The sequence below is a fragment of the Vombatus ursinus genome, unplaced genomic scaffold (genome assembly GCF_900497805.2).
Source record: "Vombatus ursinus unplaced genomic scaffold, bare-nosed wombat genome assembly UNPS02014961.1, whole genome shotgun sequence".
NCBI classification, from domain to species: domain Eukaryota; kingdom Metazoa; phylum Chordata; class Mammalia; order Diprotodontia; family Vombatidae; genus Vombatus; species Vombatus ursinus.
Window position 1 is genome coordinate 2,255,745 of NW_020954739.1, and position 66,311 is coordinate 2,322,055.

General features: G+C 41.8%; 2 protein-coding genes across 5 annotated transcripts; one reads left to right on the top strand and one right to left on the bottom strand.

Annotated features, from left to right (window-relative positions):
- Positions 1-8,791: 8,791 nt before the first annotated feature.
- CIB3 (calcium and integrin binding family member 3) lies at positions 8,792-20,841 on the top strand. Of its 2 annotated transcripts, XM_027845426.1 has the most exons (6): positions 8,792-8,842; positions 9,791-9,825; positions 15,064-15,175; positions 17,187-17,334; positions 17,924-18,119; positions 20,192-20,841. In XM_027845426.1, exons 1-6 carry the CDS (start codon positions 8,792-8,794, stop codon positions 20,211-20,213), a joined length of 564 nt encoding a protein of 187 aa, XP_027701227.1. In that variant the 3' UTR covers positions 20,214-20,841. The 2 variants fall into 2 exon arrangements, with proteins under 2 accessions (XP_027701227.1, XP_027701228.1); XM_027845427.1 differs by lacking the exons at positions 9,791-9,825; positions 15,064-15,175.
- Positions 20,842-33,052: 12,211 nt separating this feature from the next.
- Positions 33,053-60,712, bottom strand: HSH2D (hematopoietic SH2 domain containing). Of its 3 annotated transcripts, none has more exons than XM_027845350.1 (6): positions 60,504-60,712; positions 49,120-49,261; positions 45,107-45,196; positions 42,561-42,726; positions 38,012-38,140; positions 33,053-34,503 (listed from the first exon to the last, which is right to left on the bottom strand). In XM_027845350.1, exons 2-6 carry the CDS (start codon positions 49,227-49,229, stop codon positions 33,940-33,942), a joined length of 1,059 nt encoding a protein of 352 aa, XP_027701151.1. In that variant the 5' UTR covers positions 49,230-49,261; positions 60,504-60,712; the 3' UTR covers positions 33,053-33,939. The 3 variants fall into 3 exon arrangements, with proteins under 3 accessions (XP_027701151.1, XP_027701153.1, XP_027701152.1); XM_027845352.1 differs by lacking the exon at positions 60,504-60,712 and adding an exon at positions 52,204-52,229; XM_027845351.1 differs by lacking the exon at positions 60,504-60,712 and adding an exon at positions 50,235-50,417.
- Positions 60,713-66,311: the final 5,599 nt, after the last annotated feature.

Here is a 66,311-nt window from a genome sequence, read left to right on the forward strand (position 1 = left end):
ATGAATTATTTGAACAGTGCAGGTCTGATGGGAAAGGGGAAGCACATATATTTTCTTCCTGAAGGAAGTCCAGAACAGTGACACAATCTGAGAGGACCTGTGTTAAAACGTGTTGGAGAAGTTCACCGTTGGAATCTTTCCCCACTGGCAATTCCAAGTTTAGTTCTCTTTTGAGAAAAGTTTATTGGCTCTTATGAGTGCTTTAAATTTTCTGCATCAATTTATGGGACTCCAATGAATGCTTTGAATCTTTTGTATTTTCTGCATAGTCAAATAGTCTTCTAACTGATATGCATTTGTTACTTTGAGTGCTTGTAATGAAACTGGTGACTTTTGTCATTCACATTTGTGGAAACCTAGATATAAGCATATTTGGAGATTTCTTGAGTTAACTCTGAGTGAGGGCAACAAGTCAAAGAAAATAGATTTGAACTCAGTCCAATTGAACACAAGCTAGGACCATGAGATGCAGCTAGGATAGTAGATTTAGGACTAGAAAAGACCTTTGCATTAGGAAGGAAAACTTCAGCTGCTTTCCTTCTATTGATCTTAAGCCTAGAGTTTCAAGGGACCTCATAGATAATCTAGTACGACCCCCTCCTTTTACAGATGAAGAAAATGAAATTAAATGACTTGCTTAAAATTAAATCACTAGAGGGGCATCTTGGTGGCACAGTGGATAGAGCACCAGCCCTGGAGTCAGGAGGACCTGAATTCAAATCTGGCCTCAGACACTTGTCACTTAAGCCTGATTGCCTCAAAAAAAAAAATTAAATTGCTAGTAAATGGCAGAACAGGGATTCAAACTCAGATCTCTTTCTGTCATGATAATTACAAGCTCTTTTGAAGGCAAGGAGATTCCTAGCACCTAGCCCAGCACCTGGCTTAATAAATAGATGCTTAGTCATTGCACCATGACTAATATTTATAAACCTTATGTTATAGCCAAACTAGCTATGCCCTGTACTTTTCCACCTTTAGGCTTTTCCTTATGGTATAGCTTATGCCTGGAATGTTTGCCTGTTGAACTAAATTCGGACACCCCCTGCTCCAAAGGCTTCCTCCCATCAATAACGACCTGCCCTTTCAGACTTGTATTGTTTTCCTGGCACTATCAATTCTGCATTTATTACATATAATTGTGTATTATAGGTTTGTAGGGCTGCTTGTCTTCTGAAAGTGGAGGCTCTGGCAACTGACTGCTTCCTTTCTTCTTATGCATAGTCTAGTGGAAAGAGTATCGTCTCTGGAGTCAGTCAGTCTAGGGTTCAAATTCTTCGACTGGCACTTGGTTTCTTTATCTGGAAAATGAGGGGACTGGACTAGGTGACTTCTGAGGGTCCTTCAGCCCCAGAGCTATTACATATGGAAAGGATTAAGTGAAAGTTGTCTTTCCTAAGCCAATGATTGGATATACCAGGGTCCTACCTTCCGAAGAGCTAAGGGAGTACGATGGGCTAAAAGGCTCTAAGATAGAAAAGAGATGGCGGAGCCCATTCCTTCTCTGAGCTCTGAGCTGAGGTAAGAAACACTTCAGCTGAGGACTCCAGCTGAAACCCAGAAGGGAGTTTTCAGGAAGCCTTTTCAAACCCCTCTTGATTTTAGTGCCTTCCCTCTGTTAAATATTTCCTCCCTTGCTTTATTGCTTGCTTTGTGTACCTTTCTTTGCATGTTGTCTCCTCTATCAGATCATGAGCTCCTTGAAGGTAGGGATTACCTTTGCTTCTTTTTGTATCCCCTGTGCTTTGTATCCCCAGTACTGTGTCTGGCACATGTTTTTAATCGTTTTCAGTGGTAAAAAAGTCTTTGTGACCCATTTGGAATTTTTGTGGCAAAGATACTGGAGTGGTGTGCCATTTCCTTTTCCAGCTCATCTTACAGATGAGGAAACTGAGGCAAACAGGGTTAAGTGACTTGCCCAGGGTCACACAGCTAGTATTTGTCTGAGGTCAAATTTATACTCAGGAAGATGAGTCTTCTTGACTCCAGGTCTGGCCCTCTATCCACTTCACCACCTGGCTGCCCAGTGCATAAGGGCTTGGTACATAGAGTAGGGACCATTATCATGTCATTGTAGTTGGTGAATGGACTTTCCAGTGTCAACGGGATGGAACCAGCCTCTAACCTGTGGATGACCAGAGCTGAACAGAGCAGGCTAGAAACAAGAGAGTCAGGAATCAAACAGAAGTTTAATTTCAAAGGGAGAGAAATGACTTGCAAACAAGGACACGTGTTGCCACGGCCCTGTCCCTAGCGGGGGGACCTGTTTTAGTGTGGCTAAACCTTGATGCTTATACCAACGGCCTTGCAATGAGCTGTAGCCCAGACAATGAAGGGGTAACAGCAACAATGAGACCTGGTGCTGATCAAAGCAATACAATGATTATATAATTTTACCAGAGACTGAGATCATCCAGAGGGTGAGCGCAAAGGATTGTTGTTATGCCAGGCTCAGGACCCAGCCTGCTTGCTGGGCCCCAGCTCTGGAAAACAATTGTCTCCTAATATCTTGATACCAGATCATCTAATTCAGCCCCTTTATTTTATAGATAAAACTGAAGCCCCCAGAGGGGAGCTGACTTGCTAAAAAATGCACACACCCAGTAATGAACAGAATCAAATCTCCAATCAAGGTTTTCTGAGGCTAAATTCATGACTTTTCTCCCTAACTCTTAAGAGTCTCTAGACAAAGCCTACACACCAGTTAACCTGTAGTTAACTGTAACCTGTAGTTAATGTAGTTAATTAACTACATCTGAAGGGCTTTAGAGTTGCCCAGACCCACACTTGGCTCACTCGCCTAGCCAACTTGGTGTTTAAAGCACTGTGAAGGGCCCTCAATGGTCAGTCTACATCTGAAACTATTTGGCCCTCTGTGCAGCTGGATCATGAAATCAATTTAACCTCGAAAAAAGAATCAGAGTCATTTGTTTCATAAATAAAATGATTAGGTGATTGTTTTTCCATCTCTTACTGTTTATTCAGGGCTTACGTCTCCTATGCAAAGGACTAATTGTAGAAGCAAATTCCTCCACCTATAGGAGGTACTCCATGATTCCCTAAGTGTAATGACAGACTTTCTCCCCCTCCCCCCACTAGACCCTGAATGAGCCCTGGGAAGACCATGGAATTTTAAGCTGCAGAGATCCTTGGACTCTTCTAGGGTTCTGAGAGAAACTATGAAATAACAATTCACATTGCTTTAGCCCTTTGTGGGAGACAAAGTTCTTTCTTCACAACAACCTTGTAAAGTAGGAAGTATCCCTCTTTTATAGCTGAAGACGATGAAGTTCAAGGAGTCTAAATGACTTGCCTAGGGTCATATAGCTAGTATGTATGCATAAGTCAAGATGATTGGAGATGGCCCAGGATGCAGTGGGAGACCTTGGCCTTTTTAAACTGTGGCTTTCCTATTCCTCTCTCAATTCCACTTCTGACTCTCTGGATTTCACCACTGTGTCTCAGCTGCCTTCTCACTCTGGAAGTTCCCTCATCTCCTGTTACATTCTCTCTCTGAGATAGCCCTCTGACCTGGTGGGCCCTCTTCTCCCATTGATGAACTCCTCTCAGAGTCTCCATTTTGAGGAAAGGCCCAAGGCTAGCCTTTCTTCATTCCTCGCCCAGCTCTACCCCAGTGGAAGTCTGACTCTGTAACAGATGCAAGCCCCTTGAAGTTAGGGACTCATCTTGGTGTTTGTATGTGTATGCCCAGTGCCTAGCACTACCATGCCTGAAACTTAGTTAAGTGCTTAATAAATGCTTGTTGATTTGGATTGTTTTGTTTCTCTAGAAGCTTAGTGCAATTCATGGCACATAGTAAGCCCTTAAATGCTTTTTTACTCACTGATTGAGGCATTCACTAATTCCCTCAAATAAAAGTTATGTTGACTCATCAAACTTTTCATAGTATTATTTAGACCTCTCATTGGTACTCAAGACATTCTGTCTTATATCTACATATTTGTGTATGTATAATAGCTTTTTAGTTAGATTATAAACTCCTTGAGGAAAACTCTGTTTTATTTTGTCTATGCATGCCCAGTATTGAACATGCCCTTGTAGACAGGTGCTTAATAAATGTAGGTCAAATGATACTTGTGCATAGCTGTGAAATAGATTTACCCTCTGCTTCCTTGGTCAGACCGCATCTTGAGTATTGTGTTCAGGTCTGGGTACCACATTTTAGGAAGGAGGAGGGCAGCCAGAAAGGTAAGTGTATGTAAGTCCATGGTATACAAGCTTTGATTTAATCCAATTCAACCAACATTTATTTAGTGCCAGATATAAGAAAAGCACTAGAGATCCAAAGACATAAACTAAAAAGTCTTTAACCTCAGAAAATTTACATTTTACTTAAAAGAAGTGAGGAAAAAGAAACATCAACAAACGTAATACCGATCCTCAAGTATCTGCAAAGCTGTCACGTGAAAGAAAGATTAGGTTCCATTATATTGTGAGCCGAATGAGAGCAGGTACTGTTTTTGCCTTTTGTTGTATCCTCTGCACATAGTAGCCTGGCACATAGTAGGCACTTAATAAATGCTTGTGGACTTGACTTGCTCTGCTTTGCTCCAGAGAGCTGAATTATGTAGGAGCAATGGGAGAAGTTGCAGAAAGATAGATTTCAGTTTGGTATAAGGAAAACATCCTAACAATTAGAGCTGTTCAAAATGGCCCATCTTGGGAGTGACCTCTCCACCACTAGAGGTGCTGGAATGGACTTGGAAGGGATGTTGAAGAGGGGATTTCTGCTAAGGTGCAGGTTGGAGTGGATACAGGAATGGGGAACCTGCAGTGTCGAGGCTACAGATCTCTGAGGTCCCTTCACACTCTGATAGGCTCTGATTCTATTGTAATCCTTCTGTCAGAAGCTTTTGTAGAATGAGGGGCTTGGTTATACTGGGGAATTAAAAAAAAATTCTCTTGGAAAACAACCTCAACCTAGAAAAACTGGGGAAATGTAGGCATAGTACCCCCAGGATGCCAACACTTATTTCTTACTTGAATATTCAGAGTTTACAAAGTTAAGGAAGAAAATAAGTTTTATTGATTGATCAAAGAAGACTCTTGGAAAATGTACAGACTTTCTAATGAGCAATCCTGGGGGAAAAACTAATATAAATTCCCAGTCACTTAGAGTTCCTAATAGGAGGAATAATAGATAGTAACTGATTCTTTCACAATGCTTTAAGGTTTACGAAGTGATTTCGTATATTATCTCATTTGATACCAATATTGTTAAGCCAGTTTTCTCTCCCTGTAATTCATAAATGCTCATAAGGGATGAACTCATCAATGCGCAATCCTGCAGTTCCTGGTTAATACCAGCAGGTGATGTCAGGAGCTACAATCCAGGGTTGTACTTCCTGCAAAACTCCTTCATAGCAGCCTGCTGGTGTTATCAGGCATTCTGTAGCTCCTTATGCCAGGAGCTGCAGGTATGATTTAAGATGTGGAGGTAGAAATTCGTATAAGATGGCAGATTCAGAGACCACACACCTTAATATCCTTTCTCCCTGACATCTGGGAGAGATGTCTTCCACTTCTGGAAGCAGTGTCCAAACCCCCACTATTTTTGGAAATCAACAAAGCACCACAATTTCCCCCTAATCATCCCCAATTGCAACCAGGGTAAAATGTAACATGCTCTTATAAGAGCGGGGTTGATTAAAGCTCTTCCCCCGGATCAATATGATAAACTTACCTCCTTATAGACTGTGGTTCTGCCCACTGGTACCTTGTTAAGAGGATAAAGAAAACTCCCAGATTATCTCTCAAAACACTGAGGCTATTCTAGGGGAGATTGGCTGATTTGGAGTCTTCCTTTGGTCTTTCCAAGGGGCTAGGTTTCAGTGACTTGGGGTAGTCCCCAAGATATTTAATTAGGTAAGGACTTGGGCCTGGAATCAGGAAGACCTGAGTTCAAATGTAACCCCAGATGCTTTTCCTAGCTGTGTGATTCTGGGCAAGTCATTTAACCCTATTTGCCTCAGTTTTCTCAACTATAAAATGGAGACCCTGGAGAAGGAAATGGCAAACCACCCAAGTATCTTTGCCAAGAAAACCCCAGATGGGGTCATGAAGAGTCAAACTGAAAGAGTCGGACTGAAAAATGACTGAACAACAATAACAAAAGGACTGGGGAGGATAGACTTTGGTCAGAGGATCCTGACCCTTGGTGAGGATCTATAAAAGAAAGCCAACTGACCAGAACTCACTCATGAAAGCGAAGGGAATAAGCATTAGGTGGCACTTACTATGTGCCAGTCATTTTGCTAACTGCTTTACAAATATTAATCTTATTAGATCCTCACAACTATGAGTTCTTATCTTCTGAGTTGAGGAAACTGAAACAGGATTTTTTTTAAGTGACTTGCTGAGGGTCACATAGCTTGTAAGTCTCTAAGACTAGATTTGAACTCAGCAGAGAGGACCTGCGTGGGTGGGGGGGAGCAGGGAGTGGAATATTTGTGCATCTATGTACTCTCTTCTCAGGAATGACTTTCTTGGTGCAAAAGCCCTTGGCACTTGCTAAGAATATCCCAGTGAGCTATTAGGCCCAAGAGATTATAGCCCCCAGGCTGTGGAGGAATAGTAAGAGTTCCTATAGAAGCAAAGGGTAGAGATAGACACATTCCTTCCCATTTGACTCAGGAGGGGAGAGGTTCTTAGATACTGTTCTTGAACCCAAATCCCGTGCAAAGGAGAAGGAAGAATCTTGACTTCCTAAGCAGTTTGATCCCTGAATCTAGCCTTATAGAAGAGAAGGGAGATTTCTTGGGCAGTGCCAGAGAAAGAGAGAGAGAGAGAGAGAGAGAGAGAGAGAGAGAGAGAGAGAGAGAATGGGATTCTGGGAGATAGAAGAGGATTTCCCAAGTGAGCCCTGTAGTTGGAGGAACCATAAGGGTTAAAATCTCAACAAAAGGGAACAAGAGATTGGAACCTTGCCTCCCCACTATTGAAATGAATAATTCAGACAGTTCAATCTAATGGGAAGGTGGTTGCCTAGCTAGCAGCCCCAAAGTGTTTTTGCCTTCTGGAATTTCCTGAGTGTGGAGGAGGTAGGGTGGCCCCTGCCCACCCTGGAATCTATGGCCATTGCTCCCACATGGCAGCGGGCTCATGTATTTCTAGGCGAGCCTGACCTGGGTTTTGGGCACCTGGCTGCCTTTCACATATTGTTTTGTTTTTCCCTGCAAGTATAGGTGACCAAACAGTGACTGGAAGATAGACTTTTTGGAGTAGCTATCCTGAGAGTTTGGGAATTCTTGGGTTCCTCAGTTGGTGCTGGTTGCTACTGTACGTTTTTCAGAGGAGAAGATAACTCCCAGCAAGAGGAAGAGCTCAAGCTTCAGCCTGGTTTCCCAGAAGACTTCGATCGGGAGGGAGCTGTTTGTTTAGTACAGAGTCAAGGTGAAGGAAAATGCCTATTAAACAGTACCACCAAATGTTCCTTGTCTTAAAAATTTTAAGTATCAACTTCCTGGAAGAGCATAGTAGTAATTATAAGTTGTGACTTTGCGTTTAATATTGTCAATTCATGCTTGTGAATTTTGTGTTTTAAGCATTTCTTTTGAATGGAGGAAATAAATAGCTGTCCTATACCTGATCTTCATTGTACAGAGTACCTTTCTATTTCCCTTTTTGGGGATACCCAGACATGAGCCAAACTTAAGCTATAAGTGATTTTCTCTAGAGCTATAAGGTGGCAGTTAATAGAGGCAGAGCAGACCAAAAAAAGGAGCCTTCCCCTTCTTTTTAAGGGTTAGGCTCCCCTCGGACTGAATCTAGTCTATATGCATGAGTTCAGAGCTAGGGAAGGGAGCCTTTTGGACGGAGAGGGGCCAGCAATAGTCTTGTGTGTTTCTGTATATGGTAATGTATTTAGTCTTAGGCAGAAGGAATCCAGATATTCATTGATCCCAAGGACAAAAAGGAAGAGAAACTCCTGCCAAGCATATAAAAACAGCATATAGAGGTCATAGGACTGGAAGAGACCTTAGAACATATGACATAGAAAGTCAGATTTGAGAGGGCTCTTAGACCATAGATCACAGAATGCCAGAGCTGTGAATGACCTTAGAGATTTAATCCAGGGATTCTTAACCCGGGGTCCATGAATTTATTTTTTTAAAATAAAATACTAAATTATTAATTTAAATTATTTAAAAATACTTTAATGCCTGCATTTGGATAGAATTGGTTTCTTTTCTAATCTTATGTACTTTATTTTATACATTTGAAAACATTATTCTCATTCTGAGGAGTCCTTAGGCTTTGTAGACTATCAAAGGGGTCCAGGACATAAACAAGATCGAGAACTTCTGATCTAGTCTAACACCCACTCTTTACATATTAGAAAACTGAGGCCCAGAGAGGGACCATAATTTGCTCAAGGTCACAGGTAGATTAGTGGCACAACCAGGACTAGGATGAGAATCTAGGTCTTCGGCTTCCAAGTTCAGGTTCCAATACACTCCTTTGCCTACCGTAAACTCCCTGGACAGAGGTTGGGACTGGACAAGATGGGCAGGAAACAGCTTTGGGCCGTGCTCCACGAGAGGCTGTAACGTGAATCCTGCTGAAGGTGGGGGCTGGGAGCAAGAGGAGGGCACAGGTGACTGATGCCAGACAGGGATTTTGCTTAAATACTCCTGGGGGTGATTTAGAGATCCTCACAGCTGACAGAGGGCTGACTCACCTATGCCAGGCTCCTGCTTCTGCTTTTTAAATTAAGTGAACACAGGGTTTAAGAGGAAAGCCATTAAGATAACTGAACCTGAATTTAGACATGGGCAACAAGCAGACAGTTTTCACTCCGGAACAGCTTGACGCATATCAGGTAAGAGCCCGGAGAGGGAGAAACAAGTCTGCCATTTTTACCTAGTTTAGCTCGACATACTAAGTGTCCACCAAGCTAAATGTGAGTCCTTCTGCTTGGTCCTGGAGAAACAAAGATGGAAAACATCTGTTTCCCTCAAGGATCTTACAATCTAATAGGGGGATAAACAGGAATAACTATAAGATAAGTTGGGATGTGATAAGAACGTACAAGAGGTTAAATCAAAAAGACGAGAGATTTGGGTCAGGAAGGAACACTTCAGAGGAGGCTTCAAGGACACTTACTTTTATTTTAAGAAAGGGAAGGATTTCCATCAGTAGAAGTGGGCAAGGGGCATCTCTTTCAGTTATGGAGGATAGCTTGGAAACAGGAAAGGAAAAGATGGGAAGGATGAAACTGAGGGATGTTGAGTTCTGTAGTTTGGCTGGAATATAGAGTGAAAGGTGGTAATTTTCCGATTGGAAAAGTTCATTAGAATTAGATTATGGAGGGCCTTGAACACTAAATCAGAGAGTTTGGATTTTCTCTTGCATTGAAGGGTTTTGAGCAGAATTTAGACCTGTGCCTTGGGCAGATTATTCTGGAAGCATGTGAAGGACAAACTGGAAAGGGGAGAATTCTCGGGATCTGAGATGGGTGGCCATGTGTCTCTTTTTGACTGCTTATACTGCTACATCTTGGATTATAGCTATTGCACTCACTGACCTAGGCTACGTCTGTGTGGTGCTGAAACAATTCTACCAGAAATTCAGCTGGTTGGGGAAAAATACTAGTCAAAATGGTTGATTTGTGTTGTTTTCAGGCCCATGGATGACTGACCTTCCCTTTGATTAGACAACTGTGTTCATAAAGTCCAAGGGAGATCTGATCACCCCTATAAAAGACATATTTGTGGCACAAAGGGGAAGTTTTGACAAACCAACATTCTGTATTCCCCTTTCTTTGCAGGATTGTACCTTCTTTACAAGGAAAGAAATTCTGAGGTAAGTCTCTTCTGGTTCCCATTCTGCCATCACTGGAAAGGCTCAAGCTGAGGGTGGGTGGTTATAGGATCATAGGATTTTTGAGTTTAAAGGGATCTCAGAGATCCTATAGTCCAGGGGTTCTTATAACCTAGTATTTCAGGGTGTCTGTGAACCTAGATGGGAAAAGATTCTTTATTTTCAAAAACCTTTGGTTTCCTTTATCATCCTGTGGATTTTATCTTATGCCTTTAAAAACATTATTCTGAGAAGGGGTCCATAGGGTTTGTCAGGCTGTCAAAGGAGCCCATGACCTGCCCAAAAAGGTTAAGAACTCCTAATCTAGTCCAACTTCATCATTTTACAAATGAGGAAACTGAGGTCAATATTTAAGTAATTTGCCTAAGTTCATACAGGCAGCAAGTAGCAGAGCTAGGATTTGAATCCAGATACTTTGACCTCAAATTCAATATTCTTCTGTGTGTATTACTCAGAACACTGCATGAGGGGGCAAGACTGCCAGATAGCAAAATTGCAAAGCTGACAGTTTATTTTCAGGGCAGGGATGTATGGAATGATTTTGTTGTACTATCTCAAAAGAGAGATAGAACACAGAGAAATGGAGGAGGAGTAGAGCATACTCTCTTCTTTTTACCATAGTCACTGGTGGGCTGAACTATCAGTTGGCACCATCAGGTCAGTTTGCCAGGATCGTAATTGATACTATCAATCAATACTATCAATACAATCAATACTATTGATGGTTTGGCTTGATGTTGATTGACAGCTTAGTCAGTGACAAAGGACTTCTTGTCCTCCTCCCTGTCCCCCCTCCACCATTACCTGTATACTAAATGAGCAGGTAGTCCATAACAGTGGGAAGTATATTATCTTCTCTCTTCTTCACCCCTGTCTCCCACAGCCTTCATTCAGACTAAAGTGTAAAGGACTAGGAATGACTGCAATTAGATTTGTTCTGTTTGGCCCCCAGGGAGTAGAACCAGGAACAATGAATGAAATTGCAAAGGGGCAAGTTTAGGTTTGATGTCAGGAAAAACTTCCTAACAATTAGGGCTTTCCCAGAGTGGAGTGAGCTGCTTAAGATGCTCAGGTTTCCCCTCTCTGCAGGACTTCAGGCAGAGGCTGCTGGGTAACCACTTGTTGGATAGGTTATAGTGGGCATTCCTTCATGTTTGGGTTAGACTAGATGACTGGGGAGTTCCCTTCTAATTGTCAAATTATGTGATCCTCTAATTGATAGCTTTAAGGATGAGCCCTGGCAGGACACTGAAGAAAGGAATGGTGGATTGTAGCAGAGATCAAAGTCTTAAATTAAGGGAATACAATTTAGAGAATAGATAATAGGATTTAGAGCAGGGAGGGAGTTTAGGGAATATCTGGTCCAGAGGTTCTTACCTTGGTATCTGTAAACATTAAAAAAAAAAAAGTTAGATAACTTCAAAACAGGGTGGACCCAAAGTCTTAGTTTGAAACCATAATAGCTTAAAACTGCATGGTTTTAAGTTATTAAAGTTAAAACTTAAAGTTTTTAAGCTTTTAAAGCTTTTAAGCTTTAAGAGATAAAAACTACATAGTTTTAAGCTATCATAACTGAAAACTAAGACTCTTGGGACACTCTATGTAATTGTTTTTTTTTCTGTAATCTTTTGTATTTCGTTTAATGCATTATTCCAAAAAGGGTCCTATAGGCTTCACCAGACTGCAAAAGGAATCTATGATACAAGAAAGGTCAAGATCCCAATTTAGTTCAACTCTCTCATCTTAGAGTTGGAGAAACTGAGGCTCAGAGAGACTGTAGGCCTTAGCTAGTAAGTGGTTGGGAGTGGAAGGTTTATGGAGTCTATGCTCAGCACAGGCAGAATAGTTTAATGCAAAAAGATTTGAACTTGTAGTCTGGAGACTCCAAATCCTGGTTCTTATACTACCTGTGGGACCTTGAGCAAAGGATTTCATGACTTTAGGTCTCAGTTTCCCCATCTATAAAGTGGGGATAACAATATTGTTTTCAAAAAGATTGCTTCAAGGAGAGTGCTTTGTAAACTGTAAAGCACCATAGAAATGTCAGATGTTGTCATTAAGGTGCTAAATAAGATATATCTGGAGTGAGATTCCAGGCAGGTTTATTAGGATTAGGTTGATTAGGAAAGAAGCAGGAGGATGGAAATTCTTAAGTACATGCCATAAGAGGATCAGTTGAAGTAATAGTTTAAAACTAGAGAAGAGGTTTAAAATATGAATATTGAGAAATGAGAGAAGATATTTAAACTAGGGAAGTTTAAACTAGAGAAGATGTTTAAGCTGGAGGTGTTTAAACTAGAGAAGGTTTCAACTGGGGATGTTTAAACTATAGAAGAAAAGGCTTAGGGATTACTTGATAGCTATCTATGAAGTAGACTCATGTCTGTTTTGTATGTTTGTTTCATATATTTATGAAGCAGACATATGTCCTTTTCATATTTGTTTCATGTCTATAAAGTAGACACAAGTCTATTTCATATGTTTGTTTCATGTATATCTATGAAGTAGACAATATCTATTTTATATGTTCGTTTCATTTGTCTATGAAGGAGACACATGTCCATTTCATATGTTTGTTTCATATATATCTATGAAGTAGACAATGTCTATTTTGTATATTTGTTTCTTAAGTCTATGAAGTAGACACATGTACATTTCATAGGTTTGTTTCAAGTCTATAAAATAGTCACACGTCTATTTCATGTTTATTTCATCTATGTCTATGAAGTAGACAATGTCTATTTTGTATGTTTGTTTCACATGTCTATGAAACAGATACATACCCATTTCATATGTTTGTTTCATATGTCTTTGAAGTAGGCACATGTCCATTTTGTATGTTTATTTCATGTCTGTAAAGTAGACACATGCCTATTTTGTATGTCTCTGAAAGGCTGTCACCTGGAAGAAGAATTGATCACTTTGCTTGGTCTGAGAGGGGAGAACTAGAAACAATGGATAAAAATTGCAAAGAAGTAAAATTTGGCTCAATGTCAGAAAAAGTAACCTAATAATCACAGCTATTCCAAAGTGAAATGGACTGCTTTTGAGAATTCTGGGTTCCCCTTACAATGGAGGTCTGTCTTTGAGCCAAGGCTAGGTAACTAGGTTGTAGATGGGATTCGTTTTTTGGGCATGAGTTAGATTCGATGGCCCTGACATCCCTTCTAAATCTGAGATTCTGTGATTTCATGACCCTAGACATCAGGTCAGACAGATGGGAGGGAGATTGTTCTCCCTTGCAGGGTACTTTCAGCACAAATTACTCTCAGGATATTCGAGAAATCATGGAATCTTCAGAAGGCCCGGGCTGGGCCATGTCACTAGTTATATAATTCATCTGCCCTTTGCAAGACCCACATCCTATTGTGTTCTTCACCTGAAGCCCAGACTGCCCGGGTTGGGAAGTCTGTCATACCTGAAACCCAAGCCTGGGTTGGTGTTTGATCATGTATTGATTGGAGGCCAAGCCCATAATTGTGTCATGAATAAGGCATTTATTATTAATGTGAAATCCTTTTCAAAATACTGCCCTATTGTTCCCAGGCATGTCCAATGATGACAGCTTTAAATGGGGCTTGTGGGCTTCATCTCAGAAGGAGATACTCATGCAGAGGAGAAAGTCATGGTCACACGTCAAATGAATCCTCTAAGCTAAGTGCTGGAGATACAAAGAAAGGCAAAAAAAAAAAAAATCCCTGCTTTCAAGGAGCTTACAGGCTAATCCAACATACACATTTGATCCTTTCAATGGCCTTATCAGGTTGGTCAGGCACGTCTTATTAGCCCCATTATATAGGTGAGGAAACTAAGTCTCAAAGAGGAAAAACTCCTTGCCTGAGAGAGCACAGCAGGTCCATGACTTGTACTGAGGTCATAAGGTCATGGGATCATATCTCTAGAGATGAAATGGACTTAAAGATCATCTCATCCAGTCCTCTCGTTCTGCAGGTGAGGATACTGGGGCTTAGAGAACTTAAGTAACTTGCCCTAAATCAACAATTAGTACATGAAATATTATATAGTCAATCAACAAGCATTCAATAAATGCCTACTATGTGCTAGGTGAGAGCCAGTGCAGTGTAGAGAGACTAGAAAATCAGCTTTGAAGCTGGAAGACCGGCATTATAATCCTGCCAATGACCTGTACTGTCTGTGTCAACCTGGGCCAGTCATTTAACCTCTCAGTGCTTTAGGCACTGTGAACTGTGTGAACCAGAACAGAGAGGCAGATCACTGAGGAGGAATATATCAAACAGGGATACAAACCTTTGATATCCGTTTATGGCAGATGCGATGGGTGAAATCTGAAATAACTCAGGAAGCAAAGGTTTGAGTTTCTGAGCATATTGATTTATTAAGCAATGCATGCCAATTGCCTAACAAATTGGGACCAGGCCTCCTCAGCTTGGTGTTGCACCCCAAATACAGGAGGAGACAGATTTTTATGCATTAAAAGAAAACAATAAACAGGATATAAATCAGGATACAAAATTAGGTAATTTGATTTCTAATTGGAAGAAAGATTGGTGACTTTCCAAATTTCGAGGGGGAGAGCGAACAGGTACAATTCCTTGAAATCAGAAAAAGAGGTATCCCTCCCCAACCCCGCAAGTGTCTGGATTCAATCAAAGTAACAAGGAAACAGTAACGGATTGACCGGGGTGGGCTCAGTTTTCAGATGACGTATGGGTTTCTAGAGATGTGTAATTATGAAAAAACTCATCGTATCAGTCTTCAGATCCGACCGGGTTTCTGGTCAGCATGACCTAGGTCCTTAGTTAAGGGTCTCTAAGCAACAAGTAGTCATTTAACCCTGTTTGCCTCAGTTCCTCATCTGTAGGATGAGCTGGAGAAGGAAATGGCAAACCACTCTAGTTTCTGCTGAGAAAACACCGAATGGGGTCACGAAGAGTTAGACATTACTGAAATGACTGAACAACAACAAAGTAACAGAGAGCGGTGGTGCAGCTTCCCAGCCACGCAGGGCTAGGTTCAAACAATGTAGCAGCGTTTTCTCACAATTCCCATAACTGAGTAAAGTTTTGTCACAAGACAGAAATTGGACTAGACCTATAAATGAATAGCAAGGGAATTGAGCTAGATCCAGAATTGAGTCCCAAGGTGGAGTCAGCGTGGTTCACTCAATTCCCACAATTCTCTCACAGAGCCCTGAAAGGCTACGTCCTAAAACAGTTCTTTTTTTCTTCCACATCCCAGGCTATTTTATCGTTTTCAGGCTCTGGCTCCTCAGCTGGTTACTCTTGACTACACCAGCAATCCTGGTGTGAAGGTGCCCTATGAGGTCATCAGCAGCATGCCTGAGCTAAAGGTATGAGGTAGGAGGGAGAGTGTCAGAATTCAGGGCAGGGTCAGCCCCCCACATGACTGGGAGATGACTCTGGTAGTCAGCTAGGCTCCCTCCTAGCAGGACTTTTTTTTCCATGGGGTACCTTTGGGGCCTTCCTGTTTCCCTCTTCTCACCACCTTGGAATTCCTTTCCTCTTGCCCTGGCCCTTCTCCGGGCCTCTTCTCCTTACCGAGGCTCAGTGTCAGCCAGTCCAGCTGACAACTCAAAATGTGTGGGTCCATCTATCCCTATGAGGTCCCCTTTCCCCCAGTTTAGCCGATAGAATAGGTGGGGGAATTTGCACAGGCCCTTCCTCTTCCTCACTCCCTAAAAATAGCAATCGGCCATTGTTTTAAGGGCATGAGGTCAGTCCACATGTAATAACCTTGTTTGCAGAGTTTTGCAGGGTCTGTATTTGGTCCTGGGAGAATTCTAATGCCATTTTAACAGCCCTGAGGTAGTTGACTAGTTGGAGTGATTCCAAAGCCCAGAAGTCCTCAGTAGCCCTTAATTACCAATCCTCATCCCATCAGAGCTTTTCCTTAACTTTTTCATAGAATCACAGAATTTGAAAGCTGAAAGAGACCTCGAACATCATCTAGTCTGACTCAAACATGAAGGAACTATAAAATACCATCCAGCCCATGCCTGAAGACCTCCTGGGAATCTCCCACCTCTCCAAGCAGCCTTTTCTATTTTGTGACAGTTCTAATCATTAGGAATGTTTTCTTCCTGACATCAAGCTTTGATTTGCCTTTTTGCAACTTCTACCCATCCTTTTGCTTCTGCTCTCTAGAACTAAACAGAACAGATCCAATCCTTCTTATATGTGACAACCCTTCAAATACTTGAAGACTGCTATCATGCCCCAACCCCATTGTTATTCATGCAACCTAAGATTTTGTTGGCTTTTTTTGGCTGCTATGTTGACTCATATTGAGCTCATGGTCCACTAAAACTCTCAAATTTTTTTCAAACAAACTGGTATCAGTTCACCTTTCCCTGTTCTGTATTTGTTCAGTTAACTTTTTGAGCCCAATAATAACATTTTCCATTTGTCCCTGTTTAAGTTCACCTTCTTAGATTTGGCCTATCCTCATCCACCGAGATGTTTTTGTTTACTAATTCTGTTACTTAATATTTTATTTGTCCCTCCTATCTTTGAGTCATCAGTATTTTATTTTATTTTATTTTATTGAGATTGGATCTCCCTATATTTCCTGGGCTAGAAGTACAGTGGCCACTTACAGGTCTGATTCCAATGCTGATTGGTATGAAAGCCAACTTGCTCAATTTTTTTAAATGGCCTGGGACTGCTTGCCCATCCTTAGCCAGTCTGGTAGCCCTCTGTTTCTGGGGCTTGCCACATTAGTGCTATACTTAGTGTGGACACTAGATAGGCTTTAGCCTTACTGTTGGTCAGAACTTCCATACTCAAATGGTCCACCAGCTTCAGCATCCCCCAGTAACAGGGATGTGCCTGGCCATCAGCAAATTTGGCAAGCATATAGTCTATACTTTCATCCAAGTCATGAATAAAAATAAAACCTCTAACAGAATAGGATTAAGGACACATCCCTGAAGCAGTACCTTGGACTCATCCTCCAAATTGATAGCTGATCCATTCAATTCAATTCAGTAATCAAATTGAAGACAAAAGTTCAATAGTCTCTGCCCTCAAAGGACCTTATAGTATAACAGGAGAGAAAACTTGTAGATATGTAAGAATGTAAATGATATATACCAAATAAATACCCAATAGGTTCTGGAGTTAGGATATTAACAGCGGGGGGAATGGGAACATCTTCATAGAGAAGAAAGAACTAGTGGAAGATCCTCTGCGTGTACTGGGGATACAATGACAAAACAGAAAGCAGGTCCTCCCCTCAAGGAGCTTACATTCTACTGGATCCATTAATCACTATTGTTTGGGCTTGGTCATCCAATAAGATTTGCATCTACCTAATGGTGCTTTCAACTCTTTCCTTTCTAGGATAACCCATTCCGAGAGAGGATTGCTCAGGTCTTTTCCCAGGATGGGGATGGGAACATGACCTTGGATGATTTTCTGGACATGTTTTCTGTGATGAGTGAAATGGCTCCTAGAGATCTAAAAGCATATTATGCTTTTAAAATTTATGGTAAGTGAAAGGGACCTGGCCATGGGGCTCTAGGGAAAGATAGGAGCTCTGAGGCCAGATATTTTTTCCATCTAGATTGTGGTCTCAGTTCTGCCAAGCCCAAATAGCGAGAAAGCAGTTGAGAATTGGGTTTGAGTCCCAGCTCTTGCACTAACTCACCACATGTTCTTGACAAGTAACTTTGCCAATCTGTTCCTCAGTTTCCTCATGTATAAATGGGACCAGGGAGGGCAAAATGGGAATAGAATATCTCCAAGGACTTTCCAGTTTTTATAGTCTTAAAATTGCACCCATCACTGATTGCCTTTAATAGACCCATCCTGGGCCAATATTCATCCCTAACACCCCTGTCCTCAGGCACTGCCTGCTCCTATTACTCTTTTACCCAAATAAAACCTATCTCTGTCATCCTTACCCCTGGAAACGGTCTGCCTCAAATGTCACTCTGTCCTGGGCACTGCTTGTCTCTAAATTCCTCATCCCCAGACAATGCCTACTTCTCACAGTCCCTCAACCCCAGGGCACCCCTCTTCATTTTGGGCCTTTGCTCCAAGGCCACAGTGAAACTCAATGGCACCATTTGGCCCAGATTTTAACAACGATGACTATATCTGCCCGTTGGACCTGGAGAAGACTATGATCAAGCTCACTCGAGGTGAGCTGACTCCTGAGGAAGTTGGCCTTGTGTGTGAGAAGGTGATTAATGAAGCTGATGTGGACAACGATGGCAAACTCTCTCTGGATGACTTTCAAAACATGATTCTACATGCCCCAGACTTCCTCAGGTGATTGCCCTTTCCGCAAAATCTACTGTTAGAAATTTATTACTTTAACCAGGGCTGTGCTTCCTATTAAAATGTGTTTTTTACTCCCACCCCTGGACAGGTTATGCTTTAAATTCTTATTAGTCATTTATAGTTTAATGTGAACAATTTCAGATCCTTTCCTGAGAAAAGATGTAGGGGATAGGGAAAGTCTTCAAAGGACATCAAATGCTTATGAATAGTGAGGAGACTGGAATCACTGAGAGCAAACTTGCTTAACATCTTGTACACCATCCCTCCAGCCATATTTTCCACTCACTTACCTATCCATTCCTCCATCTATTTGTTTATTTACCTATCCACTTATCCACCCATTCTTCATATGTCCATGGGTTCCTTAATTTATTCAGTTATTTATTTACATGTTTTTCTACTCATCCATTCATCCATCCATCCATCCGTCCATTTATCTACCCACTTACTCATTCATTTATCAGCTCATGCATCCACTTACTCAACTGTATATCCATGTATCCATTCATTCATCTACCCACTCATTTACTTATTATCCCTTTATCCATTCACTTTTGTATCTTCCTCAATCTATCCATCTGCTCATCCATCTGTTCATTTACCTACCTGTTTACCTACCAATTTATTCATCTGTTCATGCATCTAAATTTGTTTTTATCTATTTATCTCCTTGCTCATTTAACCATCTATTAACTTATTAATTCCCTCAACAATTTATCTGTCCACCTACCTGTTTTTTTGCCTGCCTATTCACCTGTCAATTTATTCATCCATCCATCCATCCATCCATCCATCCACTTACCCATTTACTCATTTCTTTATCTATTCATTCCTTCACCTATATATTCATACATCCGTTCATTTTCTCAATCTTTTGTTTATTCTTTCATCTATCTATTTATTCATCTGTCTGAAGCCATTCACTCATCCCAAATACACAAGTTTACCTCTTCATTAATCCATTGATTTACCTACCTATTCATCCAACCATCAATATAAGTTCACTTATTCATTCTCCATTCATTTGTTTATTCTTGCATCCATCCCACCCATTCATTCATCTATCAATTAACCAACCAATCAACATTTATTAGTGTTTGCTATATGCCCAGTACTGTGCAAAATGCATTGCTACAAAGACAAAAAATCAACAATCACTGCTCTCAAAGGCTCTTATAGTCTAAGAGGAGAGAAAATATGTAAATATATAAGAATATAAATGATACAAACAAAATAAATACCAGGTAGGCTTTGGAGTTAGGACACTAGCAGTTGAGGGGATTGGGAAAGGCTTCATAAGAGAAGGAAGGAAGCACTTGAGCAGAATGTACCAAGAAACCAAGGATTCCAAGAGATTTGTGGACTGTCCCATCAAACATGTCCTTGTGTTTTTTCTTTCTCTGCTTTTACTCATGCCTAGAATCCTGTCCTGGTCCTGCTGTCTCTCTACCTGTGAAATCCTAGCCAGCCTTCATTGCCCATCTCAAATGCCACTTCTTCCAGGAAGTCTTTACTTATCCCCCCTGCTAGAAATAATCTCTCCCTCCTCTGAATTCTCATAGTATCTCGTTTGTATGTCTTGTATGCATTTAACATGGTAGTTATTTGTATGTAGACACTGTATCTTATTTATCTCATCAATCAATCAATCAGCAAGAACTTATTAAGCACTTACTGTATTCCAGGCACTGTGCTGCATTCTTGGGATAGAGAGCAAAAGCAAAACCAGTCTCTGCCTTCCTGGAGCTTACATTCTAATAGGGAAGACAATATGTACTTATATAGGCATAGGCAAAATATATACTGAGTAAATACAAGAGTAGATGAATGTTAAAGCGGAAGGCCCTAGTAGCTGGAGGACCGGGAGGGGAAGAGGGAAGGTCTTCTGCAGAGGGAAGCATTGACCTGAGTTTTGGAGGAAGCCAGGGATTCTAGGAGGTGGAGGCAAGAAGAAAGTGAATTATAGGACCCCACACTAAAGTCCATGAAGTGGCATGAGCTCTTTATGGGGGGGACACCCCATAAACTTTCTCACTTCTTTGCTTTGTTCTCTCCTGCAGCACCTTTCACATCCGAATCTGAAGTGTAGCTGGCAAGCCTGGTCCAGCTTGGCCCTCCCCAGCACTACTGTACCTCCAGCATCCACCCTCATCTATCTGTCCCTACAGCTGGATCCACTCACCTCAGTCATGACCCTGGCACCCCATTCTTCTCTATAGTAAATTAGGTTTGATTCAATCATGTTCCAGTATGCCATCCATTCCCAACATCTACTCAGTCAGCCTGCCTCTGACCTAGTATTCCATCTCTTTGACCCTAGAGTCAGACCTGGTGTTTTATTCCCCAGCACCTTGTCTTTTTCTATAACTAATCTTGCCTGATCCAGCCATTGTCAGTATCCCAGATTAGCCATGACCCCAGGACTCTACTCATCTGTTCCTAGCCTGGATATGATCCAACCTCCCATGCTTTCCCATAACCAACCTGGCCTGATTTAGCCAGTCCCAATGTCCTATTTATTTCTGTAACCTGGTCGACCTGGCCATGACTACAGTTCCCCATCCTTCCCTGTGACCAGCCTGACCCCGCCTATTAGCCTATCTACCCCTACAGCTGTTCTTTCTTGGTCTAATCATGACCTAGTTCCCCATTCATCCCCATGACCCGTCTGACCTGGCCCAAATATGAAGCAACTGCCTCATTAGAATGGAAACTCAGAGGACAGTGACTATTTGAGATTTTGCCTTTGTATCCCCAGCATATAGCACAGTGTATTGTACATGGTAGGCATTTAATCAATAAATGGTTATTGAATTGGGATGACTTCTTTTAAGTCAGCTCTTTGTTTCTGCAGCTAGGTTTGCCATGACTCCAAGGTGCCTTGACAACGTCTAGCTCTACCTAGCCATACTGTGTCTTCAGTGTTCCATCCCTCCTCATCACGGTCCTTCCTGCCCCAACCTTGTCCTGCAGCCAAGTCCAGGGGAAATCACTGGGTGCTGAATTTTTCAGGGGCCAGGTGAGGAGAGATCAGGACAATGTCTCCTTTTGGGAGGTGAGAGAAGTGATGAAAGGGAGGTGGGAGGGAGTCAAAGACAAACTTGGCCTACTTTGAGATTTTGCTTAGGATTGACCCTGCACCAAAAAAGGGGCAGACATTCTTTCTCCTTCCTTCTACATAATCTGACCTCTGTTCCCACGACTCAGAAGTCAGGTTAATGGTAGAATTTAGCTACACCCTAGGTCAGGTGGTTTTTGTGGTCTGGCCTTGGAACCTAACCACTATCTGTACTATTTTCTCTTTGGGGGTAATGCCCTCTGAATTCTCTAAAACTAAATTCGAAGTGGTTTTGTTGAGCAGTAGCTGTTTGTAAGATTTTTCCTCAGCAGTACAGACTGGCCCCCTTACTCAGTTTCCCTGGCTCTGTTATAAATAGGTACTCTCTGGCATCTTCCCTGGTTGGCCTGTTTGCCCCTTTGAGGCCTGAATTCTGCCAATGTCAGTTATTCAGGCTGGACCACTTACTTCCACCCTGCAGTGCTAGAAATAGCGGTTTTCTTTAGGCTTTCTTTGGACACAGGAGGAACAGGGTTCTTTCCTGTCTGAGTGCCAAGTCCATCCTGTTTGGTTACTGTTGGCTTCACAGTCACTCCCTTGTTCAAAATACTTTGGTGATTCACCATTGCCTACTGAGAGACAGCATTGTATATACAGCAGTTCTCAAACTTTTTGGTCTCAGGACCCCTTGAAAAGTATTGAGGAACCCAAAGAGCTTTTGTTTCTGTGGGTTATATCTATTGATATTTACCTTATTTGGGATTAAAATGACTTTGTATTATTATGAATACTATGATTTTAAATGAAATTCAAATTGAGTGATTTGAATTTGAAAGGAAAATTATGAATTTGATCTCATGGACCCCCTGAAAGGGTCTTAGGGACTCCCAGGGGTCTCTGGACCACACTTTGACAACCACTGGTAGTAGAAAGTAGCTTTGTAATCTCAGGTGAATTCCTTAGCCCCTTTGAGCCTTAGTTCATCTGTAAAATAGAGATGAAAATACTTTGGCTCCCTGCCTCACAGGGTTGTTATGAGGAAAGTACTTTTGCAAAGCAATATAGTAAGGTAATCTTCTATTACTATCACTTAATAAAGTCCAAACTGGCTGATATTCAAGGACCTCCACCATATGCCATCATCCTTCTTTCCCAGCTTTATCTCCCACATACTTTATGCTTTAGGCAAATAGACAACTCATTTCCCCTGAATATATGCCTCCCATTTCCTTTTTTTTTTTTTTTTTGCTATTGTCTTCTTTTTAAAAAGAACTTAAACAGCAACAAACACAAACATTTCAATGTTACAACAAAGAATATGAAAGAGAATTTTATATGAAACTTGGAATTTCTGGTGCATACATTTTTTTAAAGTATCTATTAACTTCAATGCAATAGTACAAAAGTAAGCATGCTTCTGGGCTTGTCTGTGCCTTTTTCTGAATTTCCTTCTACTTTCTTCTATATATTTTCAAATACTTCATTGTGTTTTCTTTTTTTTTTTTTTGAACCACTATTTCTACTCACAAACTACTCCTAGACCCATTCCCTGTCCCCAGAAAAGAGACTCTCTTTTAACCAATAAGTATATTCAAGTAGAACAAATCAACATATCGTATCTGTCTGTAAAAGTATATTTCTTTCTTCACCTCAGTCCTAGTCAATTCTGCCAAGAGGAGGGAAGCACACTCAGGCATCTAGGTAGTGCAGTGGACAGAACACTGTGAGTGGACTTAGGAAGGACTGAGCTCAAATCCAGCCCCAGATACTTACTAACCGTGTGACTCTGAGCAAGTCTCTTACCCTTGGTTTCCTCATCTGTAGAATGTGGATAATACTAGCACCCACCTCCCAGGGTTGTTGTGAGGATCAAATGAGATCATATTTGTGAACTTTAAAATGCTATGTAAGTGCTGGTTCTTCTTATTGTTCCTTCTTCATCAGTCTTCTGAAATTATGATTGGTTACTACAATAATCAGAATTCTGGAGACTTTTGAATTTATTCTTGTTTACATTATTATAATTAGAGTGTGAATTGTTCTCCTGGCTCTGCTCACTTCAAGCTGTATCAGTTCAGGCAATTTTTTCCCCCAGATTTTGCTGAAACATATTTGTCATTTCTTACAACTCAATGACATTCAGTTACATTCATATACCACAACTTGTTCAGTCATTTCCCAATTGATAGGTACCCACTTTATTTCCATTTCTTTGCTATAATACAACATACTGCTATAATTTTTTTTGCATATTTGGGTCCTATTTTCTCTGACCTTGACTTCCATGAGGGCATAAGCCTAGTTGTATTATCACTGGGTCAAAGGGTCCCCACAGTTTAGTGAGATTTTTGGCTAAAGTTCCAAATAGCTTTCTAGAATGTTTAAACCAGTTCACAGCTCTGAGAGTGCATTAATGTGCCTGCCCTCCCACAGCCCTACCAACAATTGCCACTTTCATCTTTCATCACTTTTACCAATCTGATTGGCATGACATACAACCTCAGAGGTGTTTTAATTTGCCTTTCGCTAATTATTAAGGATTTGGAGCATTCTTTCATATGATTATTGATAACTTGAATTTCTTCTTTTGAAAATGGCCTGTTCAAGGGACAGCTAGGTGGTACATCTCCTGGAGTCAGGAGGACCTGAGTTCAAATCCAGCTTCAGACACTTGACACTTACTAGCTAAGTGATCCTGGGCAAGCCATTTAACCCCATTGCCTAGTCAAAAAAAAACCAAACCCAAAAAAACAAAAAAACAAAACTCTGAGGAAGAGGGATGTTTAAAAAAAAAAAAAGAAAATGGCCTGTTCATATTCTTTGACAACCAGTCCTTTGTAGAATTATGCCATCATTTTCTCTTCTCAACAGAGCTATAACTAGGGCATGGCAGTCAGAACTATACCTGAGGGTAAATAAGGTAGGAGGTGTTAATACCATCTTCCTGGAGGTTCCTCCTCCCTTATTCTTGAGTGCAGCATCCTAATCTCCCTGTACCCTTTCTCTCCTGCCTCCCTCCCCTCCTGCCTAGACTTGCCCCCTGAAGCAGTGGTATAGCCCTTCCCCACCCCTCCTCCTCTGGATTCTCTGTTCCTCTGTTTGTCTTGTGTCCTTGTGAGCTACCCAGCTCCTCCTTGGGCCGTGGCAGTCTTCTCCTCAGTAGCTACTTTCACTTCTACACTTTTAGGAGGATAGAAACCTTGGGGGTATCCCAGGGTACACTTTGTACACCTCAGATCCATGTCTTTCCTTCCTGTAGGCAAAATTTATTTAAGATTCTGTTCTTCATTGCTTTGGCGTATGTGTTTTCCTTATGTAAAATGTTTCCTTTCCTTCTCCACCAGTTCCTACCCAATGGAAATTCCTCCTCTTCTATGAGACCTTCCTCTATCCTCTTCCGACAGCTCTTTGTATCTCTCTTGTGTGCTTGCCAAATGTCATCATGTTTTCTAGTTATCCATGTTGGTTATAGGCTCATAAGATCAAAGATTTAGATCTGGGAGGTACCTCAGAGGTCATCTTGTGCAACACCGTCATTTTATAGGTGGCGTCTTATCCTTCCACTACTTTGTGAACTCCATGAAGGCAGGGATTGTGTCATCTCTAACCCTTGTATCCTCCCTAAGGCCTATTATAGGCTTCTGTAGCTTCCAGGCTCTATGTAAATTATGCTGTTGTCATTCCGTTGAAGCCACCTCACTCTCCAACCTGGTAGAGAGCATCCCCTGGGAACTCTCTTTTTCCCTTTGACTTAGAGTTAGAATTTGAAAGCAAGATCATAGAATTTGAGAGTTGGAAGGGACCGCTGTGGTCACCTCGTCCAGCCTGTATATGCAGGAATCCCCGCTGTAACATACCAGACCAGTAGTGGTCTAGCCTCTGCTTGAAAACCTCCAAGGAGGGAAAACCCACCACCTCTCCTGGCAGCCTATTCCTGGCAGACACCACCTATCCCCCAGCCTATTGGGGCAGCTCTTGTTGCTAGCCCTCACTTTTTCCTGATATCCATCCGAAATTTGCCTCTGCAATTTTCGCCCACTGTTCCTGGTTTTTCCCTTTGGGGTCAAATAGGACAAATGTAACCCCTCCTTTGTATGACAGCTCACCAAATAGTGGATGCCAGCTATCATGTTCCTCTCCCTTCTTCTCCCCACTTCCTTCCAGTCGTCTCTTTTTCAGCTGATCTTCACTTGACACGTATTAGCCATAGGCATCTCTACCTAGCTCATCAACCTACTTGGGCTCTGCTGTCCTGCCCTGCCCTCCTGGCAGCCTGAATCTAGATACTTTTTGCCAGTCTTCTTGGCCCTACTTAATCCATCTAGAGATTTGCTCTTAGCATAGTTGGGTAAGTATTGTAGCTGAGCTGGACAGGTCGGGAAAAGTGCAGCCTGAGTGCCAAGAATAATGAGTTGGTAATGAGTTTTATGGAGCGCTCGGCTCACAACAGCCCCAAAGGTTGTCAGGATGTCAGGATGGCATTGTAGGTGCTAGATTTGGAATTAGGGGAGAGGGAGAGGGAGAATCCTGACTCTGCCTCTTGTGAGCAAGGTGGCTCGCGGGCATAAGCTTCCCTTCTTGGCCTCAGTTGGCTCATCTGTAAAATGATGGGGTTGGATTTGATGATCTCTAAAGTCCCTCCCAGTTTTATGATCACAGTGTTACCTATGAAGAAACTAAATTAGCTCAGGGATGGGAAATGACTTGGGCAAGGTCATATTACAGTAAGCATCAGGATTTGAACCAAGGACTCCTGACTCCAAGTCCAGAACTCTTCCCTCCTTCCTCTGGGGCTTCTGTTTGCCAGAAGATGCAAACAGCTGGTATGTTTAAACCATGGAAACAATCAAAGGCTTTCACTGGCTTCTGATCCTTCAAGCAGACCATAACTCTGTGATCTGAAAATGTGTGAGGGTCTCTGAGAAAGAGGCACAAATGAAGAAAGGAAGGCATGGCTGTCAGGTCTCAGAGATCTGAGTGCACACGTGTTTTTCTCTCTCTGTGTATGTGTGAAGAACATGTCTCACTTGTGTTCCCTGAGATATGTCTGGTGGGAGGTTGTGACTTCCTGGAGGCTCCAGCATGGATTAAGAACCTGGGGTCTCTACTCTAGCTGCCCTAGGGGTGGGAATGCTTCATTTAGTGTATATTCACAGAAGGCGTTCAAGTGGGAGTATAGGGGCTCCCTTTACATCAAAGGCAAGTTCCCTCAGTGAATTAGGAGTGCCCCAGTCCTCTGAGTCGGTCATTTCCATGGCCCCAGAGTCACAATGGTGACTCCTAATTATTACTCTCTACTCTGGGAAGACAGTAGAAGGGCACACGGAAATGCAGTTTTATATGCTTGGGAGCTTGATTAAGTTTATATTGTGGTCCCCAAACATACTTACTTGAGAAAATGAACTTTAGTCTTTGGAAAACATTACAGACCAGCTTCTGTCCCCTGAAAACTGCCTCTTTCCCCTGAGTTTCACTCTCCATCGTGGGATTGCTTCCTCTTATCCCTTGCTCTACTCAAAAGCATCTCTTGTGACTTCAGGATTGTCAAGGTAAGTTTCATTGTTGGTCATCCTCTATAAGCAAGACCTCTATAATACATAAGACAACAAGAAGCTTCCACTTCCTTGGGCGGACTCCCCTACAGGTTCATCTCTGTCTATGAAGCTCTGCACAATGGTGTGTACTATCCCTTTAGCTGGGCTAATTTGCTGCTCCTATCCCTGGCTGGGAGGCTGCAGACATCGAGAAGGAACTAGCTGGTCCTTGATTATCTAGTGCTCCAGGCTCAGTCTTGCAGCACTTTGTAAGACCACTCCTTGCCCACAGGGCTTGCCTTGATAAATCAAGCAATTCACAATATATATTTACAGTGTATGTGTATATATATATATATATACATATACAATATAATATACTTCACAATATATACTTCAATAATAATAATAGTAATAGCTAACATTTATATAACACCTACTATGTGCCAGGCTCTGTGCAAAGTGCTTTACAAATATTATCTCATTTGATCCTCACAACAACCCTGGGAGGTAGGTATTATTATTATTTACATTTTACAGATGAGGAAACTGAAGTGATTTGCCCAAGGTCACACAGCTAGTAAATGTCTGAGGCTGGATTTGAACTTAGGTCTTCAAGATTCCAGGTTCAGTGCACCACCTATCCACTGTACCATACAGTTGCCCCTGATTGATTTCAGTCAAGTAAGCAATCACTCAACAAGTATTTCTTAAGTGCCTACTATATGTCAGCTAGGTGGCTTAGTGGATAGAGTGCTGGACCTGAGTTCAAATCTGGCCTCAGACATTTACTAGTTTTGTAACTGCACAAGTCACTTAACTTTTGTTTGCCTTAATCCCCTGGAGAAAGAAATGGCAAACCATTCTGGTATCTTTGCCATGAAAACTCCATGGACGGAATAGTCCAGCGATTCATGAAGAATTGGACACAACTGAACAACAGCAACAGCTATGTGTCAGACTCTGTGCTAGGCACTAGGGATGCAATTACAAAAGAATGAAACAATCCCTACTCTCAAAATATGCATAGAATGATAGAATTATGAAAGTGGAAGGGGCTTCAGAAGTTATCTAGCCCTACCTGCATCTAAATAACTAAACTCTCCTTCACAATTTAAGATAAGTGGTCATCCAGACTCCACTTGAGCATCATCAGTGATGGGGAACTCATTACCCTTCAAAGAAACTGGTTCTATTTCTGAACAGCTCTAATTGTTTTGACTCTTTTCCTTATGTAAAGGGGTGGGTACATGTATGGGGCCTATATTCCCACGGTGTTTGGAGCTGAGTCAGCATTATTCATTGAAGGAAATTCTCTTTGGAATACATAACCCAGAAACTTGTGTGTGGCCTCCACAGCTTGGTGATATCACCTAACGCCAACTTGGCTTGGGTAAGCATACTCACAGTGTGCATGGTTTGAAAGTCTGGGAAGTCTTATGAAACAAGGAGGCTAAAGTAATGAAGATGAGAGGCAAGGAAAAGTGGCAGCCATATCTAGACCCCTCTTCTCCTTCCTGGGCTTAGTATGGCTGGCAGAAGTGGTCTTCAGGGAAGTCAGCACACACAATGCTGTTGTTGTTGCATTAAGAGAAATAAGTCACAATGTCTACAATGCTCTCATCTTATCATCTGAGAACCCAGAACCCCCAAGCCTGCCTTATCACTTTTCTCCAAGTAAATTGATGTGTCCCTCTCCTGCTGTATTGGGGGAGGCAGGAGGGCTAATTGGCAGCCAAATAGCACTCCCAGGAGACATGCCTGTGGAGTGACCCTTTGGGATTGGGTGCCAAGGGTGCTTAAAACCTGATTTAATCCCTTGTTATTATATCATTTTTTCTGCTTTAATTACAAGAGGGGTTCAGGGATTAGGGGAATCCCTGAACAATTTGAAGAGTTTGTTACCCAACTGGATAAGATTATAGCGTTTGAACCTCTGTTTGGAGCCATTTGAGGGGCTTTTCCCAAAGGACAGGTGGGCGTGAACACTGACACCTTAATCTTCAGGTTTTTGAGACTGAGACTATCTTTAAGATAATTGGATTAGAGTGATGGAGTCTCATCTTGACTTTACAAAAGAAACTTTCAAGGCCAGCTTGTTCCTTTTCGTGTTCTCTTGAACTCTGAGAAGACAGATCAGTATAAAGCAGAGCAGACTTGTGTTTAGGGGCTAGGAGTGCTGTGGAAAGAGAATCTGTGCCCGTCCACAGTTCCTTTATCTCAGGGGCAGTGGATGACAACCGGTAGTAGAAATGAATGCTAGTGGTAGGTATGTGCTTAAGAGCAGCGTTCATGGACAATGGACCCCCAACTCCTGTGCGGAGGAAAGGTGGTTTTTAGTTCTCTGGGTAGCTTGATCCCAGAGTCTAGCCCTCTAACTAGAGAATGGAGATTTCCTGGTTAGCACCATCTTTGGGAATTGCCTAATTGGTAACCCCAATTTTGTGGGTTTGAGAATGAAACCAGACAGAAGAAATGATTTTCTGATATAGTGTGCTCCTTGGAGGAAGAAGAGGATCATCTTCAAATTCTTGCATAGCATCCTTGGAGATGAAAACTACCGTTACTGGACAATATAGGTCTGATGGGAAGGGGGGGGGTGTTTAATAGCCTCCAAAATATGTTTGCCTTCTGGATGGAATCTAAACCACTGGGTGGTACTATAATTCTTGAGTAGACTGTGTAGGATCTCTGGGAAACAGGAACTTACCAAAATGTCAAAGGGTCTCCCTAATAGCAATCCCCACCTTGAAGTTTAGCTCCCTTTTGAGGGGAGTTGAGTTTTTGAGCATTTTTTTTGCATTTCTGTGTCTGTTTCTGGGCTCCTTTACCTTTTGTGAATTTTCTGTGGGGTATAACAGACTTTCTAGGACCTGATATACATTTAGTATTTTGAGTTCTTGTATAGGTGCTAAGAACCCCTTTTACCCACAGTCCAGGAAACCTAGAGACAAACTATTCTATAAGCATATTTGGAGATTTTGGGGGACATTTTCAGGTGGGAGCAATAAGCCCATGAAAAATATTGACCCGGTAAGGTCAGTTCCCAGGACTAAACTCAATTCATGTGAGCCTAGAAGGTTGGGAAATCCTGGATCATGGATTGCATAATTAAGTATCTTTGCTGTTAATTAAATCTGTCATCAGGTTTGTTCTGGTATAAAAATGTATGTTGGTAGAGGCTAAGTGTTGTGAATTTAAACACCAATAGCATACTACTAATACTAAGAAGAAGCACCTAGATGGCTCAGTGGATAGAGCACTGGGCCCAGAATCAGAAAGACCTGAATTCAAATCCAGTTGCAGACACTCACTAGCTGTGTGACCTTGGGCAAGTCACTTAGTCTCTGTGTGCCTTAATCCACTGGAGAAGGAAATGGCAAATTACTCCAGTATCTTTGCTAAGAAAATCCTATGGACAGTACTGGCATGCTATGGTCCATGTGGCGGTGCAGAATCAGACACGGCTGAATAAAAACAACCACAGTACTACCATGAACCTGGGTATTACTTGGGCAGCAGGTGGGGGGGTGAACCCCAAAGCTATTCTTCATAATTTCACGAAATTGGAAGGGGGCCTCATGGTCATGTAGCTCAAACCGCATTTGTATAGGAATCTCTTTTATGACCTATCCAGCACATGATCTTTACTCAAAGTCTGATAAAAAAGAGAACTCTCCTGCCTTCTGAGGAAGCCCATTCTTCTTATGGACAGCTCCAGCGGTTAAAAAGTTTTGCCCTCATGGAGTCAGGGAGGGCTTGTCCCAGTGCTCAGTCCTGTAGGTCATTACTTAAACAAACACACCAACTTTCCACCTCTCACTGCTACTGGCTCGTTTCCTTATTAAATCTCTCTCTGCATTCAAAGCAGTCTGTGTTATGAATATCTTAGAGATTACTAATGCAGAAGAAATTCTCTAATTGGCTCACCACTCCTACCTCTCCAGGGTGTCCCCAGCTCTAGCTAGGGAAGCAGAGAAGACTGGAATCCCATAGTCTGTTCTCTGCTCTAGTTTGTTGGCACTAACCGGCCTGACTGCATACCTCTCTCCCTGCTTTCCATCATGCTCTGCCATGCCGCAAATCTCTGCTCTCCTTTCTTTCTGCCGCAGAGGCAGTGACAAATTCCTCCATTGTCTACCCCCTTGCCAGGAGAAACATGGAAGTCCCTTCCATTGAAGCTCACAGGCCTCCTCTTATATCTTTTCACATGACTCCTCTATGTCTTGGCCACATGGATTCTTAGGGGAAAGAAGTTACATCCAAAGTCAAACGCTTCTAGAAACTTGGGGACCTCTAGAAAAATGCATGTGCCCAACTGTGCAGACATCTTCTGGGCTTACCAAGTCTCCATGGCAATGTGTCGGGGTGGGGAGAGAGGGAAAGGGTCCACATTCACATTGAGCTTCAGTCTTTCTCTCTACATCTTCTACCCATCATTCCTTGTTCTGCCCCTTGGAACTAAGAAGAACCACCTCTGTCTCTCTGTCACCCCTCTGTCCAATGATAGACATTTAGGGACAACCATCATGTCCGTGGGTTCTTGTTGTGGCATGACCCCTTGTGGCTGTCAGTTGGTGAAATCTATGGACCTTTCTTTCTTTTTTTTTTTGTGAGGCAATTGGGGTTAAGTGACTTGCCCAGGGTCACACAGCTAGTGTCGTGTCTGAAGCCGGATTTGAACTCAGGTCCTCCTGACTCCAGAGCCAGTGCTCTATCCACTGTGCCACCTAGTTGCCCTTTTTTTTTTTTTTGCTTTTTGGTGAGGCAATTAGGGTTGAGTGACTTGCCCAAGGTCACACAGCTAGTAAGTGTCAAGTGTCTGAGGTTAGATTTGAACTCAGGTCCTTCCGACTCCAAGGTCAGAGCTTTATCTACTGTGCCACCTAGCTGCCCCTCCTATGGACCTTTCTCAGAAAGATGCGTTTAAATGGATAAATAAAATACATCAGATTACAAAGGACACCAAATGTATTGAAACAAAATGATCAAAACAATTTTTTTAAAAAGCAAGTTCATCAGGTTAAGGACCCCTGCTTGAAGTCTTCTCTAGGCAAAATATCCCTGGTTGCATCAACTGGTCCTTATATGGCATGGTCTCCTCTCTCCATCCTCCTCCTCTGGGTACCCTTCTCTGGATAACAATGTTAAAGGTACTTCTCACTACTCATTCTTTCCCTGAAAAGTCGTTACATTCCATTACAACACTCAAAGTACTTAAAAAACTAATTGGTTACTTCAATCCCTGATCTGGGGATTACCCCTCAATTCATAATGATAGGATCATAAAATTCATGGATTAATTAATTAGAAAACATCTGGTCCACCCCCACCATTTTACAGACTGAGGAAACTAAGGACTAGAAGCATTAGATGACCCCCAAGATCATATGGGTACCAAGAATTGAACTTTCTTTCTCTGACTCCAAATTCATCCTGCTTTACACTACACCAATTATTTACTAGGGCAGAGAGGGAGCATTTTGCCCGAGGGGATGTGTGCCAGCTTCTCCAACCTTTCTCTGCTTATTCATTTGGTACAAGCCCAATCCAGGATACATCAGAACCATTTTGTCACTCTTTCTTGAGAATTACAACCCTGCCTGTTGAGAAGCACAGGTGTGACCTCTGTCTCCTCTGCTTTGGTGGGGTAGGCAACATCGATCACCTGTCTCCGCTAACATGCCAGGCGTGTCACATGTTCCCTTCTCCTAACAGGAGAGTACTGAAGTAATTCCATTTAATTGAGGGGTCTGATAAATGAGTTCTGGTTAAACAGGGTAAACAGACTGATTTGTAACTGCAGGGGGAAAAAAACTCCCCCAAAACAAAAATATAACTATACCCTAGTGAGAGAAAATACCAGAATGTAAGTTGAATTTTTGAATTCTTTATTTGAATTCTTTGTAGACCTTAGGTAACTTTAGCTTATATGTTTACATTTCTTAGCGTTAGGGTTGGGAGCAGCAGAGAATCAGTACACTTAAGGTTCTACTTTTCCCTAGCTCCCCTACTCCCAAGACTATGAAATCACAGACTCTAATAGCTGGAAGAGATTTTGAAGATCACATGGTTTAAATTCCCATCCCATGCATTAATTCACTTTACAATTCAACTTTAAAAATATTTATCAAATTCCTATAACATATGCGACACTGTGCTGGGGATATAAAAACAGGAAGGAAGGGAGGAAGCAAACATTTATTAACTACCTACCATGTACCAGGCACTATGCTAAGCACTTTACAAATACTATTTCCTTTGCTACTCACAACAACCCTGTGAGTACTATTATTATCCTCGATTTATAATTGAGGAAACTGAGGCAGACATATGTGACTTGCCCAGAGTCACACAACTAATAAGTGTCCAAGGCCAGATTTGAACTCAGCTCTTCCTAACTTTAGGTTCAGAGCTCAATCTTCTGCAGCACCTAGAAAGGAAATAGTTCCTACCCTCAAGGAACTTGCATTCTTACAAACAACAGGTACATAGATAAGTAAATCCAACATCCTCAGCAATGTGATTATCCAGCCTCTATTTGAAGACAGTCAGTGATGGGCAAGTCACTACCCATCCAAAGCAGCCTGTTCCATGGTTAGATAACTCTAATGGTAGAGGCATCTTCTTTTATGAGGGTAGAGATAGCACCTATAATCTCATTGGTATTGGGTACTCCCAGGTGAGGAAACTCCTGCTACTCACACAGGTTTACATCTTTTCTTGCCACTGATGGTTTCAGTGCCTAGAGCATTGAGAGGCTGTGACTAGCCCAGGATCACACAGCTAGGATGTGTCAAATTCTGGACTTGAACTCAGGTCTTTTTTATAAGGAGCCCAAATCTGCCTTTCTGTTCCTTTCTCCCATTGGTCAAAATTCTGCTTTCAATGGGCAAGCAAAATGATTATTGCCTCTTTGCTATGATGGTCTTTCAGATATTTGAAGACAGAAATTGTCCATCCCCACTAAGTCTCTTTTCCAGGCTAAAATTCTGCAGGTCCTTCAACTGATTCTTATATTGATGGATTTCTGGTTTCTTTACTAACTAGTTATTTCCTTCTGCATTCTCTTTGAGCTTGTTAATGTTTATCCTAGAATGGGGTGCCTAGAACTGAACACCATACTCTAGACACAGGACCCATCTGTCACCCTAGACCACACCTGGAGTACAGAGCATCTACCATTGTGAGTGACCCTCTGTTTCCTCCGAGGCTCTCAGTACCCTGGGGCAAAGGGTGGGGGTGGATAGTACTCCTCAGGGAAAGAGCCCAGCTCATGACCTGCTGGCCTGGGACTGTCCTGGCATGTAGTTCCTGAGATCACCCCCCTTCTAGGGCCAGTGAAGATGGCATCCTCAGAAGTGGAAATTGTGGTGGCTGATGTTCCAACCATTTTGCTTGAAGGCAGGCAGAGATTTTGAGTCTTAGGGTGACTGTCTTCTACCTGGGTGGCAGATTCATCTCCTCCTGGCATCCCCCTGGCTTGACTCTCTCCATGGCTCCCAGCTACTGTTGAAAAAGGGAAGGAGAGCTTCACATCAGAGAGATGACTTTTTATTTGCTTTGTTATTTTCTTCCCAGTCTGAGGCAGATTTTTAAGATTCTTCCAGATTTTTGGTGGGGCATCACTCAGCAAAGCCTTCCCTGACCTCTGGGTATGGCCTGGGGCTGGTGATTGCTCTAAAGGTTTTGCCCACATCTGGGACGAGGAGTTTGGTCTGTCAGCCTTGCACTTCTCTGTCATTCTTTTCCAGGGTAGTGGCACGGATCTCAGGGATACCTGTAAACAGAACTCAGTGTGAGTGGCCACATCACTCTGGGCTAGACCTTGGAAATATTGGAAAGTTGGTTTTTTGTACCTTTCTACCCCTCCCTCCCCTTTTAAGCATGCTTCCCTGATACAGGATCTTGTGTAGCCCAGTATTTTTCATTAGGGTATGCCACTGAGATGGCCCTTCCCTTAAAAAAAAAAAAAAGCATAGAGCTAGGAATCAGGAAACCCAAGTTCTAGACCCAGTTTTCCCACTAACTAGCTTTGTGACCTTGGACAAGTCACTTCCCCTTCTCTAAGCCTGTTTCCTAAACTGTAAAATAAGGGGGTCAGACTACATTTTCTGTAACACCTCCTCAAAGCTCTGACATTCTAAGTTTTAGGTTCTAAGATTCCCCTCCAACTCTTTCATTCTATGGTCTATGTTCTGAGTTCCTTTCTAGGTCTAAAAATTTTATAGTTCAGTCTGACAAAAGGATATGATATATTTAATTTTTAAGGTTAAATGACTCGCCCAGGGTCACACAGCCACTAAGTGTCTGAGACTGGATTTGAACTCAGGTCCTCCTGACTCCAGGGCCAGCATTCTATCCACTCCATCACCTAGCTGCCCCGATATATTTTAAAGGACTCTAATGGCCAAAAAGGGTCCAGACAAAGTAAACTCAGACTTGTTCCTCAATTCTCCTTCCCCTCCCCCTGCATCTGCCTTTTACTAGCTGTGTGACCTTGGGCAAGTCACTTAGAATGGGTTCTTCACCTGGAAATCATGAATTTGTTTAAAAAAATTTTTTTTGTTGATAATTCTATTTCAATATAATTGATTTCCTTCATTTAAAAACATTATTCTGAGAAAGGGTCCATAGGTTTCACTAGACTGCCACGGGGGTCCATGACACAAAAAAAAAGTTAAGAATTCATGATTTACAAACTCCCCAAGCCTCAGTTTCCTCATCTGTGAAATGGGGATAAATAATAACTGTAGCACTCATCTCACAGGCTTGTGAGGCTCTAATTATGTGTGTGTGTGTGTGTGTGTGTTTACGTCTATGTCTATATAGAGGCAGCTAGGGGGCACAGTGGAAGGAGTGCCAGGCCTGCAGTCATCTTTCTGAGTTCAAATCCATCCTCAGACCCTGGGAAAGTCACTTCACCCTGTTGACCTCAGTTTCCTCATCTGTCAAATGAGCTGGAGAAGGAAATGGCAAACTGCTCCAGTATCTCTGCCAAGAAGACCCCAAACAGGGTCCTGAAGAATTTGACACAACTGGATGACAAAATGTCTATATGATGTGAAATCCAAAACTAACTCTGTTTTGTTTGGTCCTTTCCCTTTTGTGATCGTCCTTCATTTTGCTTTGATATAAATCATATGATTATGGGGAATTAAGCTGTTGAGACAGTTCTGAGAAACTGAGGTAATGGGTGCTAACCACAAAATGTTTCATATGTCTTATGGTATGTTCTAATGACCACAGAATGTTCCAGGATATTCATGTCACAACCACAGGATTTGTAAAACTGGGGCCAATCAGAAGAGAGAATGCCCATGTTACTCAGGATTATGTAAATTGATTGGTTCTTCTTTATTGACGATAAGAATGCTTTGTAAACTGCTAAATGCTGTCCTTGTACCTACTGAGGAAGTCATGGACCCGATTGGTTGGCAGTTGCAAGTCTTGCAATAAATTGATATGCTCAGATTTAATTGCCTCAGTCCTTATCAATTTTAATGATAACAAGAGTGATTTATCTATCTATCTATCTATCTATCTATCTATAGATATAGATACATATATGTGTGTGTATCACTTAAATGGTTTATATAACCTAAAACATCATATAAATCATTTATGTTGGTTGTTACTGCTTGTTTTTATTATAAATCCAGAGATTAGCACAATGCCTGGTACAGAGCAGGCATTTAATAAATGTTTATGACTTCTTGACTTGATTGACTTCTACGTCTTGCCATAACAGGATGTGATTAAAACTAATTTTGGACTCCTCGGTAATGTGACCTTCAGAGTCTGCAACATGTTACTCTGAAAATCCTCAGTGGTGAGGACTATTTGAGCTTTTGAGAGTGGATTTAGTTTTTAGAATGAGGCCAAAATCATTGAGAGGCAAGGGGGACACAAATTAGAGAGGTGCTTACATTTGGGGTTAAGTGCACCAGTGGTAACTGTGAAATGATGAGATGGATTTTTTTTTTTCATGTGGCTTGGAAATGGCTCTGAAGGACTTTCTCTGAAAGTTTTATCTTACTGGCTTTAGACAATCATCTCAGCCTGTCTAGATCTGTTTTGGAGATAGCCAGGTGGTGTAGTGGATCAAGTATTGTACTTCTCGATAGAAGACCTGAATTTGAATCTGCCTCAGACACTTACTAACTGTATGATCCTGGGTATGTCCTTTAACTTCTCTTTGCCACAGTTTTCTCAACTGCAATCGTGAGGATTCCAGGGTTGTTGTAAGGATCAAATGAGATAAGATTTATACTTGTTCAGTTGTTTTCAGTCACATCCAACTCTTTGTGATCCTGTTCGGGGTTTTCTTGGCACAGACATTGGAGTGGTTTGCCATTTCCTACTCTAGATCATTTTGCAGATAAGGAAACTGAGGCAAATGGGGTTAAGTGACTTGCTCAGGGTCACATAGCTAAGAAGTGTCTGAGGCTGGATCTGAACTCAGGTCTTCCTGACTCCAGGCCTGCTACTGCATTACCTACCTGCTCAAATATTTGCATAGTGCTTTGCAAAACGTTCAAGTGCTATATCAATGCTAAGTATTGTTATTACTTTTTGGCTTTTGATTCTGTCATCCAATGTGTTAGAGACCTCTTCCAATTTTAGACCTTTTGCAAATTGGTCTAATGTGCCACCTACACCTTCTTCCAAATCATTGATAAGAATGTTCCTAGGACCACAGATTTAGAATTGGTAGGAAGTTTGGAGGTCATCTATTCCAACATTTATATTTTACAGATGGGAAAGCTGAAGCCTAAAGAGATTAAGGGCTTGAACCTGTATCTTCTGCTTCTAGTACTCTTTCCAACGTTCCATTGGGCCAAAGAGAGATGACATGGGTAGGAACCAAGAACAGTAGGGAGGAAAAGCAGAGAGGCAGATTTGGCTTGGAGGTGAAGGACAATTTCTTAACAATGACCATTATCCAAAGGTGGAATGGGATGCTTCCTGAAGTAGTGGGTCTCCCTTTTCTAGAGGTGTTTGAACAGAGCCCAGAAGACACTTGTTGGAGATGTTGTAGGGGGGATTGTTAGTCAGGTCAGATCAGGTAGTCTCCGAAGGCCCTTCTAGCTCTGAGATCCTGTGATTTTTCATTCATTAGGGACCTCCCTCCAGGCTGATGTTGGTTCACTGATTGCAACTCTTTCAGTCTAGTTGTTCCTGAACGTTCCTAATTGTCTATCACTCAGATCATATTTCTCCATCTTCTCTGTATAGTTATTGAAAAAGCCAATGCTGCAGGACGCCTGTGGGGAAAGATGTCTTACAGTAATGGGAAGAGATGAGCAGGGCTTGGGCATGTGGGCAGCTGAGCTGTCTGCTGGTCTGGTTTTACCATCCACTGCCATGTTGGAGTAAAGAGAGATCTCCTCATAGACTGCATTGTTCTCATTCTCCTGGAAAGAAAAAAAAAAGACATAGTCATTCCTTTTCATTCATTCAACCAGTCTTTATCAAGTGCCTACTGTGTGAAAGTAGGGACAGTTTCATTTTTGTGTTTGTCTCACAGCGACTAGCAGAGTGCTTGGTGCATAGTAGGTGCTTAGTAAAGGTTAGTTGATCATTAAATCTTTATCGATAGATTATTATATACGAGACACTGCATGAGACACTGGGGATATTAATGCAAAAATGGCATTTTTTTTGTCTGCAAGACCCACCAAGTGAGCATATTAAGAGGAACCAAATAAATAATGATAATAGCTGTCATTTATCTAGCACTTTGATCAACACTTTATGTAGGTCATCTTATTTGAACCTCACCACAATCCTAGGATGTAGATGATATTATTATCCCTATTTTACAGATGAAGAAACTGAGGCCAGGAAAGGTCAAGTGATTTACTCAGTGATTCTCATAGCTAGTAAAAGTCCAAGGCAGGATTCAAATTCAGGTCTTCCTGACTCCAAGTCCACAATGAAACTTCTCTGAGAAAGGAGGAACCTGACACCAGAATTTACTTATTAGACACATCTAAAGGCGTTCTGTAGATAAGGCAACTAAGACATGAATCATAAGACTCTGGAACATAGAACTGCAGGGTCTTAAATCCAAAGCCACAGAAACCTGCTAATCAGAGTCTCGAAGTCAAATGAACCCAGATAATAGGATCTTAGGGTCCTGGTTAGCTCATTAATAAGCATTTATTAAGTTCTTTCTGTATACTAGGTACTGTGCTAAGCATCAGGGATACAAAAAAAGGGCAAAAATACAGCTTCTGCCCTCAAGGAGGTCATATTCTAATGAAAGAGACAAACATGAAAGTAACTAGGCACCCACCAGATGGATACAGGGTAGATGCCAGGTAGGGTCTGAGGGGAAGGACTAGGAGGTGTGGGAGGGAGCTGAGCAAGGCCTCCTGAAGAAGGTGGGATTTGAGGTGAGTCTTGAAGGAAGCCAGTGAACCCAAAAGCAGAGGGAAAGAGGAAGTGCATTCTAGATAAAGGCACTGAGTTGGGAGACTAGAGTGTTATACTTGAGCCTCAACAAGAAGGCCAGTGTCACTGGATGACAGAGTGAATGGAGGGGAGTAGAATATAAGGAGACTGGAAAAGTAGGAAGGGGCCAGGCTATGAGGGATTTAAATACTAGGGTATCTTATATTATGGGGCAGCTAGGTGGTGCAGTGGATAGAACACCGGATGTAGAGTCAGGAGGACCTGAGTTCATGTCTGGCCTAAGACATTTACTAGCTGTGTGACCCTGGGCAAGTCCCTTAACCCTATTTGCCTCAGTTTCCTCACCTGTTAAAAAATGAACTGGAGGAGAAAATGACAAACCACTCCAGTATCTTTGCCAAGAAAGTCCCAAATGGGGTCATGAAGAGTTGGACATGACTGAAATGACACAGTAACGTCTTATATCCTGGAGGTAAGAGGAAGTCACCAGAGTTTACTGAGTAGGGGGTGGCATGGTCAGTCCCATGCTTTAGGAGAATCACTTTGGCAGCGAGTGAAAGACAGATTGGAGCAGGGAGAGACATGAGGTGGGAAGACCAATTAGAAGGCAAGGTTATAGGCTTAAATACACATTATCTACTGCACTTCTATGTAAGATTTGATTATTATTTTAGTTAAAATAAGGAGAATGGCTATTAAATCTTTAAAATGTTGATGTGAAGCTTTGGCATTGAATCTTTCTAATAAGCTTTTCATATTAGCATCTCCTGGAACTGGGGCTAAGGACAACGGGGCTGCCATTCCTCAATAGACCTGTGCATGATTTGCTTCTACAAGGAGGCAAATGAGTAAGTGAGTTGAAACAGTGGTCCATTCCAGTATCCAAGGGTAACTGGTTAGTAGACTCCCATCACCCCTCAAGAAAGAAAACGTAGAAAAAGAGTACAAGACTCTCCTTCTATGGGAAGGATCTTCTGAAGATGTCATGAGTCATGGCCCTGGGGAGACGTTGACATTTGGAAATTGGGAGAAGGTTGGGTATGAGCCAATGCAAGGACTTCAGAGTAGCAAGTTAGGATGTTTTTCAGGAGAGCTACCATACCTGTCTGGAGAGAAACTGATTTGGAGGACATACATTGGAAGTATTAAGGCAATGACTGGTGACTGATGGAGAGAAACAAAAGAGACAAAGCGAAAAACTCAAGTGACTTGCATTTGATCTCGTGTATAGTCTAAAACCACGGAACCCTGATATCACAATTTTGGAATATTTGCAAAGACCAGAGAAGAGTTAGAGAGGGCAAAGTCCAGAGCGATGACACATTTCAGCATGAAGAAAAGAAACCCTCCCAGTTAGTGCTGCATGTGGATGGGTTGTCCAGAGATTAGTAGTCAAGGGAACAATGAGGTCAGAAGAGGTTGGTGCTGTCAAACCATCCCCAGGAAGCTCTGGGCTGCTCGATGACAAGGAGCCACGAGTATCCCTCACTGGACTTGAGACAGGGAAACAGCAGATTAGGTATGATGAGCTACTAGAGATGGCACATTTATCTAGGGAAAAACTGGATTGCGTTGAGAGAGGACTACAGGAGAGAAAAATAACTTCCAAAACATCTATTCGATGGGAAGAGACTGGACTCTGTAAATTACATGCCAATGAGCTTGATTTCAAATCCTGGTAACATTCTAGGATGTTATTAAAGAGATGGTTAATGAATACCTAAAAAATGAAGCAGTGATCTTAAAGAAAAAGTATGGCTTCATCAAGAACAGGTCACGACGGTGCTAAGGGAGCAAGTGCCTATCGATTCAGGAATGGCTGAACAAATTCTGCTATAGGAATGTAAGGGAATATTATTTGGCCATTAAAAATGGTGGGAAGGTACAACCTCAGAGAAATGTGGGAATTCTAATATGAATTGATGCAGAGGGAAGTGAGCAGAACCAGGAGAACAATTTATACAATAACAACAATATTGTAACGACAAACAGCTTTAAATGACTTAAGAACTCTGTTCAACTCAGTGACTAACCATGATTCCACGTGTTATCCACATCTTGACAGAGAGATGACGGATTCGGGGTGCAGAATCAGACTTTCTTTTTTTTGCACACAACCAATGCAGGAATCTGTTTTGCTTAACTGTGCATATTTGTTACAAGGTTGTTTGCGTTTTTTTTTTTCCTCAATGGGAGGTGGAGGATGGAGAGAAAAATTTGTTGTTCAGTCATTTTCAGTTGTGTCTGACTCTTTTTTTTTTTTGGCAATTGGGGTTAAGTGACTTGCCCAGGGTCACACAGCTAGTAAGTGTCAAGTGTTTGGTCTGAGGCCGGATTTGAGCTCAGGTCCTCTTGACTTCAGGGCTGGTGCTCTATCCATTGTGACACCTAGCTGCCCCGCGTCTGACTCTTCATGACCTCATTTGAGGTTTTCTTGGCAAAGCTATTGGAATGATTTGCGTTTTCTTCTCTAGCTCATTTTACAGATGAGGAGCCTGAGGCAAACAGGGTTAAGTGACTTGCCCAGGGTCACACAGCAAGTAAGTGTCTGAGGACGGATTTGAACTCAGGAGGTTGAGTCTTCCTGACTCTAGGCCCAGCACTTCTCTTGCAAAAGGGCATATAAGTCATCAGCCTGCCACCATGATGTTCTTTGGTCTAAGAAAGAGATGCCCAAATAACCACCCTTTTATTAAAATGCTGGCATTATTAATAAAATGATTAAATTATCCAGAAATTATGTCTCTCGAACCTTTTTAATTGCCATGACAGCAGGAATTATTTTACCCTAGGATCACAGAATCCTAGAATTACTGAACTCTAGAATTACAGAGGTAGTTAGGTGGGGCAGAGGATGGTGTATTGGACCTGGAGTCAGGAAGGTCTGAGTTCAAGTCCTGCTATGCTTTCAGTCACCCAAGCTCACAGCCATTTACTCACTATGTGACCCTGGGCAAATCATTTAACCTCTCTCAGTCTTATTTTTCTCATTTGTAAAATAGGAACAATACTAGCACCTACGTCCCAGGGTTGTTGTGAGGGTCAAATGATATACCATATGTTGAGTGCTTTGCAAACGTTAAAGCACCATGTAAATGTTAGCTATTATTATTATAGAACCCTAAATTAGTCAGCTAGGTTAATCCCTGTGTATGGTTGCTTCCCCTACATATGTTTGGAGGTGGCCAGCAGAATTAGTATGCATGGCCAGATCTGTAAGGAATCCTTCTGATGGGATCTTCAGATATTTTCCTAGGAAATGGAATAATTCTACTGTCTATCTCATTCTGTTTGCAGGCTATTGCTTATGCTTCCGGCTTCTGGGAAGGGTGTACCCTGGCCAGTTCCATCTATCTACCAGTGAGGCAGCAGAAGCTCCCTGCAAAGACCCTCCACCCAGAGCCCTCCCCTCCTTACCTGGCCACACGGCTGAGTTAGCAGTTCCTTGTAGGGCTCAAAGGGATTTTTCTGGTAGAAATTCACAAGTTCCACTACTGTTGAGTGGACACCCCTTTCTCCAGGGATTGCAAAGTAACCATCAGGCAAAAGCTTGATCATGAAGTGGCGGCAGCAGTCCCTAGCTCTGAGGGGAAGAGACCATGAGTCAGGTACAGTTTCGTTGTGTGGAGGGTAATTGGGGGGAGCGGAGCTATCTTAGAGCTCAGGATTGGGGAAAGGAATAAAAACTAGACTCTCCTGAATCCAAATCTGAGAGATGAGAGAGGACTGGTCCTCTTTTCTTGAGAGAATGTGTCAAAGTCTTCATGCTTCAGTTTTGTGGGGGAAGAGGGAAAAGGTAAAGTCCGGAAGGAGAGGCTCAACAGAAAAGTGGGGAAGGAAGGAGAAAGTTTGGGAAGGCAGATTTCCTAATGAAAAAGGCTGTTTTATTAATTAATCAAAATCAGTGACAGTGCTCTGAATCAGAACCCAGCTCTCTATTTTTTAATAATTCCTACAGAACTGAGCCTGGGCATCATTCTTAGGGAGAAAGGCTTTTCTGAAACAATTATCAGCATAAGTTCCAGGGAAAGCAAGACTATCAAGTACTTGCATATAAATAATTAAGGTTTAAAATATCTGTTCATACTATTCACTAAAGCAGATCCCTGGAGAAGGAAATGGCAAACCACTCCAGCATCTCTGCCAAGAATGGGATGGGATCACGGAGAGTTGGACACAACTGAAATGATGGAACACAAATGGCTCCATTAGCTATCCCTGTAACTTTATAAACCAAAATATCCCTCCTTCACTACCAATCTACTATAGATGTTGTCACGCTATTATTAGACTGTAAGCTTACCTGCTTCCTGACAAGAGGTGACAGACTCAGGATGCAGAATGGGGGGAATATTTTTTGGACATGGGCAATGCAGAAATTTGTTTTGCTTGACTATGCATATTTATTACAAGGGTTTTGTTTTGTTTTTTTAAATGAGAGAGAGAGAAAAATAGTTGAAAAAATAAAATTAAGTTAAAGCCCCCACAAAACAAACAAAGAATGCAAGCTATTGGAGGGCAGGGACTAATTTTGCATTTGTATTTGTATCTTTGGCATTTAGCACAGAGCTTGGCATGCAGTAATTATTTAAATTCTCATTCATTCATTGAAAATTTTGTCCGGATCTTTAGTTGGAATTCCTTGTGTGTTACAGAGATCTCTGGAGAAATTTCCTTTGCCCTCACCATGGCAGGGACCTAGAAGAATTTTCATTCAGGGCAGTTTGATTTCTAGCTTGAAGGGGAGAAGAGAACAAGCATTTACTAAATGCCTACTATGTGCCAGGCACTGTGCTAAGCACCTTAGTAATATGACCTCATTTGATCTTTAAGGTAAGAGGGTGACCTCTAGGTAACTTCAAATTTTTCATTGCTGTTTGAGACCCTACTGGGAACACACTTTCCCTCTGAGAGGGAAAGCTTGATTTTTCTTTCCTGTTTTATTTGCTTTATTGTCTTTGTATTTAAGAAGACCTATGCAAGCACTAAGACAAGCAGAAACCTATGAGAGAGATATTATGTCTGCCTGTTAAATTGTGGAACCGTGTATTTGGAGATGAGTATAATCCCTGTAGGCATGGACCCTCAGGGAAGAATGTTAATTTCAACTAATCAACTTTTTTTGTTGTTCTTGTTGCTAATCAACATTTATTAAGCACTCACTTTGCGTTAGGCACTATGCTAAGTGCTGGGAATACAAAAAGAGGTGCAATTTCTGCATTGTTGAAAAAGTGGGCTACATGGACTTTGATGCGACTTTCTTCATTTAAGCAGTCCAGAAGTTTACATAGCGTATTTAAAGATTTAACTTCAAAACTAATTCAGACTATGCTCTCTCAAATACAAATAAGGAAAGTTAAAAGGAATTTGTTCCTGCCCCACTCTCTCCGTGCACCCCACCCCCCTCATTGGGAGAGTATGTCACACTCAGCCCTTCTTGTATTAGGAATTACTAAGGACAGCTAGGTGGCGCCATAGTGCACAGAGCACTGGTTTGGAATCTGCAAGACTCATCTTCCTGAGTTCAAATCCAGCCTCAGACACTTACTACCTGTGTGAGCCTGGGCAAGTCATTTAACCCTGTTTGTCTCAGTTCCTCATTTGTAAAACGAGCTGGAGAAGGAATGGCACACCACTCTAGTATCTTTGCCAAGAAAACCCAAATGGGATCTTGAAGAGTGGTACACAACTGGAAATGATTGAAAATATTGCTGGATCAGAGATCACAAATTTAAAGCTGGAAAGGGTCTTATAAGTCATTTAGTCTGACCTCCTCATTTTACAAGCAGGGAAACTGAGGCCCATAGGGATTAAATGGCTTTGCCAACATCACATAGATTATAAATGAGAGAACTGGGATTTGAATTCAAGTCTTCAGTTTCCAGCTAGATACTGTCAGCTTGTTATATACCACACTGGGTCTGGAAGGGAGGGATCTGCTCCTTCCTGTTCTATCTACTTACCTGTAAGACAGTGTGTAGCCCGCATGACTCTCGCTTACTCGTACTAGGAAACATCCCAGAGGTTTCTTCTGGAGCAAACTTTCAGTGGCTCTAGAACGATATATACAAACCTGAAGTGATGCCAGGGCAGATCCCAGGACTCAATCAATCTTTGTCTACTTATTTAGAGAGACCACCTCCCACCCCCCAACCCTGGGAAAGTTTCTAAACAATTCTCCACCAAGGACAGCACCCTCCCCATCCCTCTCCTCATTAAAAAATCTTGTAAACTTTGGTTTCCTCCAAACCCCACTTTCCACCTGCACTCCAAGGCTCTCTCATTTCTAAATTCTAGAGCTAGAAGGGACTTCAGAGGTCATCTAATCAAACCCCTGCCAATTCTGGAATCTCCTCCTCATCACGCAAAAACCCCGATCAAACAGCCTCTGGTGGAAGAACTCTGGTGACAGAGAGCTGGCTACTTCATTGAGTTGTCGGGAAGTTGTAATTGTTAGGAAGCTCTTCATCCATCGACGTCTTCTGTCGAGACCCGCCTTCTGTGTGCACTCACAGAAACAGTCTAATACGGAGGTGGTCTTTTGGCTTGTTTCCCCTTCGTTAGGCTAAGTACATCCCCATTGCCTGAGGCTGGGTAATGACCTGACGGGGATGTGGGAGCTGATATTTCTGCTCAGGCCCCTCTGGACCAGCTGCTTCTGGGCGTCCCCTTCCAGCATTGCAGCTCTATGCATATAATGTTCTACAGCAGCACTAGTTTGATGGTCCTAAGACTCAGCAGGCATCTCTTATCATCATATAACTTTTCAGTACACATTTTAGAACATGACAGGACGGGGTTGGGCCACTCTCTGTACATGTAGATGTGCAGGAGGATGCCTACATGATGTAAAGGGGAGGCATTTTGAAAGTTCTGCTGTTCAAAAGTATCTCCGATCATTGGGCTATCACCATACCCGAAATTCCATTATTAGTGCTTCTGGTTATGGCATTCCATGCCATTGTTAAAATGTATACCTGTGGCCTCCAAGAGAAGGACACTTAGCATGGTGCCAATTTATTAGGTTAGATTTAGCAGAGAACAGGCTTCTGAAGTCCTAGGTATTGATGGGAGTGACGGGGAAGGGGAAGGTCTGGGGTGTGGAAGTTTGCTCAGGAAAGTGTGTTTGAGTAGAGATGATAAGGGAGAAATGATACTGAAGCAAGTTTACAGAGAATTATCTGACAATTGCACCACGTGGTGACATATACTGCCTACTTTAGCTAGCCCTAGAGGATTTATTGTTTGTCCTTCCTTTCAAAGGGGACCAATGATGTCAAAAGTGATGCCTTGACTTTTGAGTGAATTGGATTGAAGTGAGACAAAGTCATCAGCCTCACTCTTTCTTCCAGAGTCATCAAAGTCTAATGGCAAGACAAAAGTCAGGATGACTGGCAATGGCTTGGATGTAGAAGATGACCTTGCCTGACCAAGCTCTAACCACACCAACAGCACCTGCTTCAGCTACCTTTGTGGCCACTGGAACAAATCGTTCTCATCTAGATGTCCATTCTACCAGGGGAAGTCTTCAAGTGCTTCTGGTTCATCCCATCTTCCGAGATGGTTTACCAGGATGTGGACGCTGCAAGTGCTACAGCTTCTTGGACCCACAGGTGAGAGTTGGGGGACATTTGGACACTAAAAGTGGCTGAGTAGCCCTGAAAAAGGCTTAGCAAGCCCTCACACCAGAGGTGCCAGGCCTCTGAATACCCCATATATCCCCCCTACAGGATTTAACTCCTAGGTAGTTCCCATTGGCCAAAGTTCAGTAATTCAGTTTATGGACATTTAAATAGCTAAGTGTCACAATGGAGAGAGCTTTAGACTTGGAGACAAAAAGACCTGACTTCAAATCCTGCCTGAGACACTTACTAGCCCTGTGAACCTTTGGCAAGTCAATTAGCTTCTCTGTGTCTCACTTTCCTCATCTGCAAGATGAGGATAATAATAGTGCTTACCTCACAGGGTTGTTGTGAGGATCAGATAATAATAATGATAATAATAACAACAATAATAATAGCTAGTGTTTATATGGCACTTTAAGGCTTAGAAAGCACTTTCTATATGTTAACTCATTTGCAACTTTAAACAACCTTATACGTGCTATTATTATCCCCATTTAGATGGGGAAACTGAGACACAGAGAGGTTAAGTGACTTTCCTCAGACCACTCTGCTAGGAAGTATCTGAGGCAGGCTTTGAACACTGGGTTTCCTGATTCCCAGTCCCACATTCATTTTTATATGTAAGCACTTTGGTTGTTTGTTTGTTTTTTTTTTTTTTTTGGCTAGGCAATGGGGTTAAGTGACTTGCCTAGAGTCACACAGCTAGTAAGTATCAAGTGTCTGAGTCTGGATTTGAACTCAGGCCCTCCTGACTCCAGGCCCAGTGCTCTATCCACTGTGTCACCTAGCTGCCCTGTTTTTGTTTTTGTTCTTGTTTGTTTTTTATTTATTTATTTATTTTTTAGTTTTCAATGTTCACTTCCACAAGATTTTGAGTTCCAAATTTTCTCCCCATCTCATCTTTCCCCCCACTCTAAGATGGCATACATTCTGTATACCCCTTCCCCTAATCTGCCCTCCCTTCTATCTCTCCCCCCTCCTTCTCTTATCCCCTTCCCCTTCTATTTTCCTGTAGGGTAGGGTAGATTTCTATACACCATTTCCTGTATTTCTTATTTCCCAGTTGCATGAGAAAACAATTTTTTTAACTTCTGTTTTTAAAACTTTGGGTTCCAAATTTTCTCCCTTCCTCCATCCTCACCCACCCTCATTGAAAATGCAAGTAACTCTATACAGGTTATACATGTGTAGTCATGCAAAACACTTCCACAGTAGTCATGTTGTGAAAAACTAAGTATACTTCCCTTCATCCTATCCTGCCCCCCATTTATTCTATTCTCTTTTTTGACTCTGTTCCTCCTCAAAAGCGTTTGCTTCTGATTACCCCCTCCTCCAATCTGCTCTCCCCTCTATCATCCCCCTGCTCTCTTGTCCCCTCCCCCCCCATTTTCCTGAAGGGTAAGAGCTTTCCATACCCAATTGAATGTGTATGTTATCCCCTCTTTAAGTCAAATCCAATGAGAATAAGATTCACTTATTCCCTCTCATCTTCCCCCATTTCCCCTCCACTGTAAAAGCCTTTTCTTGTCTGTTTCATGTGAGATAATTTACCCCATTCTACCTCTCCCTTTCTCCTTCTCCCAGTATAATCCTCTCTCACCTCTTAATTTTATTCTCCAGATATCACCCCTTCATCTTCAACTCACCCTGTGCCCTCTATCTATCTATCTATCTATCCATCTGTCTGTCCGTCTATCTATACATACATATAATTTTTTCCCTCCAACTACCCTAATACTGACAAAGATCTCATGAGTTACAAATATCATCTTTCTATGGAGGAATGTAAACATTTGATCCTTAATAAGTCTCTTATGATTTCTCTTTCCTGTTTACCTCTTCATGTTTCACTTGAGTCTTGTATTTGAAAGTCAGATTTTCTATTCAGCTCTGGTCTTCTCATCAAGAATGCTTGAAAGTCCCCTATTTCACTGAATGACCATTTTTTTCCCTGAAGGATTATACTCAGTTTTGCTGGGTAGGTGTGTTTTTGTTTTTTTATGTAAGCACTTTGGAAACCTTAAAGTGCTATAGAAATAATAGTTACTATCATTGTTAATAATAATTATTCCTGGGGCTCTGTTCTATGCATGGAAAGGGAGAAGTGCAAGCTAGCAGAGACCTGGAGCTGGGAGTAACATAGCCAACAGGTGGCCATCTGTTTCTCTTGCCCTCCTGCACATGTGTGAGTATCATCCATCCATTGTTGGGGCTGAGAGATGTATAGCTTTGTCATGAGATCTTCTAACATCTTGATTATGGGTACCCAGAATTCCCAGCCGCCTGCCTCTCTGACTCTGGGCAAGATGGAGAGGATCCTTTGTTTGCCCCACTCAAGAGGGTAAACTCACTCTCTGGAAATGGCTCCATGGTACCATGTGGGGATCCCATCTTGCATCAGCCAGCTGGCCTCAATCTCTCCATACCAGTCCAAAGAAGAGTAAAGTGATGTCGCCTGCATTTTGTCTTCTGTGTTCTTTCTCTATGTGCCACCTATATAAGGGGAGTGAAAGTTAAAGTTGGATCAACTCAGCTACAGGCTCCATTCCTGCCTCAGGTTGTGCTCCCTTCTGAGTATGAGTATTTTGGAGCCACTGGAGAATATATAGATACTGACCTCAGGCATCTGGGAATATAAAATTACAAACTGTTTTTTGTTCATGAGTTCAATCAACAGACATTTTATGAAGGGCCCAGTGTATTCATGACTCTGTTGGAGAAACAAAGCTAAATGAATCATGATCCCTGTAGTCATGAAGCTCACATTCTGTTAAGGTACATGGTGTTAAGGTCTATTAAGGGGTTTGCTTGTTGGACAAAGGAGAAGAAACAAGCAAATATTAAAGAGCCAGGCCTTTGGCCCAGAACTGAAGGCACTAGGTTCCACAGATCAGCTTTTCACAAAATACTCTTTGGCTTGGGTTCTCAACAAGGACAGTGCCTGGCACAAAGTGAGTGCTTAATAAATGCTTATTGATGGACTGACTTTGCCAGCATCAGAAGTTAGCTTATGTCTAGTTGTCTACAAAAATGGTAAAAGACTCTTCAACTCCCATGAAAGTACTCAGGTTAACAAAACGTTAAATAGAGGACAGACTTGATTTAATTCAACAGAAACACAAATCAGAAAGGACTTATGTGTGAGTCTATAAACCATCGAAACAACCTCTTTTCTTCTCTAGTGGGCCTTGCCTTTCCCCAGAGAAGTATGTGGTCCTCCAGACATACAGTACTAACCTAGGACTAAGGGCCCACTACAAAGGGAAAATACTAAGTATTGCTAAATAGTCAAATGTGACCTGTTCAGTCTTGGGCTTGCCAAACAAAGAGTTGGATCCTTTCTCTCAAATACGCACTCGCTGAGCAAGTGGAGGGTAAGGCCAAGGTTTCTCTTTTGTCTCCTTGTGGCAACTTGGCTCTGCCTCCTTTTTGGTCCCAAACACTTCAATTTAGTCCAAGAGCTTACCATTGTCCATGAACTACTTCTCTCCAGGACAATGGATGCAGGAATTTGGGGTTGCCCAGAGACTCTTGCTCTTCCCTTCAGGCGGCTTGGTCCAAGCACTTAGTGTTGTCCAGAAACTCCTTCTCAGCGTGCAGGTGGCTTGGTCCTGGAATTCCTCTACTTGTCCAGTAATTCTGCCAGCTTCCAATACTTCACCACTGACAATTCACTCTGGCCAACTCACATGCCTATGACTTCAGGCTTAGCCCAGGAATTCTCTATTTCACCATTGCTATGAGGCACTGTCTTCACTGGGGACACATGGATCTGTCATTTCCTGGGAGCATGTGTTTCTCTGGAGGAGCCCAAGGAGCCATGGACAAGTCTTTCTGTGAAGTCTCTTCCTTATCAACATTTCTCTGCTCTGGTTCTGTCCTTGCTTCCTACCTTTCTCTTTTAAAATGATCATCAAGGGGCAGCTAGGTGGCACACTGGATAGAGCACAGGCCCTGAAGTCAGGAGGACTTGAGTTCAAATCCGGCCTCAGACCAAACAGTTGTCATGTCCTAGCTGTGTGACCTTGGGCAAGTCACTTAACCCCAATTGCCTTACCAAAACAAACAAACAAACAAAATTATCATCAGCATCACCCCCCCATCATCATTGTCATCATCACCACCACCACCATGACCATCGTCTAGACTTGACAAACATCAACAAAGACAAATGTTTCCTTACATACAGAATAGAATAAGGATTCTACATGACACTGCAAATCTCTTTTACACAGTTGTTTTTGTTTTTTGCTTTTTTTTTGTGAGGCAATTGGGGTTACACAGCTGTAACCCCAGAGTCACACAGCTAATAAGTGTTATGTGCCTGAGGCTGGATTTGAACTCAGGTCCTCCTGACTGTAGGGCCAGTGCTCTATCCATTGTGCCACCAAGCTGCCCCCACATAGCTCATTTTTTAAAGTCTGTTTTTAAAAATAAAGTTTCTCTCTCTCTCTTTCTCTTTCTCATGACTCTCACAAAAAAAAATTAAATTAAAGTTTTTGATTATAACAAAGCAATCAATTAAAGCACCTACTATGCATTAGTCACTGGGAGAGAGTATAGAGAGTGAAATGATCCCTATTTGTAAGGACCTTACATCCTAATATAGGAAATGCTAAGCATTTATAAAAACACAGAAAGCATAAAGTAAATACATACCAATATGTACAAAGTACATAAGTGTAAACTGAAGGTCTGTAGTGGATAAAAGATAAAAGACTGAAAGTTGAAAGACTTCAAATACCAAGCATTCCCCACCCTAAAATGGGTGGGAGGTTTGAATATCTTAATTCCTCAGCCATATTCTCATTTCATTTCCTGCTCAGCTCATTCTTTTTAAAAACTTTTTTTCCTAATATATTTTTATTTATTTCATTAACTATTTCCCAATTACATGTAAACATTTTTTTAGCATTCATTAATTTTTCAGTTCAACAAGTATTTATTTTAAAAAATTTTAAACATTTTTATTTAAAGTTTTGAGTTCCAAATTCTATTCTTCCCTCCCTCTCCCCGAAACAGTAAGCAATCAGATGTAGGTTACACATGTGTATTACATAAAACTTTTCCATATTAGTCATTTTGTGCAGGACAACTCAAAAGAAAAAAATGAAAGAAAGAAAGTAAAAAATAGCATGCTTTAGTCTGTTTTCATTCAATATCAGTTCTTTCTCTGGAGGCAGATAGTATGCTTCATCCTTAGTCCTTTGGGATTGTCTTGGATCATTGCATTGGTTAGCATTCATTTAAAACATTTTTTTTGAGTTACAAATCCTCTTTCCTTCCTGCCCCTCCCTCCTCTTTGAGAAGGCAAGCAAGTTGACATCAATTTTACGTGTGAAGTCATGCAAAACATTTCCATATTAGCCATGTTGCAAAGGAAAAAACACAGAAGAAGAAAAACCAAGAAAAGTAAAGAAAGTAAAAAAAAATACCTCAATCTGCATTCAGAATTCATCAGTTCTCTCTCTGGAGGTGGAGAGCATTTTTTATCATAGGTCCTTTGGAATTATCTTTGATTATTGTCTTCATCAGAGTAGCTAAATCTTAAATAGATGATCATTATTACAATATTGCTGCTACTGGTCTTCTGGTTCTGCTCACTTCACTCTGCATCAATTCACATACACCTTCCCAGTTTTTTCTGCAATCATCCCCCTTGTCATTTTTTATAGCACAATAGTATTCCGTCACAATCATATATCACAACTTCTTCATCAATTCCCCAATTGATGAACATTCCTTCAATTTCCAATTCATTACCATCACAAAAGAGCTGCTATAAATATTTTTGTACAAATAGGTCTTTCCCCCTTTTCTTTGATCTCTTTGAGAAACAGACCTAGCTGTGCTGGGTCAAAGGGTATGTTATAGCCCTTTGGGCATAGTTCTAAATTGCTCTCCAGAATGGTTGGATCAGTTCACAACTCCACCAACAATGCATTAGTGTCCCTGTTTTTCCATATCCCCTCCAACATTTATCATTTTCCTTTTTTTGGTCATATCAGGTAATCTGAGAGGCAAGAGGTGGTACCTCAGAGTTGTTTTAATTTACATTTCTCTAATTAGCAGTGATTTAGAGCATTTTTTCATGTGACTATTGATTTAGCTTACTCTTTGTACTGTATGGATGATGGACTAGAGAATAATGGATTTCCCAATGATGAGTTTCAAGATATGAAGTCCAAAAGCAGTGTAGCTGGTGGGTTATGGGGGCAATAAGAAGTCGCTAGAATTGCTTAAGTAGGGGAGTCACGTGGTCATATCAACACTGAAGGAAAATTATTTTGGCAGCTGTGTGTAGCATGGACAACCATGAGGAATACAGTGAAGTATAGCCAAATGATTAAACTTAAGCAAAACATATCCATACAATGGTCATGTCTAAAAATATGCTTCTTTTTGTACTTCTGGTCCATCGCCCATCTCCCAACGGGCAAGAAACATGCTTCCTCTTTAGTCTTCTGAAGTTCTGTTTGGTTCCTGTATATATCAGAGATCTCAAGGCAAGTTCTCTATATAAGTAGAACCAAGGTATCATAAGAGGGAAGTGGTGTGTGCCAGGTAAGCCACTGCTTCCATCACCCCTTACACATACATGGAGATGGATCAGGACCCCAAGTCCTGGGACAGCGATATCTTTCAAACTATTTGATCTGCTTCCAACCTGGCCTCCCACAGCCAGCAATGAGAGAGGCAAACTCTGTGGAGAATGGACTTACTATCTTCAATATAACCTGTACATCCACTGACCAACTGACCAACAGCTATTGATGGTCAGGAAAACCCCAAGAGCCTGAGAAATAATAGTACCTCTAAGACCACCAGCCCTGTTTCCAGATTGCCCCCTCCAGGGAAGCACCCCCTTTGGAGAAGGGGAAAACCATTCCTATCGTAATTGCTAAACAACTGCAACCCACAGGGCAAGCTTAGATTCAGTTTAGTCAAAGCAGCAAGGCTGTGGGAGAGACAGGAAGGAAGCAGCATGTGCTAGGGAGGTCAGATCATCACCTCCCTTCACGCCCTGATGGAAACAGCCCAAAATCCTGAGTCCAGCCCCTGGCAGCCATCATGAGGAAGAAGCTGTTCGAGCCTCCTCATCTACTCCTACTGAAGACCTAGAAAGAAAGTTCTCAAACACAAAGTCTTTGACACTGTCAAATAGTTGAGTATCAGAAATGGATATGGTTTTATCTGCAGAAGTAACATTAAAGATGATGTATTCCCATCTGCTTCGCTGCTGCGGTACCCTAAGGACTAGGAGATCTTTCCATCTGGTTTGCAGCTAAAACCCATGTGTGTTGCCTCTTCTTCTTACACTGCAAGCTACTTGAGAGCAGGAACTGTCTTGCTTCTCTATTTGTATCCCCATTGCTTTGCATATAGTAAAGAGCTTAAGAAATGCTCATTCATTCATTCAAATCTTTCACAGTTTTCCTTTACATTATTATAGTCATCATTTAATTGTTCTCCTGGTTCTGCTCACTTCACTTAGCATCAGTTCATATATGTCCTAGATATCGATCTCTGAATCTTTATTCTCTTTGTCATCTCTTATGGCACAATAATATTCCATTATATTCATATACCACAATTTGTTCAGCCATTCCATGATTGATGGACACCTCCTCAGTTTATAAGTCTTTACCATAACAAAAAGTGTTGATAGTAATATTTTTGTACATATGGGTCTTTCTTTGATTTCTATGGGGGTATAGACCTAGTATTGGTATCATTGGTTCAAACGATATGCACAGTTTAGTGACTTTGGGAATATAGTTCCAGATTGCTTTCCAGAATGTGTGGATCAATTCATAATTTTGCCATCACTGCATCAATGTGCCCCTTTCTCCAAAACCCCTCCAACTATTGATATTTTCCTTTTTTGAACTCTTTGCTAGGTGTGAAGTTGAACCTCAGTGTTGTTTTGATTTGTATTTTCAGATGTCCCTTTTAAAAGACAAATCTGGGGGCATAGCTCATGTGTATAACTAGTCATGATTCAATCAATCATCCTCAAATGTGGTGTTAATGGATTTGTTTATACCCTATATCAAAGGAGACAGCACTAATATCTGGATGAAGGTTTCACCTTTAGACCCTGTAAAACTGATTAACAAGGGGATAACCTTGATTGGTTTTGCTGGGCTTACCCTCTACACAAATTAGATTTCTGGTTCTGGAAAAGTAAGAGGAATACACACAAGATCAGAGGAAGAGGGAGATCCCTTTTAGATGGGGGAATCAAGGAAGGTTTCATGGAGCATATGGCATTTGAGCTGTTCCTTGAGGACACAAAGGATGCTAACAGGTACAGATGGGGAAAAAGAGCATTCCAGGCAGAGGGATGTTGGAACTGAGGCATGAGGCAGGTGGTACATTAGTCTTGTCTTTCCAATTAAACAGAAAACTCTTTAAGGTCAACAGAGTCTTCTCAAACCCCATCTATTCCTCCCATCCCTCCTCAACTAGGCAAACAATAGGTGTTTTACCTATTGAGTAAGGACTCATTCACTTGGCTTTGTTGAGGTTTAAGGGTTCTGGGAACCCTGAAATCCTAGGGTAGAGGGTGGGAGTCTGCCTCAAAAGAATTCGACCACTCAAGCCTGCTTTCACTCCAAGTAACAAGGTTTATTGTATCACCAATAGAAGTGGGTGGGATTGTTAAGGAATCTGTGCATTTGATGAGGATAAAATTGGTACTTTTATGCAGAAAGACTGTGGGAGGATCTGGATGGGATCTAGGAATGGCAAGTAGTCTGGGGTGGTCTGGAGGTAACAGAAAAGGGGGTCTGGATGGGATTAAGGAGTAGGAAGTAGCCTGGGGTGGTTCAGAGGTAACAGAAACTGTAGGGTTGGGTGGGAGCCTACAACGAAAGGACAATTGAAAGGATTATACTGGGATGAGCCCAATGCCTCAGGCAAATGCCAGGGATCTGGGTTCAGGGGCTTTGGGGTCCAGGTCCCAAAGACATGGACTTTTCCTTTTAGAGGTTCAACACAAATCCCATCCCCCATCAGCTTGAGGTGATAAAGGGGATAGGAAAAAAAAAGCTTGATGCCTCTTGTACTTGGGGGGTAGTGGTTGAGGTTCTGGACAAGACCAAAATCTAGGTCAACAAGAATGGTCTAGATAGAATAAATAAAGACTTATTTCTTTGACATTCCAATATGAGAACTCTGGGATTCTATATTTCTTACATACAGTATGTGCTTAATGAATATTTATTCAATTGAATTGAAACTTGAAGAGGTGAGATCCACAAGCTGTTTTTTAGTGTCCTTCTAAAAGACACTTTCCTGGGCTGGAGTGGTGAGGGGACACTGACCTGGGACTCAATGCTGCTGTTCAGAATAGGGTATCACCTAAGGTGGCTTCATAGAAGCATAGAATATCACAGCTGAAAGGGAAATCAGAGATCATTCAGCCCAATTTGTAGAGGAAGAGGAATTTTATCTCTAATTGTTGTTAAGGGGTCATTTGCCCCAATTCGAAGACCTAGCTGAAGTGAAGTAGAAGACCAGATCATGGGACTGAAGGAGATTGAAGAACTAAGAGTTTAGGAAATTTGAGGGGGTATCAACATGAATGTTGAATTCCCCTAATAAAAGGGCAGCAGTTGAGGAGGCAAAGGAGACAGTAGGTTAGGTGCTGAATTCCTTGAGAAAAGGAGAATGACCTGGGATTAGTAGACAACAGCCACCATAATATGGGTTGGGTGATAGCAGGAGAAGATGCTGAGTGATGGTAGTGAAGGTAGAGTATGGAAATGGTAATTGGGAGCAAGGAATATTCCAACATCTCTTCTGGGATGAGTGTTGGGGGAGGTGTGTGGAGGTGTGAGTGAAGGTATAACTAGAGATAGAGAAGATGGTTAAGGATGCAATGCCATCTGGGGAAAGCTCTGTGGGTGTTAGAAGGTGATATTAGAAGCATGAAAGAAAGAGGAAAATAAATGGAAGTTTGTTGTCGAACAGGAATTCCAAAAGGCACAATGGAAGCAACAGCCAGAGTTGGAGTAGGACATGGAAGGGATGGGATTGAGAAGAATGGGGGTGAGACAATGGGTAATGGTGGTTGGGGAGGATGATTTTTTCTTAGGGAGCTGGAGCAAAAGGAGAGAAAACAAGTGAAGATGTAGAAGGATTTTGAGGTATGAAATAAGAGAAAAGAGGGAACTAGTGATAAACAGTTTCAATATTTTCAAAGATATTATTATACTATATTATGTTATAATATTTATAGTAGGAGGTGAAAGTATCTGCTGGGGTGAGGTGAGGTGGCACTGGGGACTTCAGATTTAGAACTGCCACTGAGAGGTGTGAGATATGGAAAAATTAAGGAAGAAGAGAGTTGTGGTATAGCAGTAAAGGCCTCATTTTGCTTAGAGAACACGCGTTTGTAATGAATCCAGATGACATGGTTTTATGATTTCCTCCATTCCTGGCATTCAGCAGCATAGGAGCAGAAACAGAAAAATAGATGGTGAGGGTGATTCAGAATTGAGGATTGGCAAGGGGTGAATGATGAAAGTACAAGGCCAAGGGAGACAGGAGTAAAGGACAATGAATTGGTTATCCTTAAGGACAAGATTGCAAAGAGAAAGAGAGAGTCCAAAGTAGAGGTGATGGGTTGGGAGACCAAGGAGGATGGAGGAAATGGAAGTTATGGTGAAGAGAAGGATTTAGGAGGAATGAAGCAAATGGAGAAATGGAAGGTTTGAAAATGATGATTAGAGGAGAATTTCAAGAATTCTCCTTTAGGTAAAAGGGACAGTTATGTGTGATGGAGAGTCTTAAACTCTTATTATCCCAGGGGTAACTGAAGTACAGCTATCTCAGTCTTTCTGCTCTGCCCTCCACACCCCCATGCTAGGGCCTTCCTTCTGAGATTACCTCCAATCTAGCCTGTATGCATCTGTGTACTTATGTAATTGTTTTTGTGTCTTCCTTTAGATGGTGAGCTCCTTGAGGACAGGGACTGGCTTTTTGGCTCTTTTTTTTCTTTTTTATATATCCCCAGCACTTAGCACAGTGCCTGGCACAGAGGAGGCGCTTAATAAATGCTGGTTAACTTGACTTGACTTGAAGGAAGATTTAAGTTATAGAAGCTGAGGAAGTTAAAGAACTGGGAGGTCACAGTATTCAAAAGGACATCAGTGTGAATATTCAGACCTTCAATAATAATAACTCACATTTATCTAGCAGTTTAAGGTTTGTAGAGAGCTTTCTTCCCTACAACTATATGAGCTAGGTCATATAAGTCTTCTTCCCGTTTTGTAGATGAGAAAACTAAGACTCTGAGGGGTAAAGTCACACAGCTAGTATGTGAGGCAGGATTCAAACCAAGGCTTCACCCCATACCACAAGCATTAAGGTAAAGGGGGAACTCTAAGCCAGCTACTGAACTCCCCAAGGAAAGGACTTGAAGGCCAGTAGATTACAAATATCTGAACTGGATGATAGAGAAGCCAATCCTCATTCTTGAGTGAACTTTGAAGGAAGATTGTTTGCTAAGTGATGATGGCAGTGGGAGGACCTGGGAGGGGACAGAGTCGGGGCCTGGGAGGGGGCAGAGGGAGTGAGGAGGATGCTGACACTTCCTCTAAGCCTAGTATGCTGGGAGGTATGAGAGAAGTCATCTGCGCTGGAGATAGTGCCCAGGGGTGCAGGGTTTCCCATAAGCACAAAACAATGGAAAGAACAAAGAGGAGAGAAAGAGGTGTAGAAAGCCGAGTGGAAGGAGAGAGCAAAGAAAAAAAGGGGCTGGGGAGGATGAGTATGAGATTATAGGGAGAGGGAGCAGGGTAGGGGTGCTCCTTTCCCTTCCCACACCTGTTGACTCTGAATCATGGGATTCAGGAATCAGAGGGTGCAAATTAGGTAACCATAGTGGATTCTGGGGAAGAACCAGCTGATCAGTGCCCTTCACCTTCCAGGGTCCTGGGATGATGGAGGGATAGCAGGACTTGTGGGAGTGATTGATCTCCAAACACCAGCTGGTGGGCATTTGCTGGAAGGTGAATGCCCTCTTGATGTCTGATCCCATTACCCTTAGCCTTCCTACACCTGGGAAGTCAGGCTGTTAGGTGGTGCAGTGAATAGGGCACTGGACTTGACTTGGAGTCAGGAAGTCCTGAGTTCAAATCTGGCCTCAGGCACTTTTACTAGCTGTGAGATCCTGAATAAGACAATCAATCTCTCTGTGCCTCAGTTTCTTCATCTGTGAAAATGGTGATAATAATCTGTCTTACAGGGTTGTTGTGAGGGTCAAATGAGAAAATATTTGTAAAGTGCTTTGCAAACCTTAAAGTGTTATATAAATGCTACTGTTGTTTATGGGATCGTAGATTTAGAACTAGAAGGGAACTTAGAAGTCATCTAGTTCAAGTTCACCTCCCCCCCCATTTGCACCATTTTACAGAGGGGAAAAGGACCCATAGAGGTGAGAAGACTTGCCAAGGGTCCCATGAGTGGTAATTAGCAGAACTAGGATTTGTACCCAGGTCTTTTGACTCAATCTAGTCTAGTAGCGGGATTGACACTGCTCTGCTCATTTCTCTCTCCCCACCCCCATATAATATTTCACATTGATCGTTATTAAATTTCCCCTGAGTTAAATTTAACCCAAGCTTCTTGCCTGTTGAGATCTCTTGGGATATCGATTCTGTTGTCTAACATGATAGCTATCCCTCCAAGCTTTATGTAATTTGCAAATTTGATAAGCGCGACTCTATGCCTTCATCCAAGTCATTGATAAAAATGTTGCGTAGAAGAAGGCTAAGGATAGATATAATAATGATACCTGGAGGAAAGGTGAGGGAAAGGGAACAAGCATGTATTAAAAACCTACTAGGTACCAAGTACTGTGCTTAGCATTTTACAAATACTATCTCATTGGATCCTAGCTAGCATTTATAAAGCGCTTTAAGATTTGCCAAATGCTTTACATATATTATCTCACTTGTTCCTCAGGTAAGTGCTGTTATCCCCATTTTGCAGATAAGAAAACTGAAGCTGAGAGAGGTAGAGTGACTTGGCCAGGGATGAATAGCTAGTAAGTGCCTGAGGCAGGATTTGAACTCAAGTGTTCTGGAGTCCTAGTCCAATATTCTATATACTGCACCACCATGAACCAAGAAACATGCCACTAGAGACTTCTATTTAGACTAATTGTAGTACTATAGATTTGGAACTGGAAGGGACCTAAGAGGTGATCTAGTCAATCCCCACTATCAATCCATTGGCCAATATTCTTTGGATTGGATTATTTAACCAGCTCTGAATTCACTTAAGTTTATTACGGGCCGGCTTAAATGTTTCTGTCTTCCAATCCAGTCCTATTCAATCCAACAAGCATTTATTAAATGGCCACCACATGCAGGCAACTGGACTGTATAGATACTCAGATTAGATAAAGACAAAATGAAAAACCATCATTGTTCTCTTATATTCTAATAGGGGGTGGAGAGTTAAGGAAATATTCTTGTCTACAAGGGTATCATGAGACACTTGGTGATATTCCTTCCTGAAATGCAGAAATACCATTTCTATAGCATTCCACTGGTCTGCTTGTCTCATGATCCTGTCAAAACAAAATTTAGTTGGACATGACTTGCTCTCATTGAATCCATGCTGGTTTTTTTGTGATCCTCGCTTCCCTTTCTAAATGTTCACAAGCCATCCTTTTAATTATACATTCTCAAATTTTGTCAAGAATGAAAGTCAAGCTTACCTTCCTATTGTCTGAATAAATACACCTTGTTCTTTTGGGATTTTCACTTCTTCAAATGGGTGATCAACTTCCTAGGTGCCAGGTCTGATAGTCCAGGTGTTTGCCAATAGTATTGAAGACTTAGGGTGGTATGAGCCCTTCTAAGCCCAAGCTGACATTACCTCAAGAAGGCCATATGTGAAGTTTAATCTCTGGCCACCTAAACACTGTATTTCAGTTTTTGTCCAGCTATGGTGAGTTTCAGTTCAGTGTTTGTACGTCATAGATGGGTAGGGCCAAGAACAGGTGTTTCCTCCCCTGAATCACAAGATGATTGCCTGGAGAGCAGGTTTTCTGAGGTTCAGGAAGTGAATGAGGACAAAAGAGACTGCTAAATTCAATTCAGAGTAAGTGGAACAGCCAACATAAAGGTAATATACGGCTGTAGATGCAGGATCACAAAACAGAAAAAAGGAACCTTAGAGCATACAATGTGTGAGCTGGAGGGGGCCTTAGAACACAGAATTACAGAGTTGGAAAGGACCTCACATCACAGGATGCCAGAACTGGGAGGGAACTTAGAACACACGATGGCAGAACTGGGAGAGATGTTAAGAGTCCAGCCTCTCATTTTATAGATGGAGAAACTGAGGTCAAGAATGATATAATGACTGCTTCAGCATGTGAGCTCTTTAAAGGTAGGGACTGTTTTATTTTTGTCTTTGTGACCTGCAATGTCCAGCACCATAACAGGCACCTAATAAATGCTTGTTGACTGATCAAAAATTCAGAGGACTTTAGAGATGTAAGAATCCACAAAGATCACCTGGTTCTGCCAAAATTCATCCAGAAAGTTAATGGGAGGACTGGTCTGATTAGTCTAGTAATCTTTCATTTCATCACATAGCCTCTGTTGCATTGCAAGCATGGTTGCTCTGATTGCATGAAATAAACTAGCTCTGAAAATTCGAACTGCATATTAAGTTTGCCTGATAGGCAGACCCCCTTTTAAGGAAACTTATTATACAGATGGATCTACAAAATAAACCCTAAAAACTGGGGCAGCTAGGTAGTGCAGTTGATAGAACACTGGCCCTGGAGTCAGGAGGACCAGAGTTCAAATCCAGCCTCAGATGTTTGATACTTACTGGCTATGTAACCCTGGGCAAGTCACTTAACCCCATTGCCTAGCCAATAAAAATAAATATCAAAAGCAGTTTATCGATGGATGATGTGATTTTTCACTTTACAAGTGACTCTTGGACTTTGAAAGGGACTTCATCAGCAGGTTCCCAAACGTGCTTTTAAATTAGGAATCAATTGCAAAAGTTTTCTTTGTACAAAACCTTTTCAAAAGTCCATCTGTTGCATACAAGACAATATAGTCCTATTTGTGTGTTGTTTGCAGGACCAAGATGGTTTCCTTCCTCACCCTCTAGTTCTTTGGTTTCACCATCAGAAAGTAATTGCCATGAAACTGTCCTTATCTCTCTTCCCCTCCCATTCCCCAAACACACCTGCTATGAAACCCGAAGAAAACTCTGAACCTTCCAGACTCCCCCCTCACCCTCCCCAACTGACCCAACACCACCCAACTGGGACGCCCATGTCTGCAGTGTACGTAGAAACCCTGGGGAAATTGGCTGTGGTGTGGCAGGAAGGGCACTTGATTAAGAATTAGGGTACCTGGGGTAGGCTGCTAGTAGCTCTGCCTGTGTGACCTCGGGCAGGTCATTTAACTTCTCTGGGTCTCAGTTTCCTTATCTGTAAATGGAGAGGGCCAGAAGAGATGATTCCTAAGGGCCCTTCTGCATTCTCTGTGGGTCTTAATTATTGTAGCCACTAGCTCCTCCAGAGCCTGTTGTTACATAAATAACAGTAACTTCCATTTCGTGAGCATTTTAAGGTTTCCAGAGTGCTTCCCCACAATAATCCCATGGCATATGTAGTGCAATGATTATCATTCCCATTTTACAGATGAGAAAACTGAGACTTAGAGGGTGAAGTGATTTGCTCATGGGCGAACATTGCAGAAGTGTCAGGGTTAGGACTCCAACCTAGGTCTGGGGCTTACAGAATCAGAATTGGAAGGGTCCTATCAAAAAACACGTCCATGAATTCCTCAAACATCCCTGACAAGTGGCTATCAAGCTTTTCCTTCAAGATCTCCAGTGTGGGGAAAGGCCCTACCGCCTAAGGCAAGTCATACATTCTACTTTTGGATGGTTTTAACTATGAGGATTTGCTCCTCTGCAGTGTGCCCCCCCCCCACCTCCATCAAACCTAAATATGCCACTCTGTAATCAGCTCTTTCTACTGTAGCTCACAATAAAAAACAAGGGATACAACTCTTAGAACTCAGTCTACGAACTCCTGGCACAAATGAGAGGTGTGACTCACACATTCTCCTCATGGACTAATCCTCTGGTTCTAGGATTCAAGTTGTGGAAAACTCCTTGTGACAGAGGAGAAGTTTCTTGGTTCTTGCTTTTGAACTTGGTTGGGTAGATATCTTTCTGTTCCTGACGATCGTTGCCAGGTGGGAGGGACTAGGTCTCCCAGATGACGGTTTGGTGCTGTGGGCATTTTGGAGTCCAGATAAGGAAACTTGACAGGCCCTACCCTATCACCTTCCTGTCAGTCTGTGTGTGCTGGGCAGGAATGGTGGTGATTGCTATGTGTGTGTGTGGAGGAGGAAACTGGGCCCTTTTTGGCTCTTTCTAAGACCAGTGGTCCAAGAAGTTGCCATGACCACATTTCTTGCCCATAGCTGCAGGAAAAAGTTGTTTGGGCCATGAGCCAGAACTCAGGGCTGCAGGCTGGGGATAAAATCTTCTATGGACATCATCTCCCTGAGGTGCCAGGGCCACTCACCTGCTTGCAGCTTGTGCAGCCTAACATGCTGAAACAGGCACTGGATTTAGAGCCACAAAAATCTGGATTCAGAATCCTGGGTATAGTCTCTAACTTTGCCACTGACAGGTTGTGTAACTTTAGACAAGTGACTTTGACCTTGCTGAGTTTCAATTTTCTCATTTGTAGCGATAATATTGTTGTTGTTCAGTCATCTCCAACTCTCTGTGACCCCATTTTGGGGTTTTCTTGGCAAAGATACGGGAGTGGTTTGCCATTTCCTTCTCCAACTCATTTTACAGTTGAGGAAACTGAGGCAAACACAGTTAATTAACTTGCCCAGGGTCACACAGCTAGTAAGTGTCTGAAGCTAGATTTGAACTCAGAGAGTCTTCCTGGCTTCAGGCACTCTATCCACTGTGCCACATAGCTGCCCATAACAACAATAGCAGGCATTTATATATTGCTTTAATGTTTGCGAAGCACTTTCCATATATTATCTCATTTGATCCTCACAATAACTCTGTGAAGTAAGAAGCTATTATTATCCTCATTTTACAGATGAGAAAACCAAGGCTGAGAGAGATTCAATGACCTGCCCAGAGTCACACAGCTAGTAAGTGTCTGAGGCAGGATTTGAACTCGTCCTCCTAACTCAAGGTCTAGTGCCCTGTCACCTAGCTGCCTGCTTTGCCAACTAAATTTAGGACAATGATCTTTGCCCTGTCTCACAGGGTGAGAACAGTGATTTGTAAACTAGAGAACATTAGAGAAAAGTAAGCTGTTATTGTTTTATTTCTAGCACGGTATTGTGGGTAGGATACCATAGTCTGGGAAATCTGTGTTCAAGTACTTTCTCTGATATTTGCTAACTGTGTAGGCACAAGTAAATTACTTAACTTCTATTTTGTTTCCTCATCTGTGAAATGGGGATAATAATATCTGTACCACTTACCTCATGGGGTAGTTGTGAGGCTCAATTAAAAGAATATATAAAGTATTTTGCAAAATTTAAAGTGCTATATGAATTTCACTTATTAATATTACTATTACAATAGGTAGTAATGCATGCATGAATAAAAAGCATTTATTAAGTATTTATTGTATGCCAGTCATTCTCTTAAGTAATAAAGATACAAATACAAAACAGAGAATCCTTGACTTCAAGGAGCTTATATTCTAATAAGGGAGTGGTGGCCAATGTGGAGTGTTTTGGTCTAGGAAGGTGGTGAATGGAGTCATAGGACAATATATTTACATGCCCTTCCCGGAAGCAATGGTAGTGTTGATTTGAGAACTGTTATCAGAGATAGAGGTGGAAAGAGAAGATCAAAGTGTATTCAAAAGGTGGCATATCAGGAAGATGGTGGGGAAGCATGACTGAGTGGCTGGTATTGGCTAGATATGGTTTGGGGTGATAGTTCAAATCCAGTCTCAAATGCTTACTAGTTGTGTGACCTTGACTCATTTAATCTTCATCTGCCTCAGTTTCTTCATCTATAAAATAGGGATAATAATAACTAACTCAGAAGGTTGTTTCTGCATAAAATGAAATAGTATTTGTAAAGCACTTTGTAAATTCTAAAGCACTATATAAATGATAGCTATTAGTCTTTAATGATAGCAATAATAATAATAATACTACTACTAATAATAATAACTGTCTTAAAAAATTGCCTGGGATACTAGAGTCAGTTCTCCCAAATGTGTAATATTTTACCAATTAACCACACACAGTAGATAGAGTGCTGGACCTAGAGTCAGAAAGATTCATCTTCCTGAGTTCAAATCTGGTCTCAGACACCTAATAGATGTGTGACTCTGGGCAAGTCACCTAACCCTGTTTGCCTCAGTTTCCTCATTTGTCAAATGAGCTAGAGAAGAAAATGGCAAACCACTCCAGTATCCTTGCCAAGAAAACCCCAAATGGGGTCACAGAGTTGGACACAACTGAAAAATGACTGAACAACAAACATAGTTTTTTCCTTAGAGGTAAGAATCTCCCTTCAATTTTAGATGTAGTGGGGCATACTCTGGTCCATGGTGCTATGTATGCCCCTGAGGGTGTCAAGGGAACAACACTGAAGGATTGGGGTGTCTCTTTTCTGTTCCATTGACTCAAGCTCCACAGGTGTGTTTCCTCCACTGTTAGAGGAGGGTCACTAGTACCCCAGGTCCATTTAACCACTTAATATTGATAAGCTTTTACAAGGAGTTATTTACTTTGAAGATATATCAAGAACAAAGTACAAACAAATTCTTTCTGTATCTTGTGGTCATGTTCTCCCCTATATCACCTCTGTCTCTGGGGTGGCATAGGTTCAAAACTTAACACTGGTCCCTCCAAGTTCATTTCCAAAGGCAGTATCTCTGCCTGAAGAGTCCCGTCTCAGCTACTGCTGCCCTGGGATCCTGAAGGCCACCCCTGGCTTCTCAGGGCATTGATGTTATACCTGGCTTCATATTTCATTGAAAAAATTAAGGCCATAACACCGTCTTATCCCCTTCTCAGATCACATCACTTAGCTGCCTTCCTTCACTATATCCTTCACATCTGCCTCACATGAAGAGATGGCTCTTCTTGCCAAGCACACTCTTCATATGCTCAGGGGATCCCATTCCATTCCATCTTCTGCATATTGACCCCTATTCACCAATCTTTTTTTTAATTAAATTTTATTTTATTTTCAAAAATCAGCCTTTTCTCCCTTTCATTTCCCTTTCCCCACCCCCACTGAGAAAGCAGGAAAAACAAACCCCCTGCATAGACCAGCAAAATAAAATTTCTCACTGGCTATGTCTGAAAAATGTCTTTATTTGCACTCGGCATCCACTGTTTCTCTGTTGAGAGGTGGGCAATGAGTCTTCACGAATTGTGATTGGTCATTGTGTTGATTAAAGTTCCCAAGTTTGCTTTCATATATATGTATATCTATCTATCTATCTATCTATCTATCTATCTATCTATCTATCTAT

Excerpts from the sequence above, each read along its gene's own strand:
- CIB3 (XM_027845426.1), top strand. The coding sequence starts at position 8,792 with ATGGGCAACAAGCAGACAGTTTTCACTCCGGAACAGCTTGACGCATAT. Across the intron at positions 8,843-9,790 it reads AACAGCTTGACGCATATCAG|GATTGTACCTTCTTTACAAG; the intron begins GTAAGAGCCCGG and ends CTTTCTTTGCAG. Across the intron at positions 18,120-20,191 it reads CATGCCCCAGACTTCCTCAG|CACCTTTCACATCCGAATCT; the intron begins GTGATTGCCCTT and ends TCTCTCCTGCAG.
- HSH2D (XM_027845350.1), bottom strand. The coding sequence starts at position 49,229 with ATGCAGGCGACATCACTTTACTCTTCTTTGGACTGGTATGGAGAGATT. Across the intron at positions 38,141-42,560 it reads TAACTCAGCCGTGTGGCCAG|GAGAATGAGAACAATGCAGT; the intron begins GTAAGGAGGGGA and ends TTTTCTTTCCAG. Across the intron at positions 34,504-38,011 it reads GCTCATCTCTTCCCATTACT|GTATCCCTGAGATCCGTGCC; the intron begins GTAAGACATCTT and ends TTCTGTTTACAG.